The 72,089-nt window shown below is 40.8% G+C and overlaps 1 protein-coding gene across 2 annotated transcripts; it reads left to right on the forward strand.

Annotated features, from left to right (window-relative positions):
- The first annotated feature begins 13,891 nt into the window (after positions 1 to 13,891).
- LOC137335247 (DEP domain-containing mTOR-interacting protein-like) lies at positions 13,892 to 58,115 on the forward strand. 2 transcript variants are annotated; one of them, XM_068000515.1, is made up of 10 exons: positions 13,892 to 14,218; positions 20,461 to 20,639; positions 29,324 to 29,447; positions 30,977 to 31,155; positions 34,264 to 34,446; positions 35,443 to 35,583; positions 40,862 to 40,932; positions 45,186 to 45,290; positions 55,401 to 55,531; positions 55,839 to 58,115. In XM_068000515.1, exons 1-9 carry the CDS (start codon positions 14,133 to 14,135, stop codon positions 55,524 to 55,526), a joined length of 1,194 nt encoding a protein of 397 aa, XP_067856616.1. In that variant the 5' UTR covers positions 13,892 to 14,132; the 3' UTR covers positions 55,527 to 55,531; positions 55,839 to 58,115. The 2 variants fall into 2 exon arrangements, with proteins under 2 accessions (XP_067856616.1, XP_067856615.1); XM_068000514.1 differs by having other exon boundaries at positions 55,401 to 58,115.
- Positions 58,116 to 72,089: the final 13,974 nt, after the last annotated feature.

Raw genomic sequence — 72,089 nt, forward strand, 5'->3', positions numbered from 1 at the left:
AATATTTCCCAAGAAATGCAAATTCACCTTCACCTCTGAATTAGTTGTGACACACACGTTGAAAGGGAAGAGCATTACTTTTATTTTCCTACCCAACATATTTTGATATATATATGGAGCAAAATATTTATAGAGCTGTAAATTTTTAAAAATTATAATAGAATATAGATTAATGCAGGAGACTATTTTCTTTTCAGTTAAGTAGCAATGATGGTTGTAGTTGTCATGTACAGTACAGGCATTAAAAGTGCTGGTTATAGGGAAAGGAGGGTGTACACTATATATGAATCTGATAATGCATGTGGCTCATGGTTTTTCATTCTAATCACTTTACACTCTAGTTGTATGTCCTGCACATTTAGTGCTATTTCATGTCTGATCCATTAAACTTGGGTTTGCAATTTTTTTTTAGACTGGTTTCTCATTTCTGGACATAGAAGCAAGATTTTACTATTTCTTTAATTGCCCAGTTCAGCTTAATTGTGGCCATGTCATCTTATATCTTAACTGTTTGGTGCAACAGAATTTCCAAAACCATTTCTGCAAAGTAGAACTAGAAATTACCTGACAAATGCCATGATGACAATTTATCCAATTAGAATCAGAAATTGCTCCAAATCCTTATCACACCTAGCTTTTCTATGAATGTTCCAGTAGTAATCTGGGAACATAAGAACATAAGAAATAGGAGCAGGAGTAGGCCATAAGGCCCATCAAGCCTGCTCCGCCATTCAATAAGATCATGGCCACAAATGGTGTGGGAGGTCTTATGAAGAAAAAAATCTGAGACTATGTGTCCTTCATTAGAGCACTCATTAAAGAGTTTTCCATTTGCTTTGAAGTTTGCCAAACAGCTGATGATATAGTTATAATAAGAACATAAGAAATAGGAGCAGGAGGAGGCCATACGGCCCCTCGAAACTGCTCCGCCATTCACTAAGATCATGGCTGATCTTCGACCTCAACTCCACTTTCCCACCCTATCCCCTTATCCCTTGATTCCCTTAGAGTCCAAATATCCATCGATCTCAGCCTTGAATATACTCAGACTGAGTATCCACAGCCCTCTGGGGTAGAAAATTCCAAAGATTCACAACCCTCTGAATGAAGAAATTTTTCCTCATCCCGGTCCTAAATGGCCAACCCCTTATCCTTGAGACTATGACCCCTAGTTCTAGACTCTCCAGCCAGGGGAAACATCCTCTCAGCATCTACCCTGTCAAGCCTGCTAAGTATTTTACACCTTTCAATGAGATCACCTCTCATTCTTCTAAACTCAAGAGAATATAAGTCCATTCTACTCAATCTCTCCTCATAGGACAACCCTCTCATCCCAGGAATCTAGTGAACTTTCGTTGCACCCCCTCTAAGGCAAGTATATCCTTCCTTGGGTAAGGAGACCAAAATTGTACACAGTACTCCAGGTGTGGTCTCACTAGAGCCCTATATAATTGCAGCAAAACCTCCTTACTCTTAGCCTTTATTGCATTGGGGTTGGAGTATAACATACCATTTGCTTTCCTAATTGCATAAAGATGTTGAGGCTTCTTCTTTGAGATTCTTTCAGAGTGGGCTTTTTACCTTTCAAAATGGGTAAAATTTTCCTTTCAAATAGTAGCAGAATTGATTTTTTTTTTAAGGTTCAATGACACAGGTACATGTTGACCAATATGTTAGCCACAGGTCACATGTGGCTAATTGGGAATCTAGATGTGGATAGTCCCACTTCTGATTAGTAAATTTTAAAAAAATGAGTAATAGACACAGTCATTGGGCATGTGATCTCAATACTCATATTCACATGGCGCATACCTTAACCTTTTTGTGTGTGTGTTAGTAAAATGGTAAGATGAAAAGCAGTGTGGGTGAGTGATTTTTGATAGTTGGGAGTGCTTTACTTCCTTCGTTACTGAATCAAAATCATAGTATGGTCACAGCACGGAAGGAGGCCATTCAGCCCGTCGAGTCTGTGCAAGAGCAATCCAGCTAGTCCCACTCCCTCGCCCTATCCCGTAGCCCTGCAATTTTTTTCCCTTCAAGTAATTATCCAATTCCCTTTTGTAAACCACGATTGAATCTGCCTCTACCACCCCCTCAGGTGTGCATTCCAGATCATAACCACTCGCTGTGTTCAAAAAAAAAAGAAGATTTTTCTCATGTCGCCTTTGGTTCTTTTGCCAATCACCTTAAATCCTATGTTCTTTGATTCTTGACCCTTCCGCCAATGGGAATAGTTTCTCTCTATCTACTCTGTCTAGACCCTTAATGATTTTGAATACCTCCATCAAATCTCCTCTCACCCTTCTCTGCTCTAAGGAGAACAACCCCAGCTTCTCCAGCCTATCCACGTAACTGAAGTCCCTCATCCCTGGAACCATTCTAGTAAATCTTTTCTGCACCATCTCTAAGGCCTTCATATCCTTCCTAAAGTGCGGTGCCCAGAACTGGAGGCCAAACCAATGTTTTATAAAGGTTCATCATAACCTCACCATAAATGGTGGTAGATGTCTGTTAAGTAAATGTACACGTGAAGTACATTTATCTGTATTGTGTGTGTGTGTGTGTGTGTGTGTGTAAGGCGTTTTCTACTAAAAGTGCATGTGGCTAGAACTGTGTCGCTGTAGTCACACCTGTGGCTAGTCAGCACTTTTTATTGAGTGACACGGCTATAGGTGAAATTGGATAAATATATACAATCGTTTAATGTTTCAGAAAAGGGGGAGTTCATTGTTGTCAGTATTGCAACCCTTGAACTTTGCAACCTTGGTTTGAATAGGATGGAAGGCTTCCCTCTGCTGGCTGAAAGCGGCATGTGTGAACAAGTTTGCTCAGTCTCAGCCCAGTTCCTACTGGATTCACTGTACAAAATTGCTCACAATTGGACAAATTCACTGAAGACAGAAAGATAGTGGCTGTGAAAAATGAGAAGATGACAAAACTTCACTACTGTAGAAGGGGTTGCTCTTCTGAAAGTGGGACTAAAGCATCTTGTTGGGTGAATTGGAGGATGCTTTAGTTTGCATTTGTCTGCACTGTACCTGACTGGCCATAGTCACAAGCTCTGTCGGGCTTTTAAAATTGCCGCAAGTTGCTGCTTGAAAGTTTTATTTGAAGGTTTCAAAAAGCAATATTTTTTAAAAAAACAAGGCTTTTAAAAATGTCAAACAGCAATTTCAAAATAATTGCAGGACCACTGAAAAGCTGGCAAGGTAGCAATACTAGAATAGATCTGTAACTACTTGACAGTGGTACTGACATTCTTTATCTTCAGAGGCATTCATTCAAAAAAAAATTACATATTGGAAAAGCTTTAATTTATATTTTAACAATTATTTCTAGTACAGAAATGGTATGTTTTATTCATTCTTGGGATGTGGGTGTCACTGGCAAGGCTGGCATTTATTGCCCATCCCCAGTTTAGCATGAGACGGTGGTGGTGAGCAGCCTTCTTGAACCACTGCAGTCTGTGTGGTGAAGGTGCTCCCACAATGCTGTTGGGTAGGGAGTTCTGGGATTTTGACCCAGCAACAATGAAGGACTAGTGATATATGTCAAAATCAGGATGATGTGTGACTTGGAGGGGAACTTGGTGGTGATGGTGTTCTCATGTACCTGCTGACCTTGTCCTTATAGGTCTTGGGTTTGGGAGGTACTGCCGAAGAATCCTTGGCGAGTTGATAGTACTGTTGACGACTCCTTCCAACATTTTGCTGCTGATTGGGAGTGGGCTGGTGGGACGGTAATTGGCTGGGTTGGATTTGTCTTGGTCAATTTTCCACATTGTGGGGTAGATGCCAGTGTTGTAGCTGTACTGCAACAATTTAACTAAGTGTGCAGCTAGTTTTGGAGCACAAGGCTTCAGCACTACAGCCGGGATAATGTAGCCTTTGCTGTGTCCAGTGCACTCAGCCGTTTCTTGATGTCATGTGTCGTGAATTAAGTTGACTGAAGACTGGCATCTGTGATGGTAGAGACTCGGGAGGAGACAGAGAAGGATTATCCTCTCGGTACTTCTGGCTATAGTTTGGTTGCAAACAATTCAGCCGTACCTTTTGCACTCACATACTGGACTCCGCCATCATTGAAGATGGGGATGTTAATGGAGCCTCTTACTCCCATTAGTTGCTTAATTGTCCATCACCATTTGCATCTAGATATGACAGGACTGCAGAACTTTAACCTGACTTCTTGGTTGTGGGATTGTTTAGCTCTGTCTATAGCATGCTGCTTCCATTGTTTAGCATGCATGTAGTTCTGTGTTGTAGCTTCACCAGGTTGACACCTTATTTTCAGGTACGCCTGATGCTGCTCCAGGCATGCTCTTCTACACTCCACTCATCTGGCTTGATGGTGTTGGAGGAATGAGGGATATGCCAGGGCGTGAGGTACAGATTGTGGTGGTATACAATTCTGCTGCTGATGGCACATAGCACCTCATGGATGCCCAGTTAGATCTGTTCTTAATCTATCCCATTTAGCAAGGTGGTAGTGCCATACGGCACGATAGAGGGTGTAGTCAGTGTGAAGACGAGGTTTGGTCTTTGCGAGGACTATGCGGTAGTCACTCCTACCAATGCTGTCATGGACAGATGCATCTGTGACCGGTAGATGGGTGAGGACAAGGTCAAGTAGGTTATTCCCTCGTACGCAAGCCAGATTGTCAGCTGTGACCTTCAGGACTCAGCCAGCTAGGTCAGTGGCGGCACTATTGAGGCACTCTTGGTGATGAATTTTGAAGTCCCCCATCCAGAGTACATTGTGAGCCCTTGCTACCCTCAGTGCTTCCTCCAAGTGGTCCTCATCATGGTAGGGTACTGATTCATCAGCTGAGGGAGTGTGTTAGGTGGTAATCACTAGTAGATTTCCTTGCCCATGTTTGACCTGAAGCCATAAGACTTTGTGGGATCCAGAGTCAATGTTGAGGACCCCCAGGGCCACCCCTCTTCCCCCCCCACCCCGGCCAAAACTGTATAGCACAGTGCCCCCACCTCTAGTTGCTCAGTCGTGCCTGAGTTTTGTCACCAATATCCAATTTTAAAGAAATGAAAACTAATACTCCATGTTCTTCCTATTTCTTTTGTTACAACCAGAAATATCAACAATGCAATAGTATCATTCAGTACATCTTTATTCTGTCTCTTATTTGGATAATTTATTCAGAGATGCAGATAAGGACTACCCTTTACTTCATGAAGTCTCAGAACCAACATATATAATAATTTTACAAGCCTAGGTTGTATTTCTATCACTGACTCTCTTGACACTGTAAGTATAAGTTTTACTATCAAGATTTGGGAAGGAATTGGAAGTGGGGGAGCATCTTCATATTACTACTGGTTAGCAGTAAAGCTGTGTGCTGATACTGATAACTTATTTATATATTCATTTAATATTTAGAGTGCTGAAAGTCTATGTGATGACATTTAAATGGGCCCTGTAACAAGTTGCTAAGATATATGGGCTATACTTTCCATAATTTCTAAATAATTCTCATGAATGGGATTTTCAAAATAGTTGAAATGTTCTGCAGAGAAGTGAAGGATACTTTACATTTTAGCATGACTTTCGTGTTCACAATAAACAAAAATAAAATCTTAATTGTTTTCTGCTTGTATGTTTTCTTTTCCTATGTTCCTATCACAGTTTCACATTCGTGGTGTAAATAAATACTTGATGGTAAGCTATTAGATGTGGAACTTGGGTCTTACATTTGTGGGTTACTTGATGTTTTCCCTCTAATCTTGGAGAGCTATTCCATATGTAGTTTTCCATCAAGCATGCTCCATTTAAACAGTGGCTGCTTATGGTATCAGGAGAACCAGTGTGGAAGAATTACTGAGCTCAGCAGCAAGAGGCACCTGCACTATCAGCAATAGATACCATTGTTGACACGAGGGCCAATTTTCTGGTCTAGTGTGCCTGTGAAACTCTCGGTTCCCAGGTGCAAAAGAGAGGAAAGGGGATGGAGACACACGTCAAAAAGCCTCCAGCCCCTTTATTTTGCCTAGGGATTTCTAGGGTTGCTCCAGGGTTAGTGTGCTTGTGCTTGCAGCGGATTCAAGTAAATGGAAGACATGATAATGAGATTGGAGGGAGTGTCATTGACCCTCCACCTCATTTTCTTCCAACATTGAAAGCGAACTCATTTTGAGGGGCATCCAAAAGAAATGGGCCTTAGGCCCTGTGCCAGCCCTTCTCCAATCGGAGGACCAAGTAAGGTAAATCTCTTTTTCTTTCACGTACAGTAGGTTAGATGGAGACGGAAGTCTTCTGGTCACTATTTTTGGACAACAGCCAGAAGGCCCTAAAGCTGGTGGCCATTATCGCTCAGGTCTGCAGCAACTGTTGCATTTCTGCACCTGATGCCAGGCGCAAGGCTCTGCCAGGGGATCGGCCTGCATCTGAAGTGTGTTGGGCTGAGGCTAATGACCTGAACCCCCAATTTAAGTCATGTCAGATAAGTGCACTTTGGATGCGCTCAACCTGACTAGTGACCAGGCACGGGGAGTGGGAGAGCAGGGAGCTGTTTTGGCCAGTTTTGTCATTTCTACTTTCAGATTAATCCCTCAAGCACAGTTGATGAGATTGATAATATAACATAATCTAGAAGATACAACAATTTAGGATGCGACCTCGTCAATCTTCTGGATTTCTGGCTTTTGAATAACTGGAAAATGCAGAATGGTTTTGTAGATTGGTTTCAGCAACTGAAAATTCTAAACATTATTTGATCCAAGATTCAAAATGGAGCTTGGGAATCAGGAGAAAAAAGACTGGTGACTAGAAGTTTAAAACATTTTTCCTCCCTCCTTTTTCTATCAATTTCCCCCCTACCTTCCTTTTCTCAGGGTGTTGAAGGTGTTAACTTCCTGGCTCCACAGTTGCCTTCCAGTGCCTCACCAAGTGGCCATAGTTCATGTGTGGACCCAGCGAGCGAAAACTGGCAGATCATTTGACTGTGGGCTGGCATCACAGCTGAGCTTGATGCTCGTCAGCCGCATGTGCACTTCCAGCCGGCATCACTGATAACAACCGATTGGGAACCTTGCCTGACTTTTGTTTTCCTTCCTCCCCAAACCAGGGATGATAAAAGGCAATTAGACCTCCTTAAGCTGTGATGGTTGAGATCAATAACTTCAGTTGCTGTTGCTTCTAAAAGAAACACCCATAGTTTATTGGGAAACAGCTGATTGCAGCAACGTCAAGGGCCATTATTCCATTCCTATTAAATGTGACTTATGGACTTAGAGCTGCTTATTTCAAATCATTAAACTGTTCCTGTTTTCAGTACATTATAAAGCATTCTTTTTGAAATAGGATTAAAGTTTTTACTAGACATGCAGGTCATATTCCAGACGGCACACCTTGTATTTTTATTCATCCAATGTCAACATAAACTTTTCTGTGATACTTATTTAATTTTTTTAGATGGCATTTTCTGTGTATATGTATTAGTTGTATTTTTTTTCCCTCTTATTTACTGACCAGGAGCTGGTAGGATAATCTGACTCATGAGTTCCTCTGTGACTGCTATTAGTGCTACTGTATGTTTGACAAGAAATTGCAATGACAGTTTTGGTCTCTTTCTTGTGAAAGTGGCCCATATAAAATATTTGGCTTCATCTATTAGCCTGGACGAACTGATTTAACACTTACTATAAAAGTCAAGCACTATATTTATACAACATAGCAGAGATCCTGAATAAGAGGCAGAGTTTGGGAACCATTTACTTTGGGTTTGGTAGCACTCTCTACAATGCTGACATTTTACCCCAGTGGATAAGTTCATATAGATATTTTTAGTGTGTGAGTGTAAACCCATTTGTTCAGACAAGCCCAAATGGAATCTGAAATCATTTTGTCAAGAGAGATTTGTCAGTTACCCTTCCATTCCCAATTAAGCCCTGTGTTTCACAGAAAATACATGACTGAATATTAACCCTATTCTATAAATCAGAACAATGGAAAAGAGTCATTGCCTAGTTTTTTCAAAACTGACACAGATTACTTCAGTAGCCACTGTTTTCAAAATTATATAGTCAATTGAGTAGAAATGTTACTCATTATTTATTAGAGGTGTACATATTCTTGTATATTGCTGATTGCATTGAATATTTGGGGAGCTTTATTGGAAACTTTATTGGATTCATTAACAATAATTTGCACTTATATAGCAGCTTTAACGTAGTAAAATGCCCCAAGGTGCTTCAAAGGCCAAATCAAAATCTAAAATTAAAACAAGTAAATAACATTTTCTATTCTTTAACATTGTTCTGCTAAATACTGAAGATTTTTTCATGTATATGTGAGCTCACTATTAAATGGATTAAAAAAAAACTTTTGAGCTAAATTCTGTATTCGCTTTCCATGCAGTGAATTGAGTTGAAGCCTTGAATGGTTAACCTTTAAATTCTTCACAGTTTAGATTGTTGACCTTCATATTCTTATCACGAATTGCTATAGCAGCACAGAAACCGTGCCCAATAGCTAAAAAGTAAATAGACCACTAATAGAAACAACTGACTGTAATAGATGAGGTTGTTCACTGGTGGAAAATTGACCGACCTATATGTTTGCAGCAGGGTTCTTTGTACTACAAACCTGTTATTAGATACAGCAACCAAGTCTGTAACCTGAGAGATGTGTTGTGAACAGTGAATGGCAGCAGATCAATGTCAGCACAAATGTGGGTTGAAAGCTCTATAATGAGCAAGTAGCAAACCACATTAATCTTTAGTTCTTAATGGTGGACTACAGTGATCTTAACAGAAACAGCATATAACACTATTAGAGGAAAAGTGCTGATCAATAACACGAATCAAAAACTCTCAACTCAGTCAGAGACAGCACAGTTACTGTAGTAACTTAAGACTTCACAGCACACTGCTGGTGTGAAACATTTTCAGCTTCAAGCAACGAGAAAAATGTAATCAGTGTACAAATAAAGGTGATTCCATTTCCGTGTGTTTCAATTGCCTGAAGATTATCCTCCCTTTTGTTTCCTCTTCCCTTATCATGCACCGTTTTTTAACTGAAATGATAAGGAAGCAGCTTGCCTCCAAGCCTTTGCAATTCCACCTTGTAAGTATCCAATTGGAAGTGTGGAAGAGTTGCCTTGAGTTGACTCAAGCTCCTGGCTCGTTCGCTCTCATGGCTGGGAAGTGTGCTTCCATTTAGTAAAATGAATCCTGTAGCAAATATATAGATCAGTTAACTGTAGTGTAAGTCTATTTTAAGCAATTTACATCTGGGTGACCATTGCCTGGAGTATAGCCTCCGATTAACCCTAGCTGGCATGCAAATTCTCCCTTCATAGCTTACCCTCCAGAAAAGTTTGGTAGGAATCTGGAAACACCAACAGCTTGGAGCGAAGGCTGCATCTTTAAACAACTCCTGGATACATCACTCTCCTCCCCAATCTGGTGCAATGGAGGACTCATGGAAAAAGCTTACTGTGCATGGAATCAAAACCAAGCATGAGAAGGGCAGGCAAGCTCTTCCACAGATCATGATCGTCCAGCAGTTAAACGATTCTTCAATCATTTTCACTACCTCTAAGAGCTGATGATGCTTCTGAAACATCAATGCAAACTGATCCCTTTAGAACTGACTTCAGCCCCAGCCTATGTACCATTGTGTGAGCAACAACAATAATATTTACACTGGGTGCTGTCAAATAATAATGGAATGAAAACTATAATGAGAGACTTTCACATCTTCCACATCAACAGCATGAAAGAAGGTCAACTTGAAATCACAAACCAAATGTACTGCATCTGTACAAACTCAATACCTTCCAGACTGATGAATTCTGGTGGGGCTGTGGCTAGAAGTATATGCTTCTGCATACGTTTTGGATATAGCCTACCCACATTTATCTGTTCTGGACAGCAATTCAGAAGGCCAAAATTACCATGACTTTCCTCAACAGTTTATGATCCAGCTGCATACTCAATAGAGAATGCAGCAAAAAGTGCAGCTCCCTGCACTATTCCCACAGAAAATGTGTGGCATGCATGTCACTGAACAAATGAAATCTACCCAGAGCAAGAGAAGTACCAGGCTATTTTGGAACCTTTTCCATCTTTCCATCTTTCCATGATCCCCTACCATGAACACCTTGACACATTCCCACAAAAGAAGACAGACCTGCACAATTGGGCAGGGAGAAGACAGCAACACTCAACTTGTTGTTCACAAGGCTGAAGGAAGAAAGAAGTGCCAGGCAAAAATGAAGCAAAAGCAAACTCAAAGTGGTGGCATAATACACAGTTTAAAGGTGCAGCACCCATGGCTGGTGAAGTGAATGTTGTGGTGCGTGAGATGGGTGCGAGGAGGTTTGTCTTCTCCAGGGTACAGTCCTATGGAGCAATAATACAACATATCTGCGATAAGCTTGAGGCATAAAAGGTAAGGGCTTAGGTTTCCTTTACAGCCACTGGCAATGCTGTGCCTGTAGTAGAATTTGGCTGCAGGCCAGCACAACTTTATCAGTGCCTCCCTGGTGAATGGCACCCTACCAACATAGAATTCCCCAGAAAAATCTGGGTAAGTGCATCTCTGCCAATGTTTGTGGATGGTAAGAATGGCAGGTGAGCAGAATCCTCCTATAGTATAACCTCATCTGCTTTGTATCCTTCTCCAGATCTTCCTCTGGAAAACATAAAAATAGTTGGAATCCCATAAAGAAACCCACTACCCACATTTTAAAGACATAGGTTCTGGCACTGCCATTTTTGCTTATGGCATAAAGTCTTCTCAATGGTGGGCAAAAAACATAGTTTAAAAAATGTCCAAAGTATTTACAAAGCTCTCCTCAAAACCAGTAATTTATCTTCTGACCCTTGAAATACTCACTTCCACATCCAAGTGCTGTCTTGTAATCCTGGAAACCCCATTGTGAATGAACAAGTTGATGAATTACTTCAAATCCAACACTGTAGTCAGGAAATAGTGGTGACATCTTTATGATGTCCTCCAACCATTACTTTAATTATGTAATGAATTTCCTGTCTCTGGCTTTCTGTGCCTTTTGATTTTGCCTGAATTATACATTTAATAAGTGGAGATCAGGCATAACTGAAAGCATTATTAAATATCCTAACCTGGAACTGAGATGATGAAAAAGTGCATGAAGATTTGTAGTGACTGAATAAGTCAAATTCTATTATTATTTGGGATTATGGGATTTTGACCAATATTTTGGGGATTGTAATCAGCAATTCTGTCCATTTATCTGGGAAAACATGGAAATTAATGTCTTTGAATTACAACAAATCAGAAAAAGAAAGCCGTAACATTTAATGGATTAATTCTGGATGAGAGCACTGTTTTAAAAATATAATATTCTTCAATAATTCAGTCACTTAGTTCAGCCAGTTCTTTCCCTCTCCACCATCTCTGAGCCAGCTGGAGTGCTAGACCTGATTGTGAGCCTATCACATCTGTCACTGTAAGATGCACTGCTTAGGAAATTGGGTCAGGCTGTAAGTGTATGAGGATGTACAACTGAGTTAACTCATCCCACCCATATAGCCAATGCACCAGGAATACTATTCTGCATCATTTTTTTGGAAATTATATTTTTATTTCTTAGATTGCTGGTGATAGAATCACTATACAGTATTAACAATCTCAAATTAAGATATACAGCTCCTTTAGCTATCAATGTTAAGGTTAATGCAGATCAAGTGATTACTATGCCTCACACCTCCATTCTATCTGCAAGTGTGACCTTGATGCTCCCTGTTGCTTGCCATTTCAATTCCCCAATCCACTTTCAATCCGACTCTGGCTTTCTACACTGTTCTAATGAAGCTCTAGGAACAGCACCATAACTTTTTCTTGGGTGCCCTGCAGCCCTCTGGCTTTAATATTGACTTTAATAACCTATGACCTTAACAATAGCCTCCACTTTCTTTGTGACAGAGGATTCTGGTAATTTGGGACAGTGTGTTTGTGTTGGGGTTGGTGGTGGGGGGGCGGGGGCAGAGGAGAAGAGAAGGGAGACGGGTTGGTGCTTGGGGTGGAGATCCTCTGTTGCATTTTGTTGCTGGATAACTTTTGTGCCCTTTTTTGTCGGCCTGCTTTTCTTCTATTCAGACCGCTGGGTCTTGCTAGCTTCTCCTGTTTCCATTTCAGACCTGACTTCAAGAAGGTGGCTCACTGCTACCTTCTCAAGGGCAATAAATGCTGGTCTTGCCAGCGACGCCCAATCCCATGAACAAATAAAAAAAAAACTTACCCCCACCACCTCAGCTATCCACATCTTCTTTATCTCTCATGTCTTTAATTTCTATTATTATTATGCTTCCCATCATTTTATGTAAATGTCATCTTTGCCATGTAATTGTTTGTTCTTTAAAACACATTACAGGTCACTTTACTCATATTTCCTTGTGTTTTATTTTATTTTCCCTCCCCTCCCTTTGTTCTGATCCTATTTAAATGCTGCTCAATTTTCATTTTTCCTGTTCTGATGAAGGATTACACCTTAAACAATAACTCGTCTATTCTCTCCGCACGTGCTGCCTGACCTCATTGTTTCCAGCTTTTTCTGTTTTTGTTTCAGATAGTCAACATTTGCAGTTTTTTTTGTTCTTTATTTTCTGAATTAAGGTTGCTGGAGTATATATTAAGGTAAGCTATGGAAAATCTGTGACTTGTCCATTGATAGTTCAGTACAATTTCTCCAAAAATCTGCTAATACTACATGGTTTTGCACTGATGTGGAGCAGAATTGGATGCACATTGGGCACTAAAACAGTGGCAGAGCTAAACACAGAGGAAGAATAGCAAAGACAGCAGAGGGAGTAACAGAAGCACACAGAGGGAAAGTAAGACTACCACAGGAGGGAGTGCTGAAATTTGCTCCCTGTGGAAGGAAACACCATTTTGTACTCTTGTCTACTTGTTTACTAAAGTTTCTGTAAATAGGAATTTCAACTCTAAGGACAGTAACAGAAAAATACAGATAAGGGGAAGAATAACAGACATAAGGACGGAGTAAAAGTGTGATTTTTCTATTGAATTTATGTAAACCGTGAAGGGAGAGGGGGTAACTGGGTAATACAATGGGTTAGATACAGGACTTTCACCTCTGGAACCTGGGTTCAAATCCAGCACAGCCTGATGGAATGAAAGTCTCTGCTGGTTTTAAGTCTTATGTGAAATGCGTTTGCGCAATCTTAACCTAGTTCATGGTGGGCATGGGTCCACAGCACAAAACTGTCCCTAAATTTGGCACAAATTGTCAATGTCACTTAGAGAGGCCTAAGGATGGCTAGTGTGGGAAATGGGAAAAGTGTCACAGTAGTGGACAGTATGGTTGCTCTTCTGAGATTCCTCACCTTGAAAAGCATTAAAAAAAGGACTAGGATTGTACTATTCCATCTGTCAATTAGATTGACGAATGAGGTAAAGGGACCCTGTCTGGGTGTATTTGGGATGCCCTGCCTTATCGGTTGTAGGGTGCTCCTGGAACAACGATACAGAAAATAAGGAAATGTACCAGATTTCACCTCTCTCTGTAAATTTCTGGATTTTTATGGAATGTGTGCCCCCACATCCTAGAATAATAGGCATCCGTTCAGCGCTTGACGACCATAATGTAAAGAATAAATGAGTCCCGAAACTTCTTGAGCTGACCCTGACTACCATAGTGGATTCGTTTATTTCATATGCCACCCAGAGATGTGCTGGTATTTTCAGCCAGTTTAAAAAAAAATACAGACACTTTCTACATAAATCTGAGGTGGTGTACAATGTACTGATTTATATGCAAATTTGGACCGAACGGGTTTGCTTGGCTCTCAGCATATGCTACTGTTCGCTGCTAATCTAGTCCTTTTACCGATAACATATCAGATTGCAGAATGTATTCAATCAGCGGCAACCTGTTTAACTCCCAGGTACAAAACAGACCGAGAGAGGGCAGAATCCAAGAAAGCTAACGTTGAATAGGGGGACATTGGCGTGGAAGTGTCAAGACTGAGCAATCCTTCAACAGGCTGTGAAACTGACCACAGGGAGCCGGGATTCCAGAGCTCTTGGTTCTCACCACAACCAGCAGGTGCAGACAGCACAGAGCTTAGGCAGGCGGCCAACTTAAGCGGGATTTCTATTTAAAAAAAATGGAAAGTCTTCAGAACAGCGTGAAAAAGAAAGCGACTGAAAGGCATTACAAGGCTGAAGTACTAATTACAGGCGAGCAATTAAGGTATGGAGACAGTACGTTCTCTACAGATGACAGCGGGGTGCATATTGCTGCACGATTGTAATGTGCGGAAAATCCCGAAGCAAATTTGAATTTTAAAAAAGTATTGAAAATGCATATCCATCTAGTTAAGTTTGCAACTATTTACGAATCAGGCAGTGGTTGGCTTTTTGACGCAAATGAAGCGTTCCGTCCAGTTTATACCGGATAAAAACGTTTTCCACAATAAAACTTGCACATTAAGATCGATTCCGGGTCTTTTAAGTTTATGCAAAAGCAGTGCCCTGTCTAATTATTTCTGTAACTAGATGAACTGAAGTACATGTACAGAATAGGCTGCTTAGCAGGAAAATTAATACACGCTCTCCAAGAGATAAGACTTCCTTTTATTGTGCATTACTGACTAATCACAACAGATTTTCCTTTTTTCTCCCATTAAAATAATTTTTTTACCAATTTCCATGTCGCTAAGGTTAGTTAACGTCAGCAGTGGGTTTGTAATTTGAAAATGTTAGTATATTTATTTAGAAAAAAATTAGCTTTAATGGGTCAATGTTGTCTTGCAAAAGTACGACAAGGCATCATAGGGCTAAATACAGAATTCTAACATAGCAGTGATCGTTGAATTTCTCGTAATCTTAGCAAGAAAGGTAGACTGTACCCAATACTGAGGCTATTCGGAAACATCATTATAATTATAGTTGACGAGAAGACCTTTTAGTTCTGAGAGTTTTGATGATACTATTGTAAGAGGTGGTGATATAGCCCCTGTCATCTCCCACCAGCAATTCTGGTCTCCAGTGGCATTGCTCATGGTAGGGCAATGATGCACTGTTTTATAAGGATAGGAGCATTATACCAGCTAAGGTGCAATGTATTATTCTGCTGCCATGGTACAGCTGTATGTAACCTAACTTGTCCATTTGAAGCATTGCCTAATTGCTGCAACTTAGGCACATCCTGAGGTCACTTAGAGGCCAGTTGTTTCTCTAGCAACAGGAACTGGCTGGCTTTCTCTTTTAAAAAAAGATTGTTATGTGTCTATAACAAAGTGCCTGAAATGTGCTGGACTCAAATATATACATGGTAATCTTGCACGGTTCTGGTGCCAGGTGGAGCCTTGTTGGCCACAAACATGGGTGGGAGATTGGGCTATAACATTGTAGTCCTTATTCTGTAACTGATGCTTGTCGCTAGAAGACTGATAACAAAGCTGTGCCAACTTAACCCCATAGTGTTTGGAAGAACTCAACTTGTTTCTAATAGTGACAGCATCCAGCTAGTGAACGCTGCTGGCCAGGAAGAGAAGCTGGCATTGTGACATTGATGTTCTGTAGTGCTGCTGTGCGAACATGTTTGATTGCCATTTATTGATACAGGAGGTTTTAATAAAAAAGACGTGTCATTACACCAGAACAACTAGATCCATAAACAGATATAAAGGTTAGACTAATAGACAAGGTCAATTTTGAATAATTGCTTTTATCAGTATTTACGAGAGTATTGGAAGAATAATGCAACACTTACAACCAATATTTGTGGGACCTTAGTACTGTTTGACGGATGTAGACATTTTACAAATAGATTGTAATTAGGAATTTAGGAATATTTAAAGTGAAAAAGATACCAGACTAGGAGCATATATGAGTGTGAGAAGAGGCCATTCAGCCCATCTGGCCATTCCATCTAGAGTCCATATATAAGTATTCCATCTTGGACTTTCCTTCTGCATCATCTATTTATCTCCTCCTCTAGGAACACTAATTTATGACACAGTTCATTCCACAGAGTACCACATGCCTAGAAAAGGCTGAAACACTCTAGGCATGTGGTACTCTGTGGAATGAACTGTGTCATAAATTAGTGTTCCTAGAGGAGGAGATAAATAGATGATGCAGAAGGAAAGTCCAAGATGGAATACTTATATATGGACTCTAGATGGAATGGCCAGATGGGCTGAATGGCCTCTTCTCACACTCATATATGCTCCTAGTCTGGTATCTTTTTCACTTTAAATATTCCTAAATTCCTAATTACAATCTATTTGTAAAATGTCTACATCCGTCAAACAGTACTAAGGTCCCACAAATATTGGTTGTAAGTGTTGCATTATTCTTCCAATACTCTCGTAAATACTGATAAAAGCAATTATTCAAAATTGACCTTGTCTATTAGTCTAACCTTTATATCTGTTTATGGATCTAGTTGTTCTGGTGTAATGACACGTCTTTTTTATTAAAACCTCCTGTTCAGTTAGATTTTTATTTTATTTGTTCTTTGGATGTGGAAAATACCAATAAGGCTGCATTTATTGCCCATCCCTAGTTGCCATGTGAAGGTGGTAATGGGTCTTGTTGAACTGCTGCAGTTGAATAAAAGCAATATGGACCATCATGGAAGTTGCTGCTATTAACCATTCATTGTGTAGGTTAAAACACCAGGCTTCAATCTGCCTTTTATCTAGTGAAAGTAGTAAAGATGTAGATGAGCTGACACATAGTTGAATTTTCCTTGACAATGAAGTGAAAGAAAGTTGCTATGGTAAAGTTAATTGAAAGCCCTGTTGATACATGGGAAGATACAATGATGAGATCAGTGATATCATGGAAATTTTAGCACTGAAAGAGGTAATTTGGCTCATTGTATTTGTGCTAGTGCTGCCTCCACATTCAAGCCATCTACTTTATTTGCATTTTCCTACTCTTTTTTTTCATAACTTTTAATATTTTCGCATTTCAGTTTTTATTTAGAGCCCCTTAAATTTCCTGACTCTTTGGCTTTAATAGCTACTTGTGTTGATGCATTCTGTACTTTAATCAACCATTGTGTGGAAAAAACATTCTTCTTACCCCCCTCCATGCTTCTAGTACTAATCCTCAATTTATTGTTACCGATTCACTGAGCTGTGGAAATAATCTTTCACTAATTACCTTCTCAAACTTTTTCACAATTTTGAACACTTCTATGAGATTCCCATTGACCTTCTCTGAATACAGCCCTAGTTTTTCAAACCTCTCATCACAACGCAATCACAAAATTGAGATGCTACAGTGCCACCATTGTCAGGAGGTTATAATTACAGTATAACATTTTTTATAGGCAGTTTCCATTATAAATGTAGACTTGGGAATTTATAATGGAGATGTTGCCAGTGGGAAATAGGTTTTGTAGAGAGGAAGTTTGCACAGACACAGGGTTTTCAATATGTTATAGATAGAGAATGAGAGGTCCCAACACACATTCTTTGGGAAGATCATCAACTACATCTTACTAATCCAAGAATCATCCGTTTACTGATCCTCTCTGCTTTCTTTTCACCATACCACTATGCAGGCTGCCACTTTACCTTTATTGCTTTTATAATTAATCTTCTCAACAAATTTCTTGAATGGCACTTTATCAAATAGCTTGGAAATCCAAATATACTACATCCACTGAATTTCCTTCATTTATCTGATTAGTAATTTTCTTGAATAAATTGTTTTTTGTTAGTCGAGCATGATCTGCACTTTATAAATCCATGTTCACTGTCAATTATTAGTCTACACATTTTAAAAAAAGTATTCAGCATGTTATCCTTATTATGATCTCTAGCAGTTTTCCCACTAGCAGTATGAGGTTAACCGGCCCATAGTAACTTGGCTTATTCTCTTTCCCCTTATTTGAACAGGAGTGGAACATTTGTCACCCTCTCCAGTCCTTTTGGTAAAGTTCCTGTTTCCAAATAATTTTGGAAAATTATTATTAGTACCCCTGCTATTTCATGACTAACCTCTGTCAGCATTCTGGAATATAGACTATCCAGGCTTGGTGATTTATCAAATTTAAGTCCCATTGACCTTTTAACGCCACTGCTTTTTTAATATTTTGATCTATTATTTGTCCTCTGTCTTCCTTTGTCACCCCTGCAATCCTTCCTTCACTCTCTTTGTAAATATAGAAGTAAAATACCAGTTAATTATTTTTGCCATTCTTTACAATCAGATTGTCATCTTGCCTTTGGTATGCTTTTAGTATTTATCCTTTATATAATTCAGCTATTCCCTTTTCATATAGCCTTTTTAATTTTTCCAATTTTCCTATTTATTTATTTTTCTTCTAAGTTGCTCTAATCAACTTAATCATCCATGGAACTCACCTCTGCTGCAACTTCTTCTTTCTTGGTTTTAATGTTTTTAGGCTGTGCCATCTGCTGGTCTGTTGTTCTATCTGCCAACTTTTCTGTCCAATTAATCTTCGCTATGTCCGAATAGAATGAAAAGAGTGCAGGATATTTCAAATCCAGATTAAATATACAATGCACAAGATATTACCAGTCTATGATGGTTATACCTCCATTCCAGTTTCATTACTATTGTGTAAAACAACATTATATTGTCTATACTAGGATAAGTCTGTTTATACAAGTCTGTTCTGACCAGTTACTTGAGCAGCCTTTACAGACTCTGCTGTCTACCATTTCACACATTGGCAATAAACACAGAAAATACAGGAAATATACAGGTCCATCTGTATAAAGGGGAGGTTAAAGTTTTGGGTCTATACCCTACACCAGAATTTTGTCATATTGTTTGATTAGCTAATTTTCTGGTGTTCCACAATGAGTGCAGGTCCATCCCGATTAAGAACATAAGAAATAAGAACAGGAGTAGGCCATACGCCCCCTCGAGCCTGCTCCGCCATTCAATCAGATCATGGCTGTCAAAGTGATTGCTGTTTTTTAATCAATGTATTTGAAACCTGTCATGTTCACAGATTGTTCTGTATAATAATTTTGCAAAATAAACATCTGATGATGATAAATGCATTGGCAGATGTGTAATGCCAAATTCAATTCCCAAGAAAGGCTGTGTCAGCAGACCTGATGGTACAAATGCAATGTGACAAATTTTCATCTTCACCGTATGGGTAGTTATCTGGTGGAGCAGATTCCCTGTCTGGTATAAAACCCACCTGTTCCACCAGATTACTGCCCATGCAGTGTAGATGAAAATTTACTCCAATATGTGAATGCCTAATTAATCACAATGCTGTATGGTTCTTCAGAAGACCCCAATCACAGCATGTCATGCTTTCAGTGATGCTGCATGAAAAAAGGCATACTAGGGTCATCAACAGCTGCACCCTTCAAGATGTCATGAATCATATCATTGTTGCACCTACTCAGCATTGACCATGGGAACTCTTGTCACAGTAGAGAGCCATATGGAAAACTGTGCATGACATCTACCAATAACGTGCAACATAAGGCTGGCACAGCCAAGGATAGCTTCATACTCCCTCTACATCTTTCTAGGCATGCTGACCTGTGGGAATGATGCTGTAGAGTGGCAAAGAGAGCCATGTTTCTTGCAACCATCTCGTGGATCACCTTAACTGCAGCAGCCATCAAACAGGGAGTTGCATGCTGGGCTTGCCTGTAAACTCATGCCTGCCCACTGGGTTTCCTTTCACTTCATATTTTCCTGTCACTTCTTAATCTCCTCCCCTTCAGCCTTGGCAAAGGCTGAAGATAGGTTCGGAAGCCTATTGAGCCATTTGTAAAGCTGAAAAGATTTGGTCCTCTATTCTGCCACTTCTCTTTAATTGTCCATATCACTTTAAATTTCATTGACTCGCAATTTTCTGCTCTCGTTTGTTCCCTGGACATATCCAAATCTGCACCAGGAGCTATGCGCAATTATGATAAGCTGACCACGGATATTGTGTGCAATCAGCACACTTCACTTTGGGTGAACTTTGCACCTTTAAACTGCACTGTATTGGAAAATCTATCCTATTAACTTTTCCAAGCCATTACCCCAGCAGTGCACCATTTAAACAAAACTATTAAAAAAAAAATTGACAGAATGAAACAAAATGTTGAAGCTTCCTACCGATGATAGATTTACATTGGCTGTTTTAGAGTCGCAGGATTCTTTTGTTTATTTGTAAGCTGATTCTGACATTTGTCACAAATTTGAAAGTATATTTTTCTCTCTGAATTTTCTTAACAGTTCAATCCAAGCATCTTATTTTTGTTTCTTTTTTGTGAAACTACAAGAGTTATTCTAATTATTTATTTGTCTACTGCTCCAGTTTTGTCCAGCTAAGTGCAGAAAGATCATGGCTGGTTTTAGTTTGAATTTAAAATGTTGTTCAGAATTTGACTGGGAGTTTGGAAAAGGAGCTGTTGCAATATTAGTTGTTCATAAAGAAATATTTTGTTGATGAAAATTGTATTATAGCTCTGTTTTATTTACCAGGCTTCGTCTGCATGATGGAAAATTAATCAAAGACCGTCGCTATCATCTGCGAACCTATCCAAACTGCTTTGTTGCTAAAGAGCTAACTGATTGGTTGATAGACCATAAAGAGGCACCTGACAGGGAGACAGCCATAAAACTAATGCAAAAGTTAATGGATCATAACATCATTCATCATGGTATGTTACTATCACAGTCCATTAACAGTTTTACACCATATGTCTTTAATGCCATAATGAAAAAGGACTAAATCCCTTCTCAGCTGTATTATTAAGACAGATAAGTCTAATGGAGGGGTGGGTGATTCGGGCTAAATGTAATTGGCCAATCCACCTTACCCTCAGTATGCTTCCTAATCACTGGCACAGTGAAAGAAATAATGGAAAACTGGGTCAAGTGGGCAAGGATTTCAATTAAAGAAATCTAAGTATAATGGTACAGCAGAATTAATAGAAAAATACATAAGCTGAATATTGATCTCATGTAGCTTTATGTATATGTCTTTAATATAAAATGCCAGGAGATATTTATATAGTAAGTTAGTAACAGTCTCATCAGGAGAAGACCTTCGGTCCACTAATTCCACCTAGCCACAGTAATCCCTTGGTGTATTTCTAATAACCCTGAATCCTATTTGTTGACAAGAACCTGTCTAGTTCCTTCTTGAAAACCATTAAGATTTCTTGATCCACCACTTGTTTTGTTAATCTGTTCCACATACCTACCACGTTTTTAGTAAAAAGGTTCCTTCTGCATTTCCTATTTTCTTTTGTTGTCCTTACTTTGTAAATATGATCCCTTGTTCTTAAATTCTGTACATAGCAGAAAAGCTTACTTGGATCCAATTTGTCTAAAATTTTCATAATTTTGAACACTTCTATCATATCCCTCTCAGTCTATCTTTTCAAGAAAGAACTGACCTAGGGTAGTCAGTCTTTCTTCATATGTCATTCGTATATAGCCCTTTTTTGTCTCTCCTCCAATAACTGAATATTCAAAATAACTGAATACCAAAAATGCACGCAGTACTCCAGATGTGGTCTCACCAGGGCCAAATACAGTTTTAAAATGACCACTCTGGATTTATATGCTATACCCCTTGCTATGCATTCCAACATTCTGTTTCTTTTCTTTAACAGCCTGGGAACATTGTGCTCATGGTTTTATTGACTTGTTCACTAAAACCACAAGGCCTCTTGCCTGCTCCAATTCCTCAAGTACATTCTCATTTAGCACATAAACTGCATCAACCGTCTTTCTACCAAATCTCATAACCTTATGTTAGATCTCTGCTCCTCCATTACAGGCCTCTTGCACATCCCCGATTTCCATCGCCCCACCATTGGTAGCCGTTCTTTCAGCTCCCTAGGCCCTAAGTTCTGGAATCCCCTCCCTAAACCTCTACACCTCTCCGTCTCCCCCCCCATTAAGACACTCCTTAAAACCTATCTCTTTGACCAAGCTTTTGGTCACCTGTCCTAATATCTCTTCATGTGGCTGGGTGTCAAATTTTTATTTGATAACGCTCCTGTGAAGTGCTTTGGGATGTTTTGCTACGTAAAAGATGCTATATAAATGCAAGTTGTTGTATTAAATTGCATCTGCCATTTCTTCACCCACTGATTGGACTTATAAGGATTCTTTTGAATTTGTTTGCACAGATATTCATCATTTGCCGCTACTAATTTGGTATTGTTCGCAAATTTGCACACTTTGCTCACTCCTTCCTCTAAATTATGCCCCAACATGGCCTTGTGGCACTCCACTGGTAACTAGCTACCAACTAGATACCTACCCTTGCACTACTACTTGCTGTTGTCTACCAACCAACCATTTGCCAATCCATTTTAATACATTCCCATTTAGCCCATGAGCTTGGACCTTATGTAGTAGCCTATTCAGGGCTCCATTAACGCATGGGCCTACAGCATTGACTTGTTTCACGGATAAATTGCTTTTGCATCTGAAAAACTACTCCATTGACACCCTTCCAACTTTCCTTCCACATCTTTTTCTTCCAGTATCTCTTCCCATTTTACTATTCCCATGCATTCTCTCATACTCTTTTAAAATCAGCTTGTTTAAAATTTAGCTTTTTAATTAGCTGCCTTTTGTTTTCTATCCTGAATGTCAGAACATTATAGTCACTAGATCCCAATTATTCCCTTACTTCTACTTTGCTTACTGTTCACTCCTCATTCGTTGGAGCTAAATCCAATATTGCCCTAGAAATGTGTCCCTAATAATATCAATATCCTACTCGCATGCAGGTGGTCCCCTGCAGGTGGCCTGTAGCGTATTTCTATTCATAACTTTTTCTCTTTATTCTATCCAAAGAGATTCAATACCACTTCTGTTATAACTAGTCCTTCTCTAACAAAAAATGCCACAATTTGTAATTTGTTCTTCAGTTTTCAAGAGTGAAAATAGAACTCTAGGGGATGGGGTTAATAATGGATGTGTATTTTCATCTGTATTCATTATTGATAATTTTAAAAATAGGATTAGAACTACCTGCTAAATAATGAAGAATGTTTTAGTTTAGTTGCAAACCTATTATTGTATTTCAAGTGCAATTTTGCTAACCCATTATATTTAAAAAAAATATAAATTTATTTAAAATGTATGAAATAACTGCTATCAAGATGAAAATATCATCATCAGGGTGTCTTAAAAAATTAAATTATTTCCAATGGATTATAATTGATTATAACATGATTTTGAGAGGAGAAAAAGAATAGGGAAACAAAAGTATTGAGGTGTATTTCCCTGGTGCCAGTGGCCCATGTTACCTTGTTTGAGTGGTCATTCTTCACCTGTGAGCCATGGCAGTAATTTTGTCAGCGTATTCAAACCTGACTTTCCAGCAGGGATCACTGGATAGTGATCAGGATCAGGAGCAGGAACCCTTGTCTAGCCTGTGGATGCTAATAGCAATTCTAGCACCCTCTTTCCCCACCCAACTCCCCTACCTCACTGCATATATCAGGTACTGACCATATTTTCTGGTCCGAATGGCTCAGTAGCCATAACAAGTGGTTCACTGACTCACTGGGACATCATAGGAGCCTCATCCTTTTGAATAGTTTTGTTTAAATGGTAATCACTTGGGTGGTGTTTTGGAAAGACCTAGAAATTGCACCCTGGAATACTGAGGTACAAAGTAAAGGGTTAACACTTCCTTTTAAAAAGCAGTGAAAAGAATTTCATTCAATGCGTTAGGCATTTTATTATAATATCCGATTGTATAATTGCAAGGCCATGGAGTTCTACTGCATAAAGGAGCTGAATTGCCACATTCTGGTAATGCTAAAGCTCTCGAGTCGATGATTATATCTGCTGATGCTAATTCAACTCTCTCACATAGTTGGTCTCCGTTGCTCTTTCAAACTGCCATCTATTCATTAGAACTCAATATATAAAGATGATCAATGGAAAAGGACAGAATGAAACCAAAATTCTTTATAACCAACTGATTTTTAAGAGGGCACCAGATGGTGAGATTCCCCCTTTAACATACAGCATATTCATAACCTAGATGCAGGACAGGTAGCTTATTGCAGTCCTTAATTCTTTGATTTAGTTGTTTTTCTGATTTTGTGAATACACTTTGTAAATGTATTTGAAGTGGAGAGTAACCATCTGATAATTGCACCCGAGGATCACAAGCCTGGTAGTGATTCTTGAAGATGTTTGTTACATAGATTCATAAGTTGTCTATTTTTGTCAGCTGAGTTTTGTCATATGAAAATTTCCAGGGCTGTTCTTTTTCCATCTCATTCTCCGCTCAACTACACCCATAGAAATGCACAGCATAATCATATGAACATGTGTTGGAAGCTTATCTGTTGCTGATATATGTATGTATGTATATTATGTTTAATTCTTGAAGTAAAAGATTAATAAGGATGTAAATTTACCAAAATGCTTGAAAGAAGCATACTTAACGAAACAAAAAATCATGTTTGGTTCCCCTGATGGGTCAGCTGGTTAAGCCAGTGAGCAGCCTTGGGTTCTATCCTTTCTGTCCTGAGTTAGTTGATCTCAGGTGGGGTGGTGGTAGGGGCACTCCAATTGGTCTCATCCCCCAGGAGTCAGGGAGGGTAAAATTGGTTAGCTTCCTGCTCCTGATCTGGATAGTGATCCAGGTTTGAAGTTCTTCTGTGTGGATGTCAGGTGAGGAGCAGATTGAACTTGGCTGTGATGCTCATTGTGGTCAAATAGACTACTGATGCCTGCTATCTTGGTTCATAAGCAAATAATGGCAACCTGGGTAAAGTATGGGAGGGTGACTGGCACTCATCAAATATTATCCCAGTAAGAGTCAATGTCTTTGGGAGGGGAGGGGATAAAATTTGTTGGGGGAACAAAGAAGGAAAAAAAAAATCTTTTGTATAAAAAATAAAGTAACCTACTGCCAATTGTTACATGCAACCATGAGTGCTTACATCACTGCACATTGAATTGGATGGTTAATGGGTCATTGCATTGTACAAACTGTAGTACAAGAATTCCACACATGCTCGTAACAAGGCAGTGTCTTTCATTTACAATTTATTTAATCTTTAACACCATGGAACCTGTATTGACAGCTTGCTGACACTTGCATGGAGATTATTTCGGCAAAGATTACCAATACTTGCATGGAGAGTTTGCTGCGTGCAGTTAGAACTTTCTCAGATGTACAACTAACAGCTTAGTTTTCTCAGGCAAAGTTCAGTTAGAAATTAAATTCTTTTGTGCTCTTATATCTCTGTTCACTGTCTGTGTGATATTTGCTTGTACGAAGATTGTAATAGTGACTTGTGGTGCTAGACTAAACAATACTATACATAAAAAGTCTGAATATTGACATATATCTTGTAGAAAACTTTAACAGCATAAAGATTTAAAGCACCACATATGGTTATTGAACAAGATTTCAATATCCTGCACTAGCAAGAATACTTACTTTTTACAGCATAGTAATTACTAAGGTTGTAATTGAATGTTGCCTTACACAAAGGATAATGGGGAAAATGTGATGTATGTAATGGAGGTACCTCTCTAATACCAACAAGAAATGTAAGAATATTGGGGCAGATTTTACAATTTGGTGCCCCCAACATAATTTTGCACAACAGGAGTACACATTGAGAATTTAGAAGTGGAGGTCATTGTGCCCGATTCAAGTGCTGCATGATTTTCTGTCTATTAAAATTAATGGATGGAAAATTGTGCGAGCTGAGAATCTACTGTTCCCTATTATATATTTCATTTGTGTGAAGCTTTGTGCTGGGAGAGCTAAATTGTGAAATTTACTTGTAATTTATTTTAATGGAATAATGATACTCACTATTAATTAGAGGTATTTTTAACCTCAGCCCAAAACGCCCCTCGATTTTACTGTGAGGTCTTTCATCACTGCAAAGTGTAAGCTTTTAATTGTAATTAGCTTTCAGTAAGGCAGAGTATCCTGCCTTAAGTACACTGGTGACATGGTTTTGAGCTTTATTAGACTCCACATTTTATTAATTTTTTTTCTCAAGGACTTGCAAACATGTAGCCTTTAACTTCAAGAGTTTCCCTATAATGTGCTCTCCTTTCATAAAGAAGCTGACTCAAGTGCAGGATAATTCCACTAGTTGCAGCACCCCTCCATTACCTTATTCATGTGGTGCTTCTTAGTCAAAATAGTGACGTAGGTGGGGGGGCAGGGAGCATCATAGCTGAGTCAACATGCAAACACTTTTCCAGCAATATCCCTGAATAATGGTCAGGAGTGCAAGTGCTGTTTGACCTTTTCTTTCCTCACCCTAGCTTAGACCAATTGTATCAGCCTTCCTGTCACTCCAGTTGAAACCAGCTAAATCATCACAAACCAGGGATTGAACCTGGGACCTTGGTCTGTAAATTTCTGTATCCCAGTAGGTTCTACATTCTACATTCCAAGAACTTTGCAAGACAGAAATTTCTGGAGGCCGCTTTGGGGTTATCCAACATGACAGTGCTCATGTCTCTTCCATGGTTTTGTAATATTTATATTTTGAAAATTTTCAGAGAAACAATCCAGATCAAATGTTTGAATAAGACTAAATTTAAGAAACTACCAAATGGGATCAATGCGGTTGAAAGAGCAATAGGCAAATTTTCAGTCTGAAAATGCAGTTTAAAGGAACATCTTTCCATTTTGGAAATTGGTTTGAGGGGCCTGTCTTTGTGCAATGTGGATGTTTAGAGAGCATTCATTGGGCCCGATATTAGGAGGGCGGCGGGTTGGCAGCGGGGGGTCGACTGGGCGCGTGGGTAATTGGGGTGCTCCACACGCGATTGCAGCTTGATTGAAGGTACTTACCTTTGCTTCCGGGTTTCGCGCTGGAAAGCTGCGCATGTGCAGCATAGGCTGTCAGCTGGAGGAGCCCTATTTAAAGGGGCAGTCCTCCACTGACTGATGCTGCAGAAAATAGGCAAAATTACAGCATGGAGCAGCCCAGGAGGAAGGCTGCTCCCAGGTTTAATGATGCCTCACTCCAGGTCCTACTGGATGGGGTGAGGAGGAGGGGGAGGACAGAGATCTTCCCCCTGGCGGGCGGGGGGAAGTGGCCTGGCTCGAGGTGGCAGAGGAGGTCACCAGCACCAACAACATATCGTGCACCTGCATACAGTGCAGGAGGCGCTTCAATGACCTAAGTAGGTCAGCCAAAGTAAGTACACTTACTCATTCCCCTGCACTCCGTCTGCCACACATCTCCTTCTGTACTGCCAACACTACTCTATCATGTCACTCCTCACACCAACTCAAAGCTCGTCCTCATCTTACCTGCACTTACTCACCTCGCCAGTACTCATCCCACCACTACCACTCAACCCAATCCTCATACAATCTCATGGCTCTATCTCATACTCACCCTCTCATGCATCTCTTTCACGGTCAGCCTCATCCAACCTGCCACTACCTGTGCTGCAGCCACAGGGCATGCATCATATATGTGCAGTAGGAAGCGTAAGGCAAACGTGTCGTGAGCATGAAGGGGATGCACAAGGGTGTTTGAGGGTTTGTCATGGTTTTTACTTATATTTAATTTCTGATCAACTCACATTACATATTATATTGTCACCACTACTGCCACATCTTTGCGAATCTTGTCTGGTTTGTGCAATAATGCCCTTTCCTGAGGATCACTATGAAGACCCACAACTGATGCCACCCATTGTGTCACTGCAGAGTGGGTGTAGGTGTATTTGCAGGGCTCTTTTGTGCAGACGACTGAGAGACATCGGCGATGTCCCCAGTGGCACCCTGGAAGGATGCAAAGGAGAAGTTGTTGAGGGCAGTGGTGACTTTGACAGCGACAGGTAAGAAGATGGTGCTCAGGCCAGCCGGGAGCAGCTCGGCATGAAGGAGGCTGCAGATGTCCACGACTACATGTCGAGTGACTCTGAGCCTCCATGTGCATTGCTGCTCAGAGAGGTCCAGGAAGCTGAGCCTTGGCCTGTAGACCCTGTGGCGAGGGTAGTGCCTTCTGCGACGCATCTCTCTCTGCCGTTGCCCTCCCTCCTGCTGTGCAGGTGGATGTGTCACAGCACTGTGTTGTGGAGCTCCACGTGTCAGAGGTGGACGGCGGGGCCGGCGAGGCTGGTGATGCTGTTCTTCCTCCGAGGAGGTCATGACTGCAGCTACGGCGGCCCCCATCCGGAAGATGTACATCTGAGGGGGTCCGCAAGGTAGGTACATGCCTCTGGACCCCGGGGTAAGTGTGCAAGTTTGTGAATTTGATTGTTAGGAGGAGGATGATGGAGGCCAAACTTTGTCCAAAGTCACAGAGTGGCCTCCTGCAATGAGTGAGGGTCTACCCCCCCCCCCACCCCACACCCCACTGTCAAATGGACCTTTGCAGCTGCCACAGGCTGATGGCTGCAACAAGTCCATTTCAACTGGGAGTGTTTCCCCCAGTACGGGAAACAGTCCCAGTTAACATGAAAATCCCACCACTCCTAAAATATCAGGTCAATCAGGTCTGTAAACGACCTGAAGTACCTGGTTAATTACTTTAAGTGGCATCCCGCCGGCTTTAATTGCCGGCAGGAGTCCCACATGCGGGGGCTGCACGCACATGTCAGCGCATCAGTGGGGAACCTGGAAGTGGGCGGCTTGGAGCCGGGCTTCGGACCCGCCCCGGGAATCCCCGATTTTCGCAGCCTCTCCGCCACGAACGCACCCACTCGGGGGTGCGAAAATCGAGCCCATTGAATTTGTGGCTTCTACTCCACTTATAACTGTGCTCAGAGCAGAGTTCCCTTCACCATCACTTTACAATCCTGAATTCCTATTAATTTCAGAATAAGCCAGTTTTCTGAAAAAGTGGGTGATGTTTGAACAATAAGACAAAACCAGATCCTCTTCCACAACGAATGTTACTTATGTCTGCATTCAGATATTTCTACTTTCCTTTAATAGACATTCTTTTAATGTTCTCTTTGTGAAGGTTACTTCTACAGATTTTCTTTGATCTCAAGTGAAAATGTATTTTAAAAATACTCCTGGAGATTCATTCCACCTGGAAATGATGGCTGCAGAATCTGTTCTTGGATGGTTGATATCATATTAAAGTTCCTTCTGCATCACAGGCCCGTTTTCCATTTATCTCCTACATTACAACAGTGATCACACTTCAAAAAAAATACTTTATTGGCTATAAAGTGCTTTGGGACATCCTGAGGTTGTGAAAGATGCTATATAAATGCAAGACTTACTTTCTTTCTAGTCAATGCAATTATCATAATGTCAAAATTGATCTTGCCACATTGGAAGAATATTAATTGCATTGGAAAGGCACTGTTATAAAATGAAATTAATCAATAGAAAATATTTTTTAAATTTCAGTTTGTGATGGACATTCAGAGTTCAAGGATGCAAAACTTCTGTACAGATTCCGAAAAGACGATGGAACATTCCCATTAAATAAGGAAGTGAAGGTGTTTATGAGAGGTCAAAGTTTGTATGAAAAGTGCGTTGCTTATAAAGTTCTTGGGTATCTGTCTCTGCAATCTGTGATCTGTCTGTATATCTCATTCTGATATCCTTTCGCCTGAAGTCAATGAGCTTTACAATTACAACAGTTATTTTGCACAGTTGAGGTTGCATCCCAACCCTAACTAGAAGAGACAAACTGATCCCAGTCAAACCAGTCCAGCCTAGTATCTTCCTATGCGTTCTAATTTGAACACTAGAGAGGACGAATGTTCAATTTTCAAATTCAGGTATCTCAGTTCATCGAAAAAACATCAACTTTGCCTGAAAACCTTATAAAATAACTTTTTACTCCACCCTCTTGATGTTTATTGAATAAAAATGTTATAAAAACTTTCCTTTAACTCTAAACGCTCTCACGAGTATATGCTCTATGCATGAAAATGTATTTTAAACAATATATTTAATAAATAAAAAGAAAAATTTCAAATGCTGGAAATCTGAAATTAAAATAAAAAATGCTGGAAATAGACAGCCGGTCCATTAGCACCTGTAAAAAGAAAAAACAGATTAACATTGCCTCAGAAAAACTAAAAGCTGAAACAAAAAGGGGCTCCTTTAATAGGTGTCAGCCTTAGCTCAGTGGTAGCACTCTTGCCTCTTAGTCAGAAGGTTATGGGTTCAAGTCCCACTCCAGAGACTTGAGCACATAATCTAGGCTGACACTTCAGTGCAGTAGTGAGTGAGTGCTGCACTGGCGGAGGTGTCGTCTTTTGGATGAGAACTTAAACTGAGGCCCCTTCTGCCCGCTCAAGTGGATGTAAAAGAACCCATGGCACTATTCAAAGAAGAGCAGGGGAGTTCTCCTGGTATCCTGGGCAATATTTATCCTTCAACCAATATCATTAAAACAGATTATCTGGTCATTATCTCATTGCTGTTTGTGGGACATTGCTGTGCGTAAATTGGCTGCTGCATGTCCCTACATTACAACAGTGACTACATTTTAAACTTCCTTCATTGGCTGTAAAGAGATTTTGGACTTCCTAAGGTTGTGAAAGATGCTATATAAATGTAAGTTCTTCCTTTCTTAATAGTGTTGAACAAAACAACTATCAAATAATAAAGTCAGCGCATTGCAGGCTTGGAAAATCACCAGTAAATACTGATGATATATCCATTTATTTCTTTTAGGAGATGTTTATGATTGTCTGAACGGTAATTAATGGTGTTCCTTCAACTTTTATGTAATACAGATGCTGGGGAACTGGCTCAGACTGATATATGGGTTTTTATGGACATACACTTTCCAGATTGTAGAAGGTTGCTCAACTTGTTTTGTGCTTGGAGCCTCAGGGTGTTGTTTGAATCCCAGCCAGAAGTGCAAAGATTCATGTTCAAGTAGTACCTGCCTATTGTACTTGTTTGAATCATGCCTTCTATCAGGTTAGAACAAAGTGTTATTGATGTCCATTAGGAGAGTGGTCTAGACTGTCCCAGCTTCCCAAACCATATTCATTTTTGGATTTGTACATCTCTGCACAGTTGTTGTTCTGCAATTGACAGGCTTATAAGTTCTGAGAACACAATCATGAAATTACAAGAAGAAAGTGGAGTGAAGTACCAGCGTGCTGTTTTTGGCTGTGAAATCATTGACTGGCTAATAAAAGAAGGGGAAGCCTCATCACGGAAGGAAGCAGTGGAGCTGTGCCGCAGAGAACTTGAACATGGAATCATTCAACATGGTGAGGAAAGTCTGGCAACAGCTGTTTATTCATTAGATCTATCTATTTCTAGGACCTTTATTGATGTACTTTATATTTATAAATTCTGCCACCCATATTCTGTTCCACACTAAATCCCACTCATCCATCATTTCTGTCTTCGCAGACCTACACTGACTCCATGTCCTCCAAGTGTAACGTTTAAACATCTCATCCTCATCTTCAAAACCTGCCTTTACTCTACCCCATCTCTGCATCCTCCTCCAGCCTTATATTCTCCCCACTCCTTCGCCCTACCATTAGTGTTGAGGCATCTTGGCTCCACTCTGTGGAGCAACCACCCTAAACCCCTAGGGCTTTCCACTTCTGTCCTCCTTTAAAAACTGGCAACAATTAATATTTTTCTGTCTGAGATAGAATTTTGATTAGGGTTTAGTTCTCTCTAAAATGCAAATACTCTCCATGACAAGTTTGAACATATATTTATAGGCTGAGGGCCAGGGTTATTTGCTAAACTAGTTCAATGAATTCATAGTAAGAAATGGTGCTGTCAGCTTTCCAGAATTCTGGTACGAAAAGGTTTAAGGGCTGAAATTGAACTAGAGCAAATATTATGATCCTTGAGAGTAAATCATTTAAAACTTGAGTAACCTTTCTGATCCTATATACGAAAAGTACAATACTACAGTTAATGCAGAATGTATAAAAGAAAGAGAGCATGAAAAGAAACTCGCAAGGGATATCAAAACCAATACGAAGAACTTTTATAGTTATATTAGGAAAAAGAGGGTGGTCAGGAGCAGTGTTGGCCCCTTAAAAACTGAAAGTGGAGATATTGTCATTGACAATGGGGAAATGGCGGACATGTTGAACAATTATTTTGTGTCAGTATTTACAGTAGAAAAAGAGGATAGCATGCCGGAAATCCCAAGAAAACTTATATTGAATCGGGGACAGGGACTCGATAAAATTAACATAGGTAAAGCAACAGTAATGAAGAAAATAATAGCACTAAAGAGTGACAAATCCCCAGGACCAGATGGGTTCCATCCCAGGGTTTTAAAGGAAGTAGGTGAGCACATTGCGGATGCCCTAACTATAATCTTTCAAAGTTCTCTAGATTCAGGAACTGTCCCTCTAGATTGGAAAATTGCACATGTCACTCTGCTTTTTAAGAAAGGAGAGAGAGGGAAACCGGGGAATTATAGACCAGTTAGCCTAACATCTGTTGTGGGAAAAATGCTGGAGTCTATAATTAAGGATAGGGTGACTGAACACCTCGAGAATTTTCAGTTAATCAGGGAAAGCCAGCATGGATTTGTGAAAGGTAGGTCGTGCCTGACAAACCTGATCGAATTTTTTGAAGAGTGACTAAAGTAGTGGACAGGGGAATGTCAATGGATGTTATTTATATGGACTTCCAGAAGGCATTTGATAAGGTCCCACACAAGAGACTGTTAGCTAAGATAGAAGCCCGTGGAATCGAGGGAAAAGTACAGACTTGGTTAGGAAGTTGGCTGAGCGAAAGGCGACAGAGTAGGGATAATGGGAAGGTACTCACATTGGCAGGATGTGACTAGTGGAGTCCTGCAGGGATCTGTCTTGGGGCCTCAATTATTCACAATATTTATTAACGACTTAGATGAAGGCATAGAAAGTCTCATATCTAAGTTTGCCGATGACACAAAGATTGGTGGCATTGTAAGCAGTGTAGATGAAAACATAAAATTACAAAGCGATATTGATAGTTTAGGTGAATGGGCAAAATTGTGGCAAATGGAATTCAATGTAGACAAATGTGAGGTCATCCACTTTGGATCAAAAACGGATAGAACAGGGTACTTTCTAAATGGTAAAAGGTTAAAAACAGTGGATGTCCAAAGGGACTTAGGGGTTCAGGTACATAGATCATTGAAGTGTCATGAACAGGTGCAGAAAATAATCAATAAGGCAAATGGAATGTTGGCCTTTATATCTAGAGGACTGGAGTACAAGGGGGCAGAAGTTATGCTGCAGCTATACAAAACCCTGGTTAGACCGCACCTGGAGTACTGTGAGCAGTTCTGGGCACCGCACCTTCGGAAGGACATATTGGCCTTGGAGGGAGTGCAGCGTAGGTTTACTAGAATGATACCCGGACTTCAAGGGTTAAGTTACGAGGAGAGATTACACAAATTGGGGTTGTATTCTCTGGAGTTTCGAAGGTTAAGGGGTGATCTGATCGAAGTTTATAAGACATTAAGGGGAACAGATAGGGTGGATAGAGAGAAACTATTTCCGCTGGTTGGGGATTTTAGGAGTAGGGGGCACAGTCTAAAAATTAGAGCCAGACCTTTCAGGAGTGAGATTAGAAAACATTTCTACACACAAAGGATTGTAGAAGTTTGGAACTCTCTTCCGCAAACAGCAATTGATACTAGCTCAATTGCTAAATTTAAATCTGAGATAGATAGCTTTTTGGCAACCAAAGGTATTAAGGGATATGGGCCAAAGGCAGGTATATGGAGTTAGATCACAGATCAGCCATGATCTTATCAAATGGCGGAGCAGGCACGAGGGGCTGAATGGCCTACTCCTGTTCCTATGTTCCCTCCGTTCAGTACTAGTGAAAAAGCTGGTGTAAATATAAAGTGTGGAGTAGTTAAATGAGTATAAAACAAAGGGAAATATACCTGCCTGTGTGAAACACCTCTGGGTCAGACATAGCACAGTTAGATGTAAAATAAGGTTCCCTCTACTCTTTCAGCCACAATCTCATATGAGCACCAACTACTGCGCCAGTGTGACATTATCCGTTTTCCACTCTGGTGATCTTATGGCTTCTCTAAGTCGAATTGTCAAGTTTATGCCAAATTAGGGGCAGTTTTGTGCTCGGGGCCCACATCCACTTGGAACTCATACTCAAATTCAGGTATGATCCTTACAGATACTAGACCAATGAGACTTTCATTTCATCGGTCTGGGCTGGATTGGAATCCAGGTTTCAGCGGTCAAAGACAAATGTGTGTCCCACTGTGCTAGCCAATGCTCCAGCATCCCCAATTGTTGAATACCAGTATCATTCTGGAAATGAAAGAGCCTAAAGTAACAAGACTGTATTGATTGAGCAAATGGTTTGTTGTTTTGCAGTCTCCAACCGTCACCACTTTTTTGATAGTAACTTACTGTACCAGTTCCGAATAAACTTTCGCCGAAGACGACGGCTCACTGAGCTGTTGAATGAAAACTCGTGGACAGCAGAGGAATCCCACGACAGCCCATTCTGCTTGCGCAAGCTGAATCCAGAACAGGGAGGCTCTAGTTTCCTCTCAGGTAGAAGGTTTTACGAGTAGTATATATTTGTGTAAAATGTACTTAGATGTCTGTTTATACTTGCATAAAACATGTTGTTTGTTTCACTGCTCAAATGTGAATACACAGGACTTTTGTCAGAATCAATGTTCTGGACACCTTTCCAATTTATACAATTTGTAAACAAAGTTGTGGAAGTCCCTTTTCCTGGTGTTGATTAATTTCTTAACCGTTTTATTCTTTAATTTCTTATTGCTACAAATTCATTATTTTCCAATGTTTTCAGTGAAGTATCACCAGCTGATTTTGGTCTTTTTTTTTAGAAATATGGAATTCATGTTAGCAACCTATTGGTTAAGGTGTTCATCCAATAACAGATATCACAAGATGGGTTCCACTGGTCAGTGAGTTGGCAACATGAGGGTATGAATTTAAGATAATCAGCAAAAGAATTAGGAGAGAGCTTAGGCGAACCTCTTTTTGCAGAGGGTTGTTAGGACATGGAATGACCTAGCAGAGACACTTGTGTAACTCGAAGCCATTGTTTTTAAAAAGGCAGTGGATAAATATTTTTTAAAAGAAAAATGTAAAAGGGTATAGGAAAAGAATATGGCAATGGAACTAACTGGAGAGCTCTTTCAGAGAGCCGGTGCAGGCACAAAGGGTTGAATTGCCTCCTTGACTATTGTAAAATTCTATGATTTTTTGGATGAAGACGACCCTTCGGCCCATTTGATCTCATCCTTCCAGAATACTGACCCTACTGTCTAATGCATCAGTGTGGACTGTGAAAGTCTGAAAATAATGGGGACAAGCTAGTAAGGGGTATGCACACAGGTATTCTTCAACCTTTCAAAAACATTTTCTGCCTCGATGGACTAGATATTTTACTGGGTTTTATCTTCCAGGTTAAATCAGTTAATGTGGTGGTTATCTTACTATTAATGGAAATGAACCTCTGATAATAGGCAGCCAATGCAAGGAAAACCTAACTCGTTTCCTGTTTCTAATTTCTAGTGCAAACCAACAAAGAGATAAAGGTGGTTTCAGCTGTACGCCGGAGCAGCATTACCTCTGCTGTCACAGGAAGTACAGCCTTTTACAATACAACCCCCAGCCTCGCCTGCTTGCCTTCAGTGGAGTGTAACCCTAAATCAGGTCAGAGCAGTGCAATCTGAATATGCAATGACAGTAATGTATGTAATTTGGGCGTAAAAATTCAGTTTCAACACTCCAGATACATGCCAGGAACACATATTGTAAAATTATACATTCCCAGCTACTGGGTCAATTAAAATTGTCAAGGTTCGGGTCGATAGATTTTTGTTAGGTAAGGGTATCAAGGGCTATGGATCAATGGTGGGTAAATGAGGTTGGGGTACAGATCAGCCATGATCTAGTTGAATGATGAAATAGGCTTGAGGGGGCTGAAAGGCCTACTCCTGTTCCTATGTTCCTATAAGCCGAATGTTTACCCCCTAATTGCTGCTGTGTGTCTGCCCTGTCAAATCCAATCAAACTACTAAAATAGTTTTTAACTTTTCCTCCAGGAGAGACAACCAACTGGGGCATGATTTTAGATATTTTAAAAAATATCTAAATATATCTCCTTCTCAAATCCTACTGAACTTTTGCTTGTTGGAACCCAAACTGTAGAAGACTGTGTGTACACTGGGGTCTGAGATGTACAGATCAGGTCTCAAAGCAGCAGATGCTGGGGGTTTTACAACTGGGTTTGGAGATCCAGTTGATCGCCCATCGACCCTGTTAATATGCCGAGACCATAATCCTTGGCTCTTCTGATATACTCTTGCTGTAACTCCAGTGAATATATAGCAGAAGTGTCACAATCTAGATTAGGACTCTGTTATTTATATTAATGATTTGGATGAGAATTTAGGAGGAATGGTTAGTAAGTTTGCAGATGACACCAAGATTGGTGGCATTGTGGACAGTGAAGAAGGTTATCTAGGATTGCAACGGGATCTTGATAAATTGGGCCAGTGGGCCGACGAATGGCAGATGGAGTTTAATTTAGATAAATGTGAGGTGATGCATTTTGGTAGATCGAATCGGACCAGGACCTACTCCGTTAATGGTAGGGCGTTGGGGAGAGTTATAGAACAAAGAGATCTAGGAGTACAGGTTCATAGCTCCTTGAAAGTGGAGTCACAGGTGGATAGGGTGGTGAAGAAGGCATTCGGCATACTTGGTTTCATTGGTCAGAACATTGAATACAGGGGTTGGGATGTCTTGTTGAAGTTGTACAAGACATTAGTAAGGCCACACTTGGAATACTGTGTACAGTTCTGGTCACCCTACTATAGAAAGGATATTATTAAACTAGAAAGAGTGCAGAAAAGATTTACTAGGATGCTACCGGGACTTGATGGTTTGACTTATAGGGAGAGGTTAGATAGACTGGGACTTTTTTCCCTGGAGAGTAGGAGGTTAAGGGGTGATCTTATAGAAGTCTATAAAATAATGAGGGGCATAGATAAGGTAGATAGTCAAAATCTTTTCCCAAAGGTAGGGGAGTCTATAATGAGGGGACATAGATTTAAGGTGAGAGGGGAGAGATACAAAAGGGTCCAGAGGGGCAATTTTTTCATTCAAAGGGTGGTGAGTGTCTGGAACGAGCTGCCAGAGGCAGTAGTAGAGGCGGGTACAATTTTGTCTTTTAAAAAGCATCTGGACAGTTACATGGGTAAGATGGGTATAGAGGGATATGGGCCAAGTGCAGGCAATTGGGACTAGCTTAGTGGTATAAACTGGGCGACATGGACATGTTGGGCCGAAGGGCCTGTTTCCATGTTGTGAACTTCTATGATTCTATATGTCAGGCTGACCTTGCACAGGACATTCCTGTGGCCTTTGTTGGGGCTGGTGCCTCCAATAGACCCAAACAAGGCCAAAGGTGTACAGGTAGCCAGACTGAGGTTGGGGACTACCAAGCCTGGCAGTTCCAGCATCGCTGGCCTCTGATGCCCGGCTGAACTTTGGTAGCCAGTCCTCTCTATGAAAGGAGGTCTGGTTCATGGCCTGGGCCCTTGAAGGAAAATGGTAAGTTTTTAAAAATACTTGTTAATGCGGACCCATTACAAAGGGGATGAAAGGTCACTTTTGGTTTCTTTCCAGGTTGGAGACTAGTAATCCTTCCTCGGATCTGGCAGTAGTGGGCTAATTTTTCCACCATGTTGTGCACCCAAGAGCTCACCTAATGAGATATCAGTGTTCAACTCATACATGGAGGTCTCCGATATAAAGATCTCTATCTTGCTCAACCTTGCTTCCATCGTAGTGTGTAGATGCCAGTGATGTTCCTTGAACTCCAATTTGAAGTCAGGCCTACTGATCAATAGCTACCATTCACTGTTTAAGCCTGCAACCTCTCATTGGCCTTTCCACACCACCTGTTTGAAGTTGTACCTTCTCCATGGAGTGGCAATGTTCCTGTGCTGTAACTCACAGGGTTGTGGAGGTCCAGGTGGCTCAGTCATGTGTTGGTGCCTGCTACAGTGATGGTGGTGGTGTGTTTGTCTTCTGGTGTGATAGAGTTGTGGTTTGAAGTCTGAATGGTCCAGGTTGTTCTGTGGAAAGAACACAAGGTTAGATTAAATTTAATTATTCTATATTTATGAAAGGGGAAAGTATCTCTTGTGGGTACCTACTGCACAGCAGATAATATTCATAAAGAAGGCCAACTGTACTTTAGACTAAAATATGCTTAATTAATTCCAGGAAGGGAGCAGGTAGGTTGCCTGAGCTAGCTCCCTCTCCCATAGCACAGAGGTAGATGAATGTTACAGGAAGCAGTCAGGAGCACAGCAGCTGTTAAGTAGAGCGGTGTAAAAACCTACTGAAGGAGAATGCCACTCCTCAGGATCACAGCACTAAAGGCTCAGCAGATGGTGAACATGAAGACAATGGGAAGCCAGGCCACTTTTTGCCAGTCCCCTCTCCATTACCCCTGCTGATCTGCTCTGGACAATAAACTGCCAAGGGTCCCAGTTCAGCAACTTCAGTTCACTCATTGCCCTCAGTCTGGCCCCAGCTCCAAACTGTTATTTCTTAGGCCTCTATTTAAAGGACTTCCTTAGCCCTATTTAATTCCTTCTGTATTTTATAAATATAATCAAAAGCTTCTATCTCTGTGTTGTCTTGTGTGCACATTCTGACATTGCTGCAGAGCTGAGCTCCTCTATCACATTGTTGACTGTTTCCCGGCCCACTCCACTCCCCCTTCATCTCCTGTCTTCTCTAGCCTCTTGGTACCCATTCTCCCAAATTTCCCCAAATCTTTTGTCTCATGCAACTTGCCCGTATCAGTTTCCTGCCCCATATGACGCTTTTCCCCTGCCCTGCTTCTCTCCTACTGTTGCTCCAGGCTAATGTCCATAGCATCCCTCTCTCCACTTCTACCATACTGCTGCAGTACCCATCAATCTTTTTCCCAGATCAGCAACTTCAGCTGCCCATCTCTCTTCCCATCTCAATTGATCATTGTTCTGCTGGGACTCCACTGGATCACTGGGCCACCCATATCATCCTTGCAAACAAGACCTTCTTCCCCATTCACAAGATTACAAGATAATTATGGATAAGGAATGCCATTTGGTTCATAGTTTATCCAGAAAAATCCTTCTGTTCTCCTCAACCTTATTTTGGATGAGTCTATCAAAATCCTGGACCTTACTGAAGCCTGGCTCATGGACAGTGACTCTTTTCCCCCTCAACAAAGTCACCTTGTCTGGCTACATGGTCCACTATGTTTGATGCCCAAATCATAATATTGGCCAAAAGGCACTCATTGTTTAAGAGGCTCATTTTCTGCTTGTTAAAGTTCCGACCTGTGAAAATCATTGCTGTGCTATGAAAGTTCAAAGCCCTTTCTTAAACATAATGAATGGTGGAGATACTGAGAGGAAACTTTGTGCCAACAGCTTTGTAAATTCATTGTGTTTGAAAAATAAGTTTGCAATTAGAGATCCAAGTTTCAAATGTGGAATTTTTCTCCTCTTGTCATTATGTAAAAGTAGTTACAGCAAAGCTTTGCACATTGAAGATTTTTATTGATAGCATGAACCTTTGTGAGCATTTCTAATCTTTGATTCCACACGCTGACACCAGCAGAGGTCAATGTCATTTATTTTGCATCCAGGTATCCTGCCCTAACAGGCCTGTAACAATCTAGTCTGAGCTGCATGCGCTGTTAAAAGTGTTATTCCCTCACTGTTTGTTTAGACCATCCATTGTTGTGAAATGTTTCACAGGTATTAATTAACTGTATGGTTTCAAAAACTTTCTATTTTGTATAAAAACAAAGTTGCAACCATTTATGTTTTAACCATTAATGAGGCTCTGAATGCTGTTCTGGGAGCATTGTAGTTGGTTATTGCCATAAATAGTTATTTATTAGACAGCCCTGTCCTTGTTCCTGTTTTCCCACCTACAGTCTCTGCTTGGCATGCTGCATGTTTTAATCTGATCACATGTCTTTGAGATGTACTGTGTCAAATAAAATTACAACTTTACTAGAGTCTAAAGCCTGTTAAATAACAATTATTCTGAGGTAAACTGATTTAATGTAATACAAAGGAAATTAACAAAAACAGTCAGTTCAAATACTTCAGAGATATGAGGTATTTTTTGTAATTACTTTGGAACCTATTTTAATAGATAACAGAAATAAGTGCATATAAATATTTTGGGGGTAAACTAAAACATACAGCTAACTCATCGTCGCTGTTCATGATGGAATTGTAAGATGGAAGATGGGCAATAGGATATTTGAAATATAGTTCAACTATCATAAACTTAGCTGGATTAAACTAAATAACAAAGTCACAGGAATGATCAGGAATAGAATGACTTTTCTGGTCTTTGCTATTTTAGCATAGTAAATCTCATGATTTAAGAGGGTTTGTTCAATTTATATCTGGACACTGAACCTCAAAGATTTTTCAGTGGGGAAATTGTGCTGCCAAAAGCTGACAAGGAGCAAGTAGGTATTCAAAATCAGAGAAACTAGGTCATGAACTGGTTTTACCGAAGAAAGCTCCAGGCTAGAAAAAAGCTCATCACTAAGTTTGTAGCATTCTTGCCTCAAGTCAGAAATCTGAGAGATCAAACCCAACTCCAAGATCCAGGCTGACACTCCCTGTTTAGTTGTGGAATTTTCCCAAATAACAGTCACAGCATTCCAAAATAATTAATTGTGTTAGGAGCTTTGAAATGCTATGAGAGATATAAAAATGCACTATATAAATACAAGTCTTTCTTTTCATAACTGTGCTAACATAAAATTATTCCTTCCTACCAGTTGGCAAAAGCCTGCTAGAATAGGGCTTGGTGGGTTTCTCATGTAAAGTCATTTTATTGGTTTTAAAATGTTAACATACTGTGTGCGACCACTTACTGGTGCTTAATGTTGTAGTGTTGAAGAGATCAGTAACTAATGAAGAACTCCTGTCACCTGGAGCACCTTACTTAAAGAAAACATTAACAGTAAGTGTGCATTCCTCAAAGCTTTAATCAGTTACTACGGTAGCAGTAGAGTTGTGGTACAGTCTAAATGGAAGTTTTAAACTGATTAAACTGAAATACTGCCACGGGAGAGTTAAGCATGCTTATCTCAAATTGTATGAAATTTTGTGTAAGATCTAATGTTATCATTGTGCAAACCATTTCTGTTAACTGCAGTTTAAAACACTGGGCCTGAAACCTTAGGAATGAGCGATCCCGGCACTTAAGCTTTGGTCGTGCCGGCTGGTGATCTCTGCTGCTTGAGAATGTGGGGTCAGGAGGCCACCTAATTCAAATGCCACCCCTCAAAAGTACCTTTAACACTAGATGTGCATCTTGGGTGCTCACCTTCTCCTAGAGGCCGGGAAATTTACCCGTCCAGTGTCAGCCTGGGTGGGGAGGGGATGCCAAATTCCCATCCCCACCTGGGAAAAAAAAGTTAACATGCCCTCATCCCTTTTATAACGTGGCCAGGAAAAAGTGATTAGATACAAGATCTTCAGGGCTCAGGCTGCATCCCAGGCCTGGTCCCATGAGGTGGAGATGCGTTTTCACCAGTCGAGCAGCTGGTGCACTAACTTTCACTGGGCATGCCAGCTGGCTATCCTGTCAATGCCAACTAAGGGGTTGGGATTTATGAGAACTCCTGATGTTGGGAGTCCCTGCCCTAGCCCCACCCTCTCTGATGCTAATATAATTGTAAGGGGTGGGTGGAGCCTCAACCCACGAGGCCCCGATATCAGGCCTATTTTCCGGCCCTTCAGCCTCACTCCTGCTGCAGTTGTGGCAGGAGTGCACCAAAAGTGTCAAGAATTCTCAGAGGGAGAACATCTTGGAAAATCACAGGCATCCAGCTGGGAGCAGAGAATCTCCAAGTCACCCCTATAAAGAAAACATGGAAGTCCTTTGTTAAATCTTTAATTGGTTTATGTGGTAGTGGCTAGGTGTTTTGTGCTTTTTATCCAAATTTTAAACTTGTTATTACTATTTAGCAGAAAATAATATTTACGTTATTAGGCCTTATTGTGGCACTGAAAGAGATACTTTAGTCAATAAAACACAACAGCCCTGTAATAACGGCATGGGACAACAGTGTACAAATGATTAACACATGTATCTGAAATTCCTTTCTCTGCTAATTTAGTGGAAGCATTAACCTGCTTAAAATAAATTAATGAATGGCTCCAGTGAAATAACAAAGAGAGGAATTTCAGAGGTATGTGTTAAATGATTGTACCTTAGTATCCCACAGCATAATTTCAGAGCCTATGTAAGTAAAAAAAACCTTATATTCATGAATACTTTTTTTTGGAATTCATTTAAACAAAATATTATCAAAACTTTCTGGGCAAGGAAACAACAAGGGGGTAATTTTAACTTTTGGTGATAATGTAAAACAGGCACTATCGATTGGCTGCTTGTTATACACCTCACCGGAAATGGAAAGGAAAATCAGGGAGATAAAACGACCCACTATTGCCCATTTTTCAATATTACCTAAAGTTAAAATTACTCCCCAAGGGATTTCTTTCCCCAAACTGATGGCAAGATTGAGAGGCTTTCCTATCCAGTCCGCGCAATGTGCTGCCCTGTTCTTCATAAACCACTCCCAATTCCAATCAAATTTTTAGACCAGTATTGTAGTCCATGGTAATTTTAACTCTTCATTACGTTCAGGGAAATCGCTGCATCCCTGAAACAACCAGTTTCAGTGATTTTCAGTTCAGGGACTACAACACTGAAATAAGCACTAATATCACAGTGATAAAGATGCTCATCCATTAGGATTAGTTTGATTACTGTAATAAAACATAATTTTGCATAAAACATAACAAAAATAAAACATAATTTTGCATAAAAATTAACCCTTCACCTGTTCTTGCTTACAATTCTCTTTCCTCTTCTCTCGCCTAATTTTTTTTAACTTTAACTTCTAATAAACTTTACACCAACCTATTTTTATTTTCCTAAATTTCAAATCTTTCACTTACCTGTGTTTTTTGCCTCCCTCCATCCTTTTGGGTTCTAAATGTCATTTTGTCCATCAAATCTAAAGGCAAAAACCTAAAGATCAACAGGGTTATACTGTTGCTATATTTTTCATCAAAAGTTAGGAAGGGCAGCTTTCAATTGCAGTGTAGCAGTGTCTGGCTGATCAAATCTATCGGTATTGCTTGAAGGGTTTGATTTCAAGTTAACTTTATATACTTCTATATACGACGATCCTTCTACTCATGGTTAGCAGTGATTAGTCAGATTGCTAGAAAGGGACACCATGAGAACCAACCAATTCGCTAGAAAAAGCCACCTGTATATTCAGTTTTTTACCAACGTAAATTAGTGAACCAGCAGCACTAAAATTTTAGAAAGAAGTTCAGGCCCAGTTTTTTTTATTTTGACCATTATGCCAAATTTCTTTTAAAATTCAATTCTACTTAATGTCAACTATTTTTCTTAAGAGTGAGCAGAAACTGAAATGTCTGAATGTCTGGCTGTGTTGGTGTTCGGCTGAACAGAGTGGTCAAACCAAACATTTGCACTCATCTCTACTTTTCCTGCAGCAAATAAAGATTGATCTGAAGATGTCTTCATTGTATATTTAAAAAATACTTTTGTAGCAGCAGCATAACCCTGTTGATCTTTAGGTATTTGAATAGTCAGCGTCAAATGTAATGCAGATTATACTGCTCAAAAGTTTCATATATTTTATCTGGTTCTGTTACATTTTTGGGGTGAATCCTCTGCTAAAAATTTTAATATTTCTTTTCATTTATAAGGCCATCAAAAAGGTGTGACAAGAAGAAAGAGCCATGTGTTAAAAGTGGGTGGATCTGTCTTCCTTCAGCTAAGTGGAGGAAGCTGTGAGCATACCCCTGTGCTAAATACCTTGTGTGGGCCGTGCTAATATTGACAGAGGTTTTTAAATATGAACTGCATTGATAGATCAAGACACAAAACAAACTAAAACCATTTTACTGGCACCAACATTTAAATCTGGGCTCTGAGACAATAGTATTTTGGATCTCAATTGCAAAAATAAAGAAACTTTGTTCATTCCTAAATGTTTTTCTTTTGTCTGCGTAGTTCTCAGATCTGTCTGACTTATATAATTGCTGAAAAAATAATGTGTTTTTGGTAGTTAAATGTTGTTGTGACATTGGTGTGACCTTCAAGCTGCTAGTCTGAAAGTTGAGTCTTTACCAATAATGCTCCAGCTCTTAACTATGTTCAGTACCTTATCGGTACAATCTTTGAACTACTCAGCTTTCACATTCTTTCTGCATCCATGGATCACTGAGATGTCTAATATCTTTTAACTGTGCTTTTCTTTTGCTGAATTGCTGTACAGTCAACCGAAAATATTGGCATAACTCCCTCTATCCCTATGATGTGTATTTCAGCAAATGGAATTTTCCATTACACACTTTTCCAATTGTCGTACAGCATCTGCACAAATTTATTTGTAGTCAAATCTTATTAATACATTTCAACAGCTCTCAATATTTTACACTTGATTTCAGGAGCATTTCTTATCTCGCACCTAATCTTTGACCTGAACAACAAAAAAGCATTTTGTTAGACAAGGACACTGTTAGCACACTTGATAATTAGGGTTTAAATCTCTCCACTGGATGTATTTATTTTAATACATATTTATACAAGGGCAGAAATTGCAAGGTCCTGCCACTGACATTGAGGCCTAGAAATTGGGTCGTGTAGCACCTGTTTTTCAGTCGCTATATGGCCTCCGAAGTCCCCAAAGTGACGGACAGGAAGCACACGCACACATCCAACCAGATCCTCCTCCCCCCTTCCCCCGGACCATCAATTACCTTTGCCGTAGCTGCAGCTTGAACGTCTTGCACTTACATACTTAGGACTCCTCCCGCAGCGCCATCGGTATGGCAATGAGGTATGAGGCAAAATGTCCGGAGCTCCTCGGACCTCGCCTTTTGTGCGCAGGATAAGTTCCCTGCATGGGGGGAGCGCCCATTTTTGGGTGCTCCCGAATTTCTAGCCTGGAGCCTCAATAGACATGAGTGCAGAGCACAGAACTGGGGCTACAGCACTGCAGCCCTTGCTCTGATCCATCATTGAATGGGGCTCCATTGCCAGCAATATTTTGCCCTATATGATGTGCAAGGCATTGTACATAATAAGCACCTTCCCCATAAAATGATATAAAACAGATCTGATAAAACAAAGTTATTTATGTATGTATCTCTTGATTCCAGATTGTAGGTGATGCAGTGGGCTGGGGTTTTGTGGTCCGAGGAGGAAGACCATGTTACATCCAGGCAGTGGACCCAGGTGGTCCAGCTGCAGCAGCTGGAATAAAGGTAATGTTCTAGATTGAAGAAATCTGCTGTAAAAAAAAAAGTGATTTTTGACACCTAAGGAACTGTATGGTGTGGTGGGTTAGACATGGACCTTTCACCTCTGTGATCAGGATTCAAATCCAGTCCACACTAATGGGATGAGATTCTCTGTCTGATGGCTATAATGGTCCTGTGTGAAATGAGTTTGGGCTGTTTAATTCCAAAAATAATTTGAATGTTGACAAAATATATATGATAGAAATGAATTAAAAATGGCAATCAAAAATAGGAGATTCTCTGTTGTGCTTTGTGGACCAACCGTGTACACAAAGACAAAACAAATTGGTAAGGGAGACCTTGAAATTGATGTGTGATTATTTGGGTCATTATTTGTATTTGCTTGGACTGTTGTGAAGATAGTGGCAAAAAAAAACTATGTTGGTGAGAGAGAAATTATAATGAGTTACCCGATGGCACTGGTGGTTGGTTTGAACTTAACGAGATTGGATTGGAAGGTAGTAAATGTAACCCTGCTATTCAAGGAGGGAGAGAGAAAACAGGGAACTATAGGCCAGTTAGCCTGACATCACTAGTAGGGAAAATGCTAGAATCTATTATTAAGGACATAGTACCGGGGCCCTTAGAAAATTATAATATGATTAGGCAGAGTCGATACAGTTTTATGAAAGGATAATCATTGTTGGACAAATCTGTTAGGATTTTTGAGGGTATAATTAGCAGGGTAGAAAAGGGGGAACCAGTGGATATAGTATATTTGGATTTTCAAAAGGCATTTGATAAGGTGCCACATGAGATTGTTACACAAGATTAGGGCTCATGGGATTGGGAGTAATATATTAGCATGGATTGAGGATTGGTTAACAGACAGAAAACAGAGAGTAGGAATAAACAAGACATTTTCAGGTTGGCAGGTTGTAACTGGTGGGTTGCCGCAAGGATCGGTGCTTGGGCCTCAGCAATTTACAATATATATCAATGACTTAGATGAAGGGATTGAGTGTAATGTATCCAAGTTTGCTGATGATACAAAGCTAGGTGGGAAAATAAGCTGTGAGAAGGACACAAAGACTCTGCAAAGGGATATAGACAGGTTAAGTGAGTGGGCGAGAAGGTGGCAGATGGTGTATAATGTGGGGAAAAGTGAAATTATCCACTTTGGAAGAAAGAATAGAAAAGCAGAATATTTTTGAAAAGGTGAGAGACTAAGAAATGTTGATATTCAGAGTGATTTGGGTGTCCTTGTACATGAATCACAGAAAGTTAACATGCAGGTACAGCAAGCAATTAGGAAGGCATATGGTATGTTAGCCTTTATTGCAAGGAGGTTGGAGCACAAGAGTTAGGCGTTCTTGCTGCAATTATATTGGGCACTGGTGAGACCACACCTGAAGTACTGGGTACAGTTTTGGTCTCCTTACCTAAGGAAGGATATACTTGGCTTAGAGAGGGTGCAATGAAGGCTCACTAGATTGATTCCTGGGATGAGAGGGCTGTCCTATGAGGTGATATTGAGTAGAATGGGCCTATATTCTCTGGAGTTTAGAAGAATGAGAGGTGATCCCGTTGAAACTTTTAAAATTCATAGAGGGCTTGACAGGGTAGATGCTGAGAGGCCGTTTCCTCTGGCTGGAGAGTCCAGAACTAGGGTCATAGTCTCAAGATAAGGGATCAGCCATTTAGGACCGAGATGAAGATAAATTTCTTCACTCAGGGTTGTGAATCTTTGGAATGCTGTACCCCAGTGGGCTGTGGATGCTCAGTCATTAATATATTCAAGACTAAGATTGATGGATATTTGGACACTAAGGGAATCAAGGGATATGGGGATAGGGCAGGAAAGTGGAGTTGAGGTAGAAGATCAGCCATGATCTTATTGAATGGTGGAGTAGACTCGAGGGGCCGTATGGCCTACTCCTGCTGCTATTTCTTATCTTCTTATTATAACAATATTATTAGCTGTTTGGCAAACTTCAAAGCAAATGGAAAACTCTTTAATGAGTGCTCTAATGAAGGACACATAGTCTCAGATTTTTTTCTTCATCATAAGCCCTCCTACACCATTTGTTTTCCTGCCAAGAGCTTGGTGGGAAGAAGTAATGGAATGTACCCAAATCAACATCACTACTCCTCTAGTTGCTAAGAGACACACAACAGGAGCTCCACATCTAATTTCCCTCTTCCAGCAGAGACATGCCTGGCCTCCTCGTGATGCCTCCCTGCTCTGTGTAACTCAAATGAGGAACTGAGCAGAATGTAAGAAATTGCAGTTAAATCCTCTCGCTCATTGGCACTGTATATCAGTTCTCTAAAATGCCACAAAACATTGCCTCTTTCATTATTATTTTGGAAATAGTTGGACGACTTAAACTGTGTTAATGAGTGCCCACACATATGGAGAACTGGAACATGGCTTCTTACTGTTAATGTCCTTGAAATTATTATTCCTTGAGTGTTGTTCCAATTTTAAATCTTAATTTGTGACTGATTTAACTTGAAGTTGTAATGCTCCACCAATATATTTGAAGTTTTGGGCTGTCGGATTCTGATTCTCTTTCACCAGAATGCTCTTGTGTAGTATCAGATACCCCCTGCTCCTGTATTAAACATGTTTTTTGTCTTTTTTTCTCCATCTTACTTATTTCAGCAAAGCTGTCAACATCGATTCACATTTTCCCTTTTGATTTCTCAAGTTTTGTGCCCTATCCTCTGTTGTGTCCCTCCTGGGCTACGGTTCTATGGACACCAGTTGTCTTCCAATACCTCACCCACGTGGCTGTTCTTCATGCATGTGCCTCAACAGTAATTGTCTTCAGGCTATTGGACTGTAAGGTAGCAGAGCTTGCGTCCCTGCACATGCACTTCCCGCAGGGAGTCACTGGATAGTGATCAGAGGCATGAACCTTGTGATCCGTACAAACTAGGACATTCCCAGGTTCGATCTCAAAGCTGCGCTGTTAGTTGATCTCAGTCAGGGTCGAATTTTCCACTCGGGCAAAATTGCAAACGACAGGCGTGACAGGGTGTGATGCGTACTCGGCTGACGATAAGAGGGTTTATCCCAGTGCAGTTTCCTGAGTCAGCCTAATTTTAATTATGTTGCTGAGCTCCCAGTGTTAAGAGAGTCACTCGTTGGGAGCTCGGTTCTTGGGGGTGGGAACTTGTGTGCGGCTGTATGATTTAAAAGCTTACAACAGGTTAAAGGGGACACCACACTTAAACATTTTGTTTTGCTTCTAAAATAATTTTTTTCACTTAAAGAATGTCTGTCAGTCCTGCAGAGATGCTCGAGAGGATATGTGAAAGTGCTTCTACGTGAAGTCAGAAATTATGCAAGTCCCCAAGGAAAGCAGAACAGCAGCAGTGGCAGAAGGTGACTGGGCCAGTGAGCTCTATGATCGCCCATGCATGGTAATTCGTGCCACAAAATGTTTTAATGATCTTGCCAATGCAGGCAAGGCAAGTGAAATCCGCCACACCTTCTAAGAATGAACTGTACTAAACATATCTGCCACTTACAGACTTCTCCCCCTCTCCCCTCCCCCCCCCCCCCAGTCTCTCAATTTGTTTGAATTGTTCACCATGAATGCTCGGGAAGCAGTACAGTGCCCTTTACATCCCCTGGAAGTGTTCTTTCATTTACAAACTTACATGGAAGCTCACTACTAAAAGCCTTACGTGGAATCTAATTGCTTGGTGCATGCACCCATGATCTTCCCCATTATGGGCTGCAGGATACCATCTGGGTTTTACTGCATTGCATGGTATTGGATGTAATTCTTTTAGCATTTTGATGGAACATAACAGCCAGGAAAGATTGACGACAGGTGGTAGGCCTTCAAACGTGAGACCTCTCACCTGCTATGAAGAGGAAACTTTGAAGATCCTGTGGATGGAAGCTGTGGAGGAAGGAAATGGGGAAGTGGGAGGGCAGGTGCTAATGGTAGGTTTATGATGACATTCTGCTTCTCCAATTCTACTGTACCCTATATTACCAGTCATCAAACTATTCATGAAACCCTTATGTCACTCCTTGTACTCAGTCACATGTGAGTTCTTTCTTTTCAGCAAAGCATTCTAATCTCTCTTCCTCTTTTCCTCTAATTGCACCCAAAGAATAACTGCCACTTCCCACTTCATCTGGTCTGACAAGCACTTCACAGCACACGCCATCACTCACTCTATCCCTCCCCAGCAACAGCTCAGATCTACCCCAGGGGAATTAGAAAGCAAGTCAGAGAACAGCAAACTGGGTGATGCACAGAGCTTTGGCCTTTAGAGTGCTTGGATTAGGAAGTAGAAAATTAGACTTAGTGCCTGTTACAAATTTTGGGTCTACCTTAGATATTCTTTTGGGTTCAGTGATGCCAGTCACTCCCATTAGCGGTCCTCATGTTACATTTAGGAGTGTACCCATACTGCCTAATATCTGAGCAATATCTAAGCTTTATATTGTGTCTTTCACATGTGATCTCAGTCCGCCTACTGAAAGTTTGGAGAACACTTTAGTGAGAAACACCAGATAGGAATCATTAGGATGTTTCAGTTTAGAGTCAGCAAGTGAACATACAGAGTGACAGTAATAATCAAAAATTCACTTCACTTATCTTCAAACCCTTCCTCGTAAATAAAAACAATAATAAATCATTGCACACATCCCATTTTAGTGGGATAACAACTCTTCTTGGTCAGCCTTCTGGTTCTGACTGGCTCTGGGCTTAAAGCAAGTTAATAATCCCACACTTGGCTGGGCTCCCTTCCCAGATCTAACTAGACTAACTTGCTGGGCTCAAATGATTAGATCATCCCAATGATAATAGATGTCGATATTTATAGGAAACCTGAGACAAGATACTGAATTACCTATTGACCCCAGTCATTATGTAAACACATCTTCCATGCCTGGCTCATCAACACACACACTCCTCTTTGACTCAGCCTTTATAGCACTAGCTGTAAGGAGACTTCTAAACCTGTGAGAACCAACTTTAATTTAAATGCACCACTTTAATGTAATTCATTTCCAAATCCTTTCTGTAGAAAATGGTCAAAAAGTACAGAAGCGTACCCATTCCTCATCTTTACCAAGTGATCACTGTTGGAAGTGCACATTTGAGTTCAAGGTTGGGTATGGCTGTGATGTTCCTTGTGGTTGAATAGCCTGAAAAAAAATCACTGTTTAGGTTCATACATAAATAATGGCTACTTGGATGAGGAATCAGAGATCAGCAAGAGTTAGTAGGAGAGAAAAACTGTGGGAGAAAAAAAATGAAATATCTCCATTTTCCAATGGACTAATCAGATGGAACTGTTCTATGTGCACTTCATTCATGAGTGCCAAATCTGATTTGACTTAATTGCAGCAAAGAGGTAGCCATGCAAACCATAAGTAGGTTTATGGTACCAGGTAATCACTTGTGCCAGTTACATGTTTATGGGCACTCCTCTCATAACCACACTAAGTGTACCTGACCTGAATAGCAAAAAAGGCTAAGCACTATGTCAATAAGAACATATTCAAGTAAACAAAATGTAAAAATCGAAAGTCTTGGAAAACTGCCAATTCTTGGTTTTGTGCAGTTATTGTTGTCCACTGATTGGAAGGAGAGTGGCTGAACAGCTGTACTGTAATATTCCTGTACTAGCATTGGAAGGAAAGTTGGATTTGATTCAGAACAGATTGCAGTAACACCATGACAATTTAATTAAGATACAAACTAAATATTACAAGTCATGTTTCATAATTTGACACAACTTTGGCTCACTAAGTGCTGAGTCACACTGTACAACTAGCTCATGTGGAACATAAATGCCAGTGTAGACAAGTTGGGCCGAATGGCCTGTTTCTGCGCTGTGGACTCAATGTAACTTATAAGGATGAATCTAGTGTGACATTAACATTTTTAACTAACATTCAAATCAGGTTATGAAAGGACAAAGATCATTTTAAACCAGTCTGAGAGCATTGTTTATTGAAGATAAAACTACTGGCCCTACATTTAAAACAAGCACATAATTCCTATAAGTCATGAAGTATTTAAGAAGCTATAATTGCTATTGCTTTTACTCACTGGTTCTTTGATTGATGTACTGACAGAATGGTGCCAGAGGCAAGCTGTGACTCTGATTCAGTCTAGTATTAACCAGAGAAAGCTAGTCTCACATTTCAAACAATAACAAATGCATTGTAACCATTATTTTACCATCACACTTCAGTCATTGAGCTTTAAACAAGGCAAAAGCTTGTACTCTGGCTGTATCTACTATTGGTTAAATAGGAAATAATCTTTTTGTATATGTTTTATTGTATTACAGTTAAATGAAAATTAACCGACTTTTTATAAAATCTTCTCTCTAGTCTTTACACAAGTCATTTTCTCCTTTGCCTCCATCAGCTGATTAGTGTTGGACTTAAAGCCCCGATCTTTAAAGATTTATTTTAAAAACAATCAAAATGAAATAATAATGGAAATGTCTAACTAATATAGAAAGAAATACAGTAATTGAAATATGTCCATAAATTGCAATTCCAGTTAGTTCACATTGTGCAACCAAACTACACAGAACCATTAATATTGACATTGAATGTTGAAACATTGACAGCAGGTAGCTTTCCGTTTTCATCAGATTAGCTGTTGTCTCTTTTTGCCAGACCAGACTCTGGCAAAGATTTTGCAAAAAGCACTGATTCATTTGTGAACTAGATTTCTGTGTAGTGTGCCAGTAGAGTTGTGACATTGTCATTGTGTGTTCTTGTCGTAATTGAGGCTTTCCTCCAGATTGTGAGTGTCAAATGGAATTGAAGACTAGGAAGTGCTTAAATTCAACATTGTTGCACATGTTTTAGGGGCCTAAAGTGGGTGCAATGATAACTAATTTAGCAGGGCAGAGGCCTGCGCCCAATCCATATGGACGTTCAGGTCACTGCTAAATTGGTTGGGGCCTTTTTTCTGCCTAAAATGAGCGCTGGCCTCATTTCAATATTAAAATGAGGCTCCTGTATCCATTTTAGATCAGGATCGCTAATTTTGTTCAGGCATCCCATTACAGTTCGCCTGTTGGGGGCTAACCAATTCCGAGGCCCACAGGTAAGTCTGGGAGGGGGCAAGGTTGGCAGTGCAGACTTGCAAAATTACCCTTATTGCTTTCTTATCTTGAGACTATGTCACCAAAAACCCAGAACTAAAGAAATAACGAGAATTGTGACTCCAGTATGGATACCACAAGGCTATGACAACCCCCTCTCATCTAAGGAGGTTTACAGTTCTGTTATTTCGACTTACTTTAGAATAGCTGCTGAATTTGCAAAATGGCCTCAATCTCTGAGAAAATGTGATCTTCAGGTTTTTTTTTTAAAAACTGTGTACTGTATAGTCTGGCTAGCAGTCAAAGGGGGGAAGTGATGCCAGAGGGAGAAATATAAAGTGATTCAAAGGAAAAGTAACTTGCGGTAAAGTAAAAATATTAGAAACTTGGGTCAATACTGCCCTGAATACATACCAAAAGTTACAGAAACAGGGTTATATGAAAATACAAGGGAAAGTCAACAGTAAAATACAGGAGGGAAAAATATATTCCTGTAAATGAGAAAAAATAATTTATAATTTTGTGGACTCAGAAATTTCCACACTAAAGGAGGCTATTTGGGCATCCTATCAATACTAGCTGCACATCTCAGATATCTATTCATTGTAGCTATCTACTATAATCCACTGTCCCTGTTCTTTCCCTCTATCCTTTAATATTTTTCTTCAAATGTTCATCTAATTCCCTCCTAAATGTTGTGCTTGATTCAGCTTCAACAGTAACTTAGGATGGTGCATTTCATATTCTTGTAACCCACTGTGTGATAATTCCTTTGCGGCAGAACAAGGTAATATCTGCAATATTGAGAATATTGTGTTTTATTCTACAAGTACAGGATTAGTCTGTTGCAGCCTACTGAACCCGTCCCTGATCTTCACACATCTTTCAATGAAACTTCAGCTAATTTATGATCTGCTTCAGTGCACATTTCTGCATCAGTGTCTCTCTGTTGCTCCACCTGCTGTGCGAAGTGTGTTACTGCTTGGTTTCAGTTATTTTATACAATAGTTTGCTTTCGGGATTCAATTATTATTTATATTTTCATATGGTTTTTTAAATGTCAACTTCAGAGTTCTTGAGTATGACATTAACATGCCAAACCTCAGGAAAGCAGATCTGCAGGTGACACCCTTTTATTGGGACACTGACCATCAGAATGACACTGGACCTTGCAATAAAGGCACGGAATTTCGTGAAAACTTGCGCCATAGCATCTACGGCGTACACCATTATTATAATTCAGAAATTCCAGGAAATTATGGCGAGTGACTTATGCCATTACTTACGCTATGCCATAATTCCCTGGGACTTTTGCGATACCTCCAGTGACCCTCGCCGAAAAAGTGAGAGTAGCTCCGCCCTCCCATCAAAATCAATGACGATCTCGAATTTGCTGGATTAACGCGACGTTGGTCGCCATTTAGACCGTTACAGAATGGCATTGGTGGGCTTAGAAATCAGTAAAGTGTTCAATCGCTCAGCAGGTTGCTTATATCAAAAATAACTAACATATCGATATGTTGATCATAAATTTAAGTAGGCATACGCGCAGACCAGCTCTATCACTACACACTGAGCAAGGGCTTCATTTTATGATCAACTTAAAGTTTAATGTTGCTTGAATTGATTTTAAATGAATTTTTTTTTACTGCTGTTCCAGGAACTTCATTTTAATCTTATAACCTCAATTAAGCAATAAAATAAGTGTTTTGACAGCCAGGCATTTCCCCCGGACTGATATTATATTTGCATTATATATTTATTGAATTTGTATGCTAAGCATGGATTGCAACCGGTAATGACATATGGTTAGGGATCACACATAGTTCGGGAGACAACCCTATGCACGATTTATATATTTCTAAAATGCAGCCATGTGTGTGTTTTCCTTCGGTAATGAATAAGCAATTTAACTTAAAAGTATAGCTCCAACGCGGTGTTTTAAAGCAACGCTATGTTGGAGTAAAAGTACAAAAACAAAACGCATAAAATTAGAGGTTCATCCCAGAGCAAAGCATGTAGTTAATTAAACAAAAATCTGTAAAATTCTAATCTAAATCAGCCGAAGATGTGTCTCCCGGATCTTGTTCCCCAAGTTTTCTAGGACCGCCAAATAAGAATCAGCAGATCGAAGCAATGCTGAAATTAATAGGCACAATTTAGAGGACTATAGGAATGGCAAGAAACAACCCATTCTCAGTTGTTTTGAGCATTTTGTAAGTTTATATCTAGTGGCCATGGGCGGTCTTTTCAAGCCACAGTGACGTGCAGATTTGTGACTCGAATTGCTACAATCTAAAGTAGTCTCTGTGGACAACTGCTGTCACTCCACAGACAGTTTCTAAAATTCACCCGGGTAACTAAATGATTCTATTGAGCAACAGGAAACTAAAGATGTGACAGGCAGTGGTTAATTAACTGTCAATTGGTGAAATTAGCAATGTTCATTTCTAAAATGAACTTACAGGCGGTGGGCATTTTCTAAGCTATTCGCTCACTTCGCTTTGAAAGCGGCAAGGGTAATGGTATTTATTCATTTGTTAAACATAATAAAGAATGGATTGCTATTATACAAAAAAATACCAAATAACCAACTCAAAAGGCAATAATCAATAAATATTCAGAGTTAAAAACAGTTAAAGATAACGGACTCTGACTTTTATGGATACGTTAAATAACCTGTTCCATTCTGTGTTGGATGTGTATCGGACATTGGCTGCGCTGTTTCTGCCTCGCCGCTATGCTCACTATGGCGTATTCTAATCAGATCTGCCGAAAATATTGGTGCAAATTCGTCACTAGATGATCGGAGAGGCACAGTGATCTAACTTGTGGCGTTCGGGGCCAATGCACCGTTCCAGGAAATTCAGGGCCATAGTTTCAGAAGTAAAATAATGTGGGTTCGATTGCCAGAGTGAGGGAAGGGGATGGGAATAGTCCAGTATTGCAGTTGAATGTTGTCATGCAGTGTATATATCGCATTAATACGTGCACACTTTTAAAAAGTATTTTCTGTTTTTATATCAGGTCAGACAGTTTGTTGTTTCCGTGAACAGCATGCATGTAATGCATTTGGACTACAAAACAGTCAGCAACCTTATTATGACTGGACCACGCATTCTAGTGATGGAAGTTATGGAAGCAATTGAATGATCAAGGTGATAGTTTGATTGGTCAAAAGCTGGTTGATTTCCACATCTATTCTCAGAAATCAAAATAGTTTCAAATACTGTAACTTAGAAATCATTATTGATGATTTTAGCACTCAAAAGCTTAAGCATATACATGCCATTTCTCATTTATTTTAAATGTCATACATGTGAGTTAAATATTTGCCCACTAATAAAATCAGTGGCGACAGTAATTTCTATTCTAATATTCTATTGCTGGGAAACTGTTCACACACATTTAATCTGTTTTTGTCATATATTTATGATTTTTTTGGTTTACCTTTTCTCGTCCTAGGACAAACCTGGGTTATACTGACACCCATTGTTCATAGAGCTTGCCAACTTTCTTCAAATCTATCAAATGGTGAGGAACTAGAGTTGCAATTTTTACAGATCCAATTATGCCTCTTTGTATAACTTAATGCTATTTTAAAAGCCCACACTGTAATCTTTGTCGGAATGTGACACTTACGAGAAATAAAATGACCTCCCACTCAAAGGAAACTGGAGCCAGGCCAGATCGGAAGCACTAAGGTCACTATTCCCTACTAAAATGAAAAGCTGGCTCTGGCCCAAGTTTCCATGTCACCACTGAAAACAATCCATGCTTATCTGAACATGGAACTGGCAGAATTCGGTTTTAACCAGTTTCTTCCAAAACCAGTAGCAGTTCTTTAGAGTCCCATCACAGAGCACTCTGTACTACCTCAGGGTTTCTATTTCTATCTCAACTAACCTGAAAAAAAGTAATTCCCGTCTGTTATAAAGGAGTGATGTATGTGCTGTTGCCTCTCTGTTTTTCTGATTAATGATATAAAACTACTGGTCAGAGGCAGCTTATATGTTTTCTATAAAATCTAGTCTTCACTGACACAAAATTTTGCTCCAGAGCCGTGGGTCATGGTATCATTAGAAAGAAACTTCATTTCACCAAAGAAATTTCACACAGTACAAGTGCTCTCAGGCTACTTTTGATCAGCAATGTTAAAGTGTAGTTGCAAAGGAAGACTGACTGATGGTGGTAAGTGTAGAGGTATCTTCATTTTAGGATTAGACAATGATATAACTAATCATTTCCTCTTTAATGAGCGAGAATAGTGCCACATTATGGGCAGGTTTTGTGCTGTGCGCTACTTAAGACTACCCAAACACTTAGGACCCTTATCAGCTGTTAGAGAAAGGAGATTTTCAACCCATAAATCTAAGCCACATTCAAACCAGATTATTGAGGAGAAAATTTAAAGGGAAATATTTCAATTCAGTCCATGGCAATTATAAAGGTTAAAATGCTGGAAACACACAGTAGGCCGGGCAGCACCTGTGGAGAAGGAAAGAGTTAATGCTTCAGATCGATGACCTTTCAGATGACTTAACTCTGTTTCTCTCTCCACAGATGCTGCCGAACCTACCTTGTAGTTCCAATATTTCCAGTTTTTATTTCAGATTTTCAGCATCTGCAGTATTTTGCTTTTGTTTGCAGTTGTAAAGGTGTTCCTTTTAATTAAATTAATAAATTAACAAGTGAAGACAAGAGCCCAGAAATGACTAGTGATATTAGCAGCTGAACCCTTAATACATTTATATTCCTGTTCCTGCTTTTTTAATGGAGATGTAAATCCATGTAAAATAGGTTGAAATAGTGGACAGAGGAATGCAATTTGTATTAAACAGCCATTCATTATCATCACCAACAGTAATTTCTGGGCTAAGATAAATCAGACAGGTCTGCAGCAGAACTAATAAGTGCTAACTTAGGTATCCAGAAAATAATTGGTAAAGGTCACACCATTAAGATTGTCGAGAATCTGTTCTTGGTGTATATTAGTAGTGGAAGTTTGAATGATGACTATACAGATTATACACCAAATGCAATTTTAATATTGCCAATGAATTTTGTTTTACAAAAATATCTCCAGAATGTTAGATTGTAAAAAGTTATATGTCTTATGTAATATATCATAGAATGACAACTAATAGGTCTCAGGCTGCATTTATACCATGGGATATGGGTTTGAGACAGGAAGCTACAGAGTGCAAAGCACAGCAGGCTGAGTTATACTGTGGGCTGTGACTTACTCACCACAAGAGAGCTCTGTTCCCCCAATGGTTACATTTCTGATAGGAGATCATGGAAGGAGCACCTGCTTTATCATAATATAAAAAAGACTCAAAACTCTAAGGGCTGCGGAAATCTAATGGCCCCACCGAAACATTTTTCAGTTACAGTTTATGAAGCCCAAGCAGTGTGAGATGGGCTCTTGGAGAGGGTCTCACATCTCTTTGCTTGGGAGTCAGTTCAGGACCTGACATTTGAGCTACAAAGCCAGTTTTGTATCGACGAGCACCTAAAATCACCATTCACTGATGCAAAAGTGGTGGTACAGATGTAGTCTTGACAATTTTCAGACCTATATGATCATTGCTTTTACTTAGTGAAATGTTAATTCTTTAATTACTGAATCATCTGTGACATTTGAAATTATTCTATATTGAAACATTTGCAAATGACATGTAAATTTGTACTACTGAATACGTTAAATAAAATGGAATGTGACAAATGACTTCAACTGGACAGCATGTCTTTTTCAGTATTTTTTAAAAATTAAAGCTAAAAGGTTAATTTTTTTACTTTGGTGCAGAAATTATGTAAAAATTATTGACAGATTACATTGCATTAACTATACAAAAGTTACAACTAGTTTATCAGAGAAAAGATTATATTTATAGCACAAAGAAAGAAAAGCTTCTGTCAAGCAAATGAGAAATGGACACTTGTCATAGTGAGCCCCATCCTTCTAATGGACTGTGTACAGTTCACAATATAAAAGGCTCCTCCTTGATTTATCTGATCACCTAAGAAAAGTAAATAACCACAAGTGACCCCCATGAGAAGAGTTTAAGGAGTAGATTTCCTTCTGTTGTCCTGCCTGAAATCAAGCGGGATAGCAGTAGAAAAGGGGGTGAAACTGGGCAGTGAGCCCTACCCCATCACCCTGCCCCAAATTTCCCTCCCTCCACATGGGTCGGGACTACAACGAGCCACTCCTTTCCCACCCACTGCATACACATTATGGCAGGGGGTGACCCTGATTCTGGGCCATTTCCATCTGTTAACGCCTGTTTCTGCTGCTTCCTGGGACCACCTGGTTGGCCAGGGCAGATGGCACAGAAGGTGTCCATTTGGCCCATCGTGCTTGTGCCTGTACTAACTCTTCAACTGGAGCTGTCTATTCTAATCCCAGTTCCCTGTCCTTGCACGATATCTTTTTATATTCTTCCTTTGCAAATATTTATCCAAATCCCTTTTAAATTGCATTATTTCTGCCTCAATTGCAACTTGTGGTAATGCATTCCATGTTCTAATCACGCTCTGTGTGAAAAAAATTCTTCTAACTTCTCCTTCTAGTTATAATCCTGAGTTTATGCCTCCAGTTACTGATTCGTTAACCACAAGAAACAATCTTTCACTATTTACCCTCTCAAAACCTTTAATAATCTTAAAGATCTCTTTTAGGTCATCTCTCAACCTCTCGGTTACAGTGAAAAAAAAACTCATTTTTTTTAGCTTTTTTTCATAACCATAATGTTTATTTCTGGTATTATTCTAGTGAATTTTCACACTATCTTTCCCATGGCTCTAATATCCTTCCTATAATAGGGTGCACAGAACTGCATGCGATACTCCACCTGTGGCCAAATCAATGACTTTTATAAATGTAACCACTTCATTGCTTTAATATTTAATGCCCCATCAAGTCCAGAATTGCATTTAGTTTTTTATGGCCTTTTCTCCCTGCAATTTTAAAGATCTATGATTCTGCACCCCGAGATCATTCCGTTCTTCCACACTGTTAAGAGTCTTACCATTTAGTGTATTTATTTTGTATTTATTTTTAAATTCAATTAATTAAATTCAATTAATTAAATAAAAATCTGGAATTAAAATACTAGTATCAGTAATGATGGCCATGAAACTACCGGATTGTCGTAAAAACCCATCTGGTTCACTAATGTCCTTTAGGGAAGGAAGCCTGCCGCCCTTACCTGGTCTGGCCTATATGTGACTCCAGACCCACAGCAATGTGGTTGATTCTTAATTGCCCTCTGAAATGGCCTAGCAAGCCACTCAGTTGTAAAATCTCGCTACGAAAAGTCATAATAAGAATAAAACCGGACGGACCACCCGGCATCGGACCACAAGGCACCAGACACGACAACGGCAAAACACCAAGCCCAGTCGACCCTGCAAGGTTCTCCTTACTAACATCTGGGGACTTGTACCAAAATTGGGAGAGCTGTCCCACAGACTAGTCAAGCAACAGCCTGACATAGCCATACTCACAGAATCATATCTTTCAGCCAACGTCGCAGACTCTTCCATCACCATCCCTGGGTATGTCCTGTCCCACCGGCAGGACAGACCCACCAGAGGTGGTGGTACAGTGATATACAGTCAGGAGGGAGTGGCCCTGGGAGTCCTCAACATTGACTCTGGACCCCATGAAATCTCATGGCATCAGGTCAAACATGGGCAAGGAAACCTCCTGCTGATTACCACCTACCGTCCTCCCTCAGCTGATGAATCAGTCCTCCTCCATGTTGAACACCACTTGGAGGAAGCACTGAGGGTAGCAAGGGCACAAAATGTACTCTGGGTGGGGGACTTCAATGTCCATCACCAAGAGTGGCTCGGTAGCACCACTACTGACCGAGCTGGCCGAGTCCTGAAGGACATAGCTGCTAGACTGGGCCTGCGGCAGGTGGTGAGCGAACCAACACGAGGGAAAAACTTACTTGACCTCGTCCTCACCAATCTACCTGTCGCAAATGCATCTGTCCATGACAGTATTGGTAGGAGTGACCACTGCACAGTCCTCATGGAGATGAAATCCCGTCTTCGCACTGAGGACACCATCCAACGTGTTGTGTGGCACTTCCACCGTGCTAAATGGGATAGATTCAGAACAGATCTAGCAGCTCAAAACTGGGCATCCATGAGGCGCTGTGGGCCATCAGCAGCAGCAGAATTGTATTCCAGCACAATCTGTAACCTCATGGCCCGGCATATTGCTCACTCTACCATTACCAACAAGCCAGGGGATCAACCCTGGTTCAATGAGGAGTGTAGAAGAGCATGCCAGGAGCAGCACCAGGCGTACCGAAAAATGAGGTGCCAACCTGGTGAAGCTACAACTCAGGACTACATGCATGCTAAACAGCGGAAGCAACATGCTATAGACAGAGCTAAGCGATTCCACAACCAACGGATCAGATCAAAGCTCTGCAGTCCTGCCACATCCAGTCGTGAATGGTGGTGGACAATTAAACAACTAACGGGAGGAGGAGGCTTTGCAAACATCCCCATTCTCAATGATGGCGGAGTCCAGCACGTGAGTGCAAAAGACAAGGCTGAAGCGTTTGCAACCATCTTCAGCCAGAAGTGCCGAGAGGATAATGCATCTCAGCCTTCTCCCGATATCCCCACCATCACGGAAGCCAGTCTTCGGCCAATTCGATTCACTCCACGTGATATCAAGAAACGGCTGAGTGCACTGGATACAGCAAAGGCTATGGGCCCCGACAACATCCCAGCTGTAGTGCTGAAGACTTGTGCTCCAGAACTAGCTGCGCCTCCAGCCAAGCTGTTCCAGTACAGCTACAACACTGGCATCCACCCGACAATGTGGAAAATTGCCCAGGTATGTCCTGTCCACAAAAAGCAGGACAAATCCAATCCGGCCAATTACCGCCCTATCAGTCTACTCTCAATCATCAGCAAAGTGATGGAAGGTGTCGTCGACAGTGCTATCAAGCGGCACTTACTCACCAATAACCTGCTCACCGATGCTCAGTTTGGGTTCCGCCAGGACCACTCGGCTCTGGACCTCATTACAGCCTTGGTCCAAACATGGACAAAAGAGCTGAATTCCAGAGGTGAGGTGAGAGTGACTGCCCTTGACATCAAGGCAGTATTTGACCGAGTGTGGCACCAAGGAGCCCTAGTAAAATTGAAGTCAATGGGAATCAGGGGGAAAACTCTCCAGTGGCTGGAGTCATACCTAGCACAAAAGAAGATGGTAGAGGTTGTTGGAGGCCAGTCATCTCAGCACCAGGGCATTGCTGCAGGAGTTCCTCAGGGCAGTGTCCTTGGCCCAACCATCTTCAGCTGCTTCATCAATGACCTTCCCTCCATCATAAGGTCAGAAATGGGGATGTTCGCTGATGACTGCACAGTGTTCAGTTCCATTCGCAACCCCTCAGATAATGAAGCAGTCCGAGCCTGCATGCAGCAAGACCTGGACAACATCCAGGCTTGGGCTCATAAGTGGCAAGTAACATTCGCGCCAGATAAGTGCCAGGCAATGACCATCTCCAACAAGAGAGTGTCTAACCACCTCCCCTTGACATTCAACGGCATTACCATCACCGAATCCCCCACCATCAACATCCTGGGGGTCACCATTGACCAGAAACTTAACTGGACCAGCCATATAAATACTGTGGCTACGAGAGCAGGTCAGAGGCTGGGTATTCTGCGGCAAGTGACTCACCTCCTGACTCCCCAAAGCCTTTCCACTATCGACAAGGCACAAGTCAGGAGTGTGATGGAATACTCTCCACTTGCCTGGATGAGTGCAGCTCCAACAACACTCAAGAAGCTCGACACCATCCAAGATAAAGCAGCCCGCTTGATTGGCACCCCATCCACCACCCTAAACATTCACTCCCTTCACCACCGGCGCACTGTGGCTGCAGTGTGCACCATCCACAGGATGCACTGCAGCAACTCGCCAAGGCTTCTTCGACAGCACCTCCCAAACCCGCGACCTCTACCACCTAGAAGGACAAGGGCAGCAGGCGCATGGGAACAACACCACCTGCACGTTCCCCTCCAAGTCACACACCATCCCGACTTGGAAATATATCGCCGTTCCTTCATTGTCGCTGGGTCAAAATCCTGGAACTCCCTTCCTAACAGCATTGTGGGAGAACCGTCACCACACGGACTGCAGCGGTTCAAGAAGGCGGCTCACCACCACCTTCTCGAGGGCAATTAGGGATGGGCAATAAATGCCGGCCTTGCCAGCGACGCCCACATCCCGTGAACGAATAAATCATGGGATGTGGGCGTCGCTGGCGCGGCCAGCATTTATTGCCCTTGAGAAGGTGGTGGTGAGCCGCCTTCTTGAACCGCTGCAGTCCGTGTGGTGAAGGTTCTCCCACAGTGCTGTTAGGAAGGCAGTTCCAGGAATATGACCCAGCGACGATGAAGGAACGGCGATGTATTTCCAAGTCGGGATGGTGTGTGACTTGGAGGGGAACATGCAGGTGGTGTTGTTCCCATGTACCTGCTGCTCTTGTCCTTCTAGGTGGTAGAGGTTGTGGGTTTGGGAGGTGCTGTCGAAGAAGCCTTGGTGAGTTGCTGCAGTGCATCCTGTGGATGGTACACACTGCAGCCACTGTGTGCCGATGGTGAAGGGAGTGAATGTTTCGGGTGGTGGATGGGGTGCCAATCAAGCGGGCTGCTTTGCCCTGGATGGTGTCGAGCTTCTTGAGTGTTGTTGGAGCTGCACTCATCCAGGCAAGTGGCGAGTATTCCATCAAACTCCTGACTTGTGCCTTGTAGATGGTGGAAAGGCTTTGGGGAGTCAGGAGCTGAGTCACTCGCCGCAGAATACCCAGCCTCTGACCTGCTCTTGTCGCCACAGTATTTACGTGGCTGGTCCAGTTAAGTTTCTGGTCAATGGTGACCCCCAGGATGTTGATGGTGGGGGATTCGGCGATGGTAATGCCGTTGAATGTCAAGGGGAGGTGGTTGGACTCTCTCTTGTTGGAGATGGTCATTGCCTGGCACTTATCTGGCGCGAATGTTACTTGCCACTTATGAGCCCAAGCCTGGATGTTGTCCAGGTCTTGTTACATGCAGGCTTGGACTGCTTCATTATTTGAGGGGTTGCGAATGGAACTGAACACTGTGCAATCATCAGTGAACATCCCCATTTCTGATCTTATGATGGAGGGAAGGTCATTGATGAAGCAGCTGAAGATGGTTGGGCCTAGGACACTGCCCTGAGGAACTCCTGCAGCAATGTCCTTGGGCTGAGATGATTGTCCTCCAACAACCACTACCATCTTCCTTTGTGCTAGGTATGACTCCAGCCACTGGAGAGTTTTCCCCCCTGATTCCCATTAACTTCAATTTTACTGGGGCTCCTTGGTGCCGCACTCGGTCAAATGCTGCCTTGATGTCAAGGGCAGTCACTCTCGCCTCACCTCTGGAATTCAGCTCTTTTGTCCATGTTTGGACCAAGGCTGTAATGAGGTCCAGAGCCGAGTGGTCCTGGCGGAACCCAAACTGAGCATCGATGAGCAGGTTATTGATGAGTAAGTGCCGCTTGATAGCACTGTCGACGACACCTTCCATCACTTTGCTGATGATTGAGAGTAGACTGATAGGGCGGTAATTGGCCGGATTGAATTTGTCCTGCTTTTTGTGGACAGGACATACCTGGGCAATTTTCCACATTGTCGGGTAGAAGCCAGTGTTGTAGCAGTACTGGAACAGCTTGGCTAGAGGCGCAGCTAGTTCTGGAGCATAAGTCTTCAGCACTACAGCCGGGATGTTGTCGGGGCCCATAGCCTTTGCATTCAGCCGTTTCTTGATAGCACGTGGAGTGAATTGAATTGGCTGAAGGCTGGCTTCTGTGATGGTGGGGATATCGGGAGGAGGCCGAGATGGATCATCCACTCGGCATTTCTGGCTGAAGATGGTTGCAAATGCTTCAGCCTTGTCTTTTGCACTCACGTGCTGGATTCTGCCATCATTGAGGATGGGGATGTTTGCAGAGCCTCCTCCTCCCATTAGTTGTTTAATTGTCCACCACCATTCACGACTGGATGTGGCAGGACTGCAGAGCTTTGATCTGATCCATTGGTTGTGGAATCGCTTAGCTCTGTCTATAGCATGTTGCTTCCGCTGTTTAGCATGCATGTAGTCCTGAGTTGTAGCTTCACCAGGTTGGCACCTCATTTTTAGGTATGCCTGGTGCTGCTCCTGGCATGCTCTTCTACGCTTCTCACTGAACCAGGGTTGATCCCCTGGTTTGTTGGTAATGGTAGAGTGAGGAATATGCCAGGCCATGAGGTTACAGATTATGCTGGAATACCATTCTGCTGCTGCTGATTGCCCACAGCACCTCATGGATGCCCAGTTTTGAACTGCTGAATCTGTTCTGAATCTATCCCATTTAGTACGGTGGTGGTGCCACACAACACGTTGGATGGTATCCTCAGTGCGAAGTCGGGACTTCGTCTCCACGAGGACTGTGCGGTGGTCAGTCCTACCATTACTGTCATGGACAGATGCATTTGCGACTCGTAGATTGGTGAGGACAAGGTCAAGTAAGTTTTTCCCTCATGTTGGTTCACTCACCACCTGCCGCAGGCCCAGTCTGGCAGCTGTGTCCTTCAGGACTTGGCCAGCTCGGTCAGTAGTGGTGCTACCAAGCCACTCTGTGCCCTTGCTACCCTCAGTGCTTCCTCCAAGTGGTGTTCAACATGGAGGAGGACTGATTCATCAGCTGAGGGAGGGTGGTAGGTGGTAATCAGCAGGAAGTTTCCTTGCCCATTGAGATTTCATGGGGTCCAGAGTCAATGTTGAGGACTCCCAGGGCCACTCCCTCCTGACTGTATACCACTGTACCGCCACCTCTGTTCGGTCTGTCCTGCCAGTGGGACAGGACATACCCAGGGATGGTGATGAAAGAGTCTGGGACGTTGGCTGAAAGGTATGATTCTGTGAGTATGGCTATATCAGGCTGTTGCTTGACTAGTCTATGGGACAGCTCTCCCAATTTTGGCACAAGTCCCCAGATGTTAGTGAGGAGGACTTTGCAGGGTCGACTGGGCTTGGTTTGCCTTTGTCGTGTCCGGTGCCTAGTGGCCCGTCCAGTTTTATTCTTATTATGACTTTTTTTTGTGAGATTTTCCATCTGAGTGGCTTGCTAGGCCATTTCAGAGGGCAATTAAGAATCAACCACATTGCTGTGGGTCTGGAGTCACATATAGGCCAGACCGGATAAGGACGACAGGTTTCCTTCCCTAAAGGCATTAGTGAACCGGATGGGTTTTTACGACAATCTGATACTAGTATTTTAATTCCAGATTTTAAAAAATTAATTGAATTTAAATTCCCCAGCTGCTGAGGCGGGATTTGAACTCGTGACTCTGGATTATTAGTCCAGGCCTCTGGATTACTAACCCAGTAACATAACCACTATGCTACCGTACCCCATTAATCCTTAATGGACATTAGATATGTTACAAAAAGTAATAATGCAATTATTGTTTTGCAGTTCATGGCTTGTAGTTTCTTGGGGCTAAAATTCTGGGAGGCCCACTTCGTCAGCGGAGATGCAATAGAGCAGAACTCTCAACCACCCATGCAACCCACTGTGGAACCCGTCCAACTTACTTGAAGTAGGCCAGAGTGGCCTGACTCTGCAGCTCCCAAAGGAGCATTTAGGTCAACTCTGGAAGGTAATCAATCCCCTCTACAATCAATTATCTCCTCCTTCCTACTTTTTAAGGTGTTTGGAAGACCTATAATGCAACCTATGTGGTGTAGGTTCTGTTGGGCCTATCCGGAGGTAGATTGGGTGGGACGTCCTGGGGAAGCCTGGATAATACACCAGCCATATCCGCTTGACATTGGGGGTGGGTGGAAGATTTGTCCACAGCCCCCCAACCCAATGGAATTTTCCCGGATTCAGATTGGAATTTTGGCCTCTATGAATTTTTACAGCTGTGTATCAGTGGGTTTGCATTACAGCAAATAAATTAAGAATTTAGCTGCTCCCTATGTAGTAATGGCAAATTTGTGGATCAGTCACAAAAGTCCTGATTTTAACTGGATGACGAGGAGCAAGTGTGGGGTCAGTGGGGCAAGCGTCAGGCCATTTTAATTGCTAAGCTTCATTTAAATAAGTTAGGTCCGACTCCCGTCCGAACCTAGCATCAATGATCCATGGGGACCGTCCCCATCAAAGGTAAGTTTGGGGGGCTTCCAGAAGTGATCATTTGAGGGAGGGGGGGAGAAGCATAGGGGGTAGGTGAAGGCCTAGCTTTCCTTGTGGGGCCCGAAGGAACACTACTGCTCCTCCTGGCCCAATCGGAAACCTTTAAAAAATAAAAATCACTAACCTTCTCTGCATCTTCTGGGCCTGCTGCTCTATGGTGCCGGGTTTCCTTGGCGAGGCCAGCACCAGGTGCCACCCTCACTGATAGCTAGTTACAATAGTAATGTGATCTGATTGATGTTATCAGACCATAAGTTTTGAATCACAAGCCTCGCACCTCGGCCAAAATGTGCCTGTCGAAATGCTGTGTGTCGCACAGTTACAAGGATTTTTAATGCCTCATTAGGCGCAGGGGGTTAAAATTGGTTCTAAAGTTTATTTTTTAGTAACAAAAAAAATTATAAAAAGTTGAAATGTTTCTAAATGTTTCAGAGCAGCTTTTGAATTTAAAATGTAGGGAAAAATAATAAAATCAGCAACTAATTCATTATTTTATTTTTGGTAACCTGCAGATGAGTACAGAGCCAAAGATAGTAACAGCCTGAGAAAGTCACTAAATCAGTACTCATGGCTTGTAAACAAGTTGTAATTTATTTCATGTTCTCCAGCAAGGTTGTGTTGTAAATTGGCTGAACCTTCTGTTATATGCTGACCTCTCGGATGTAAATGGAAGATTTAGCTATTGAGAGTCCTACAATATTATCAGAGTATTCCTCGGAATAATTGTCATAACTGCGTAAGGCCAAAGGATGGTGCTATGAACAAGTAGCTTGCCTAATCTGAAATAAGCAATAATGGCTAATCGAGCTTTTGATTGCCGTTTTATCCCTCTGTATCTGTCACTGTTTCTAAATACACATTTTTTTGTTATGTTTTGTTGGGTGTGCAAAAGAGTTTTATCCAGAGACTGCAGCCAGTGAGAAAAATAAATATAAGGCTATCAGTGTAAAAATAGTACCAAAGTTATACAGATCAGTCATATATTTGACAAAAATGTATTGCTGAGTCTCCAATTTCAAATGAATAATAAATATTTAAGCAACAACTGATTTGCTTTGTGTTTACAGTATAAGTCATCACTTGGTTTGCTGAGTGATTTTAAAAAGTATATACATTTGACTGTCCATATCATTTATTACTATTATTACATCTGGTGAATAATTAGTTTGATATAGATAACATTAAGTTAAATGAGAAAAACCACTATAGTTTTATTTTTCCAATGAATAAATGGATGAATACATCAAAACATTAACCAGTATCTCTACTACAGACTGAGAGAGCCAGGTTCAATTGGTATGGTGTATGGAAGCCCAATCTATTTCCTCCAGGCTCTCTTGGATTTTTCTGGAAAAGTAAAAGTTGTGTTACAGAAGGGTGTCGTCATCCATCGGATGGTTCTGGTGGACTGTTTTCCCCAGATTATGTTAGGTTTTAGTTGACTTCAGAAAAATGATATCAAAAATATCTTTGGCTCCAATGTTTTTATTTAATGGCTTGACCTGTATAAAACAGTGGAAAAAATTAAATATTTTTAATTTTTATTGTCATTTGTGATTAATGGTGATTACTTGTAAATTTTCAGCCTGGTTGTCAGAGTAATCTGGGTTTTGTAGTTCCACAGGAGCAAGGCGAAAACTATAACTTTTATAATACATCAGCAACCATGACAGGAGACTTAAAAAAAAATCTGCATACTGTTCTGTAGGCAGGTTTTATGCAGTATGGGAGTGGGCAGACATCTCATGACTTCAGAGACTATTGTGTAAAACTTCATTATTCAAAACTGAGAAAGTGAAAGTTTTTGCAGCTAATCAAATCTAGCTTTTCTCAAATAAAATCAATAAGTGCTTGACATGTGCTTGTCTAAGATATTGACATGATAAAAGGAAATTCTTGCAATAGGGTGCATAACTTAAATTGGTCAAGATTTTATGAGAGGTGGGACAAGTAAGGATTACTTCGAGAATGAAATGTATAAAAGCTGACGCTTTTGATGCACAAGATCAGAGAAAGTCATACAATTAGACGGATAGGTTTTTGAAAAAGAGAGAGAGAGAGATTACAGGAGATCAGCGAGACTTACATTTGTTGTGAGAACAGTCCAGAGGAGCAAAGATTACCATGTTAAGCAGGACTTCCAAGCAGAGAAGTGTCACATGTGAGACTTTAAGTTTAAGAACTCTAGCCAGAGATCCTTCAGTGCATCACCTGTATATAAGAGTTAAGTTTCTGAGAACAGAAGTCACGTTAGTTCTACTGAGAGAGAACAGAAATTGGAAGAAGAAATAGTACAACAACAGATGGAGATTCATCGCATGACATCCCCAAGGTGAGCATGAACCTCTCAGACGGAGGTGAGACTACCAAATCTACAGTGACAACTTGGAATGATAAGGTTGTACAATATCAATAGTTTATTGCCAAAGCAGCAAGCTTCAGCAATAAGCTGAACTAACTAGACTTTAACATATACAGTAGACTTGCTATTCAAAGCTGTTAACTTGTCGGGTACACAAGGAGTCTAACAATAAAATTAACATCTCTGTCAATCTTGGACATTGAGCATAACTTTATTTTGTGGTAAGTAATGCCCAGATGATGCTGAGTTATGGTGATACACTTGAACTGTCTTTGTAATCTTAAATTTATTAATTCCATCATTAATTACATCTGCTTAAGTACCTTGCATATTTTTAATATGTAATAAAATACTACTAATTGTGTTATACTAAATGTGTTAATAAAGAAAGTCAGTTAATCATTTGTTGTCTCACTTCTATGATTGCTTTGGCAAGATTAATTGATTTAGTGTACTGGTCCTCTGAAGGATGGTTGGTTGTGCAGATGTGAATATAATTTGGACCGATTAATATAAGATAGTTCAAGCGAGCCAAATTTTAGGTATCTAATAATCCTTAAATGTGGATGATAAATCTCCAGATGGTTCTTTGATGAGCAGCTAAGCTAACGTGGCTAAGGATTCATCTCGTCCCTTGTTAGGTAATATACCTCGTTGTTTTATGGGTTTACTGGCCACATAATTCATCTAATGGTATATTTATAAAAGTTAATTTTACAAATAACTATTTCTTATTAATCTTCAACACCAATAATACAATCTATCAATAGCTATCTATATCTACATGTAAATAAATAAGTGTTGCATCTACCACACATCCATCACACCTTAAAGTATCACACTTGAAATCATCACTTGAAAGTATACGTCAGACTTGCGCCTGACTGGCTAAAATTTGATATTCATAATAGAAGTTGCAACTGAATAAGTAGGAAACTACCAGTGAACAAGTGCCAAGAAGGTATAAAAACTACCTATCAGTAATTGATAGTCAGCAAATACTTACCACTAAAACAACTAGCAAAGCAAAGAGGAACTAATGAAATCACTCAAAATATTTTTTTTAAATCATCTTGTTTTGTCAGTAACTCAGGAACATAGTGCCAAAAATAAGATTTCGAACATTATAAACACATTAAAAATGACATATTTCACAGTAAAATAATTAAATCTACCCACAGTATTGACTTTTCTGTGCCTTAAATTTCTGCAACAATGTTTCCCTCCAGAGGACTACGGCTCTTTCTGACATCTAGGATTTGATTTCTGGAGACTTCCTTGAATGAATCACCTGTGCAGCAGACAAACTCTCAGGTGCTCCAGTATCACTCCAAGCAAATAGCTTCCAGAATGCATTTAAAGCTGCATCTGCTCTAAGTCTAAGACCGCCACCATTTTTTTTTATTCACACAGGATTTGTTCTTTATAAACCCTGCTACCCCTCCCCCGACCCCCACATTTGGCAATGGCAAAGGACTGAACACATTAAAACCTATTATTGGGACTGGTGAATAATTTGAACGCAGTTGTGAATTTTTTTTGCATCAAAGCAACAAAACAGTAAACTATGAATTTTTGAATTCTGTCAGAGGTAACTTTGACAGGAAAAAGTGTAATTATATACAAGGACTTTAAATATATAATACGGTAATAGTGCAAACATGCTTTATGTTATACAGAACTGATCCTTTGGCCTTATCAGCCACTTCTCCTGGCCTTGGCCCTGGGAACATCTCTGTCAGGACAGGAACGCCTCCCCTCCCAGCTTCAGCCCGAGAAACACTTCAGATCTGAGTAGTTTTCTTAAATCTAATCTTCTACATAATTTTCCACTGCTTCACTCAGACTGTCCCCCTAAAAGCAGTCCCATTTTCCTTTCATTCCATTAATTATTATGGAAATTATTGAACACAAGAATTTAAGATTTTTGCAGCAAGAAAAAACCATTTGTTGCATCCAACCTGTTATATGCAAAGTCCATGGGTGATTATTGCATCTTGAACTCCCACCACAAATACCACCTGATACCTGCTTTAACACACATTAAGTTCCTTTCCCTACCTCCTCTGAAAAATAAATCAAGTGCTATTGCTAGCTCTGTAACACTCAGTTCCCCTTCTTCAGATATTGGAGCCAGCTCCTTTTTAAAGGCATCAATTGCCCCTAATGAACTCCCTTATCCAGGAATCTGTTCCACAGTTTCACTACTCCTTGGAGAAGTAGGTTTTTTTTCGAATATGTAAACTTCCTTGAAGCTTGTGAATTTTGTACTTGTGTTCTCTAATCCTATGCTCAACGTCTAGGTTAAATAGCTCCCTTATCTATTCCTTTCATTATTTTGAAGATATATCAAATCTCCTCTCTTCTTTCCTCTGGCAAAAATAGGTTCAGCTCCTTTAAACCTTTCTTCACTACTTAGTCCCCTAAGATCTGGAATCATCCTTGTTTTTCTTCTCAATCCTTTTTATTGCACCTTTTTGATGTAGGGTCACCACAACTGCACAGTATACTCCAGAATGGCATCTTTAAACTGAGAAATCTAGGGTGTCACAGTTTATAAAGCAGGAGGTTGAAGTCACTAAAAAAAAACAGTGCTAAAGAAATTAGCCACCATTTGAAAACATCATGATTTCATCAAACCACAGGACTTATTGCCTCAATTTTGGAAAAATGGGGAGGTGTGTGGCATAGGAGAGGAAACAGAACATTTTGGGGAAAAGTGGGATGGGGAGAGGGGGAAAATAGAGGGGTAAATGGGGACAGAGGATATGAGGGGAAGTGGAAGAGGAGGTTAGGCAAAGGAGAAAGAGAAAGGGTGAAGAGGACACAGTACATGATGGTGTTGAGGTGCTAGGGAGAATGAGGATGGGAGGACTTAGGGTGAGGGTTTGGGTGGGTGAGAAGGGACAAGGTGTGGAACTGGAGGAGCAGATATGGGTTAGGAGAGTGGAGTACACCCCCTTTACATTGTTTTCTGCTGCCGCCCGGTGACCCAACTCATCACCCCTCACCCAAATCAGGCCTGTCGTCCTGGCCAGACCCTTCCCTGCACCGACAACCCTAACTAGATCCCTCCTCTGATTTGGCATAAGCATTTTATAAACAG

This window comes from Heptranchias perlo, chromosome 19 (assembly GCF_035084215.1).
Source record: "Heptranchias perlo isolate sHepPer1 chromosome 19, sHepPer1.hap1, whole genome shotgun sequence".
In the NCBI taxonomy this organism is placed as follows: Eukaryota; Metazoa; Chordata; class Chondrichthyes; order Hexanchiformes; family Hexanchidae; genus Heptranchias; species Heptranchias perlo.

What these genes read in the sequence shown, in the direction of transcription:
- LOC137335247 (XM_068000514.1), top strand. Translation starts at nt 14,133, where the DNA reads ATGGAAAGTCTTCAGAACAGCGTGAAAAAGAAAGCGACTGAAAGGCAT. An exon ending in ATTACAGGCGAGCAATTAAG is followed by an intron (nt 14,219 to 20,460) that starts GTATGGAGACAG and finishes TTTATTTACCAG; the next exon opens with GCTTCGTCTGCATGATGGAA. An exon ending in TCATAACATCATTCATCATG is followed by an intron (nt 20,640 to 29,323) that starts GTATGTTACTAT and finishes TTTAAATTTCAG; the next exon opens with TTTGTGATGGACATTCAGAG.